The sequence below is a fragment of the Rhipicephalus microplus genome, chromosome X (assembly GCF_043290135.1).
Source record: "Rhipicephalus microplus isolate Deutch F79 chromosome X, USDA_Rmic, whole genome shotgun sequence".
Classification (NCBI taxonomy): domain Eukaryota; kingdom Metazoa; phylum Arthropoda; class Arachnida; order Ixodida; family Ixodidae; genus Rhipicephalus; species Rhipicephalus microplus.
In genome coordinates, this window is record NC_134710.1 from 375,930,718 (window position 1) to 376,002,806 (window position 72,089).

At 43.3% G+C, this 72,089-nt stretch overlaps 1 protein-coding gene and 1 long non-coding RNA gene across 2 annotated transcripts; one reads left to right on the plus strand and one right to left on the minus strand.

Annotated features, from left to right (window-relative positions):
- The first annotated feature begins 6,250 nt into the window (after nucleotides 1–6,250).
- On the plus strand, nucleotides 6,251–40,520 carry LOC142776398 (uncharacterized). Its single transcript, XR_012887516.1, has 2 exons — nucleotides 6,251–6,471; nucleotides 39,648–40,520. It is a non-coding gene; the product is annotated as an uncharacterized LOC142776398 (long non-coding RNA).
- Nucleotides 32,952–46,051, minus strand: LOC142776397 (uncharacterized). Its single transcript, XM_075880014.1, has 9 exons — nucleotides 45,497–46,051; nucleotides 45,137–45,413; nucleotides 43,814–43,945; nucleotides 43,150–43,278; nucleotides 42,788–42,888; nucleotides 41,289–41,390; nucleotides 39,636–39,722; nucleotides 34,853–34,897; nucleotides 32,952–34,742 (listed from the first exon to the last, which is right to left on the minus strand). The coding sequence occupies exons 3-7, from the start codon at nucleotides 43,896–43,898 to the stop codon at nucleotides 39,687–39,689; spliced, it is 453 nt and encodes a 150-aa protein (XP_075736129.1). The 5' UTR covers nucleotides 43,899–43,945; nucleotides 45,137–45,413; nucleotides 45,497–46,051; the 3' UTR covers nucleotides 32,952–34,742; nucleotides 34,853–34,897; nucleotides 39,636–39,686.
- Between the last annotated feature and the right edge of the window lie 26,038 nt (nucleotides 46,052–72,089).

Below are 72,089 nucleotides of genomic sequence, written 5' to 3' on the forward strand. Positions count from 1 at the left end.
TGCGTGTGAGAAGCTTAAGTGAGGAAATGGGTGTTTGGCTGCTATAACTTTGTCCTATGCCCACAACAAAACATTTACCGCCGTGGCAGTGGCAGCTCATACATTGTGACACTTCCTTTGCCGAGATCACTAAACATGCACCAGAAGCACATATTAAAATGCATTTCCGACAACTCCAGTCCAACTACTCATGCGTAGAGTTTTATACTGACGTTTCTAAGTCGCATGCAGGGGTGGCTTATGCAGCCGTCGGACCATCCTTCTCGGAATCCGGTGTGTTGCACCCGGAAACAAGTATATTTACGGCTGAGGGTTATGCACTATTGTCGGCTGTGAAGCATATACGGAAATCAAGCATACAAGAATCAATTATATTCACAGACTCGTTAAGCGTCGTAAATGCATTAAGATCCCTTTTCAGTTACAGAAATCCGGTAATAATTGAGCTGTATTCCGTTCTGTGTACATCGTATATGTCCAACCAGCATGTTACTATTTGCTGGGTTCCTGGCCATAGAAGCATCGAGGGCAATGTGTTAGCTGACCAAATGGCCACGTCAATTATATTGCGCGCTACTAACCCCACAGCTACTGTCCCTGCAACAGATTTAACACCCTTCCTACGTAAGAAACTGCGAAACCACTGGCAACGCTTGTGGGACACGGAAATAAATAATAAGCTTCACTTGATTAAGCCGCGGTTGGGTTACTGGCCCTCCGCTACAAGAACACGGCGAACTGAAGTCCTATTCTGTCGCCTCAGAATAGGACACACCTATGGTACCCATAGCTTTCTGCTGACTGGCGATAAACTTCCTACTTGTGGTAGATGTGGTGAGAGGCTAACCGTCCTCCATGTCCTCTTGTAGTGTCCGGAAGCTGAAAGTGAAAGAAAGAAATATTTTGCTTTAGCATACTGCTATAATCTTCCTTTACATCCGATGATGTTTCTCGGTGAAGAACCGCTTTTTGATGCAAAATCAGTTTTAAGCTTTTTAAAGGGTGTAGTATTGAATGTTTTTAGCCCAACATTGAATATTTTTAGCCCAAAAGGTTCATAGCGCATCCTCTGTTCAGAGGATGCCCCTGTGATAGTAGCTTTCAATAAGCCCAGGCCTCCATGCTCTTGTTTTAAGGGCTCTGTCGAGGCACTGGTGCTCCATGCCAAGTCTTTATTTCACATACATATCACTTTTAAACTATTTTATGTCACCATAGCAGACATCATTTGTCATTGCCATAATTTTACTATGTATATATTTTTACGCACCCATAGCGACTGTTTTTAGGCCCATTTACAGCCACGTCACATCTGTTTTATCTACATTGCACATCGCACAGTTCATTATCATCGCTCTGGCACTCTTTGGCCACATCTGGCCCTTGCGCCAATAACCTCCACTAATCAAAGATGGAGCGTGCTGCGCCGACCCATTAAGGCGAAAGAAGTCAGTATAAAGGCATACATCGGAGCATGCAAAGTGCTACATAACTTTCTCCTTAAGGAGTTCACAGCATCCTCCACTGCCTATTGCTCCCCTGGTGCCAAAGACAGCGAGGATTGGGAAGGACATCTTTCACCTGAAAGCTGGAAGGACGAGGAAGCAGCCGGCGGAGCGCTCATACCATCAAGGCCTACCGGCTTAGATGCTGCGCGGTATGCTTTCATTGAATTTATGACTGTTGAGGTGCCGTGATACATATAGTGTGCGACCGACAAAGGTTAAAGGATACAGAAGGGACACAGACGAGAGGCTCACATGCGTTTTGCATTAGTAATGGGCATTTAAACAGTGCTCGGACAGTAGGTTTTGTGTTAAAGCATACGACGAACACACAGTGTAAAAAATGTTGCTCTGCAGCGACGTGTTTAGAATGCACTTTGTAAAAGAAAACATGTAAAGACATGAACACTACGTGTATTTATTCTTTATTCATCAGATACCCCGCAGCGCCCGAAGGCGTTATAGCAGGGGGGTTACATATATAAATGACGTACATCTCCGTTCACACACACAATACAACTTTGTTCACACATAAATAACTCAAATACATTTTCGTTCACACACATAGTAGAATTTTGTTCAAACATCAATACATCTTCGTTCAGGTTACAACACGGGTTTACAGCAGTGAATAAAATACACCTTCGTTCCCACTATGTACTTGCATTTCAGTTAGCCTGTTCCACTGTTTAATCGTTCTAGAAAAAAATGACTTGGCATACATGTTCGTTTTAGCTGGGTATTCCCGAATTTTGCAACTATGATCAAAACGTTTTGAAGTTTAATGAGGGTTGTATTGGTATATTTCTCTATTATTTCCAGTTTTGATGTAGTAAATGCAGTAAAGAAATTTTAATCTCTGCTTCTGGCGGCGGTCAGAAAGACACTCCAATCCTAGCTCAGCCTTCATTGCAGTGCAGCTCTCCCTCCTTCCGTACCGTCCCAAGACGAACCTGGCAGCGCGATTTTTTAATTGTTCAAGAGCAGCAATGAAGGTTACCTCGGCGGGGTCCCACACGACACAGCCGTATCCTAAGATAGGTCTGATACAAGTAGTGTATGCCATATGTTTTAAATTCACATGCCAACATCGCAGGTTTCTTTGAATTAAATTTAAGGCCTTACCAGCTTTGGCTATGAGTGTCAACCTCAGGCCTCCATGAACATTCAGATGATAGTATTATACCTAGGTACTTATATGTACTCTCTTGTTTCAACTATACTCTGCTCAGAGGGTACTGTGACTGAAATGGTTTCATCTTTTTGGTAAATGAAATATGTACACACTTTGTTATATTCAAATTCATTTTCCATTTGGTACACCAGCTATGAATGAGCGATAAATCTTTCTGAAATTCTAATACGTCATTGCGATCAAAAATGTTTCTGTACACAACAGTCATCCGCAAACAACCGTACAGAAGATGAAATTCCTGCAGAGATACCATTACCATAAATTAAAAACAATAGCGGACCCAGGACGGAGCCTTGTGGGACCCCTGAGGTAAAATCGGTGTATTCGGAGCATTTTCCATTCAGTACTACGGTTTGTGTTCTTTGGGAAAGGTAACATTCGATCCATTTAAAAACAGTCTTATCATTGTTCAGGGTCGTAAGCTTAAACAGTAAGAGTGAAAGGAACACCGTGTCAAATGCTTTCCGAAAATCCAAGAACACACCGTAAACCTGTCCTACAGTATCTACGCCCGATATTACATCATGATAAAATTCGACTAATTGTGCTGTGCAAAACAGCCCTCTGCGAAATCCATGCTGCTCGTTGGATAGTACCTTATGCTTGTGTAAATGAGTTATTATTTCCTTGTATAAATTATGTTCGAGGATTTTACAGGGGATAGACATAAGTGATATTGGTCTATAATTACCAACGTCTTTTTTGGACCCACCTTTGTGTATCGGTACCTCGTGCGCAATTTTCCAGTCATGTGGTAAGGTACCTTTCGTTAAAGATCTTTCAAAAATTGCATAAACATACATAGAAATTGGCCCCGCACAACGCTTGACTACACGTGGAGAAATTCCATCTGGACCACTAGATTTACTCTAATCAACGTCCTTCAATAGTTTTTTAATTCCATTAACACCAAGCGCGACAGGAAGCATAGGCGAAATGCTCATAATAGTTGGATGATAATTACAGCTGTGTTTGGGTAAGAATACCGAGTGAAAAAAGTTGTTTAGCCATGCAGCCTTATCCTCGTCATTCGTAATTACCTTGCCGTTATAATTTAACTCCTGTATTCCGAAGTAATCTGAGCCACACAATTTTAAGTACTTCCAAAACATTTTAGGATTTGATTTCATTTTGTTGCTCAGCTCAGTGGAGTAATCATCTTTAGCTTTTTCTATCTTTAGCTTATATTCGTGGGTAATTGACTTCAGTTTTTCAAAGTGAGCAACTGATTTGCTTTTTTGAACGCGCCTAATGCCCTCTTCCTTTTGTTGATAAGTTTTAATATATGTGCTGTTACCCATGGTTGTTTTTGCTTTTTTAGCCGTGACGAATGAACACTGGGGATATGTCTGTTTGTTAACTCGGAAAATATATTCTTAAATTTGTCCAACATATCATGCACATTGCCCTCCTCAAAAAGACATTCGAAAACAGGCAACGAAATACGAAGTTTTTTAGAAATTGCATCGTAGTCACCCTTGTCATAAAAGTAGATAATTCTACTCGTAGGTAACTTCGCACACACTTTTTTCTTTCGGATACAAGCAACAACTGCAAGATGATCACTAATTCCTGGAATCACAGTCACGTAATTTACGAAATTTGGCAAGTTACAAAACAACAAGTCTAACAGAGCGTCATTGCGAGTAGGGGTGGTAACGTACTGCGTCAAACCAAACGCGTTGACGATATTTTTCATCGCAAGGTTCATGCGCCCGCTTATACTTATACAGGAACCATTACCCCAGGATAAGCAAGGCAGATTAAAATCCCCCCTAGGAGTATTGTCTGGGCGGAGGCTTCAGAAAGAATTTCATCTAATATTTGCATTATGCTAATATCTGAGCTCAGCGAGCGATAAACCACTCCGACCAAAAACGCGAAGTTATCAGGCAGTCTTATCTTGCACCATACAGACTCCAGTGTGTCGCACTTATAATCAACTTCAAATGACTGTAAGCAAGAACAAACAAGTAAAAAACGCAACCACCTGCTGTGAGCGTATCCTTGCGATAGACGACGAAAATTTGTGGAAACACCTCACTATCAGCAATCGAGGGCTTTAGCCAAGATTCTTTGCCAAGGACTATACCTGCGTTAACACTCTCGATTAAGCCCAAGAGCTCAGCAAATTTATTAACCACGCTTCGGCAGTTCACGATGACGGCAGCAAGTTCTTGACATCGGTATTTCTCCTTTTTTCTAGTTTGTTATTGCCTGCGTACTGGGACGACCTCTTCTTTTTCGTCATCCCACCTGAAAGCCCTGCCGTTATTAATCAGTTTGTCAAAATTCAGCTTCATTTTATTGTTCTTATCCTCTCTTTTTCTCTTAGCATATTCCCACAGCTTATTCTCGATACTTCTTGCCTCATGCGAGTAATCTTCGCTAACGCTGTCCCGAGAATTCTTGAATCTTTTTGCATTGAGAAGCACTGCCTGACGCTCTTTGTACAATGAGAATTTAACAATAATTGGCCTCTTTTTATTCTCATTATAGCCTCCTAAGCGATGCGCCCTTTCCACAGACTCGAGTTCCATTCCAAGGCTCGTTTTGCAAATATTCTTTATTATAGCTTCGGATTCATCCCAGGATTCGGAGGTTTTATCATCAACGCCATAGAAAACAAGATTTTTCCGGCGACTTCTGTTTTCGAGGTCATTTGTATGTCAAATCATCTCTGTTGCTCAAGAGCTAGTCAAGTTTTACTACTTTTAATTATAAGCATCAGTTGGTGAAAGTTCTTTAGTACTATCACACATCAAAGCAAGGGAATGTGTAGAAGGCGCTAGTAGTATTCACAATGACAATATGAAGAAAGAAGCGTAGTGAAAGGCTACCTTGGTGCCGGTGAAATGAACCCCTGACCCTCGAATATAACGTGCTATGTTCTACCATGGTAGTTTCTACCAAATCTCCCCGGTCACTTTATGGGAGATTTGTGGCACAAGTTTTGTCCCTAGAAGTGCCAATCTTTACGTCCATTTGGTTTCTTCACATTTTTATCATAATTACTACCAACAGCATCCTATATACTTATATCAGTTTTTTTGTTTGTTCCAATTAGGACTGTGTCTACTTAACAGAAGTGAGTCCTTGATTCTTCTACTTTCCTATTGTAGCTGAATATATGTTAACAAAGGAGCAATAAGAGAACATAGAGTTCAACCTTGTTCCAAATTGCCGGGCACAGCCATGTGCCGCGCAAGATGAGGTTTTCACAAAACAAAACGATATTCCTGTTGAGTACCTTACTGATGCCTATTGAACGGGTCCATCAATTATGATGAATTTCGAGCTGACCGAGTTACATTTAATTAGGTTTAACTGAACAGGGCAATCATTCTCTCAAAAGTGTACAATGGTTTTGTCCATATGCGAGCAGTCGCTGAGCTTGGCTGTCATGGAACTTGACATATCGAAATTTCTAAAGTTAGTCAGTAAATATGCATTCTATCAGAAGCTGTGATGATGCCGTGGAAAATAGACAGCAGAGGTAGCGCTCATTAACACATAAAAATGAGGAACACTTTGGCGATGTAGCGTCATGACTACGACACTGATATGACATTACGCGTGAGATTTTCAAGCTCAGCATGCTCCTTTTACAGTGTGTGTCCTCCATCAGGCTACGCTGACACAAATTTCACATGGCACTTATGCAATGCAGGTATGCCAAGAAAGTTCGAGATAAATGGGCGCACTACTTCGTCACAGACAGCCAGGTTCCTTGGCAGGACAAAGTGGTGAACAGCACTTGAGGCGTACAAGGTGAAGATGTGTTGTAAATGCATTTTATTGCTTACAGAACTTGTGTACATGGCATCCTCTTAAGCTAAATAATGAAGAGAAAAATCACCGGTGACACAACAGATACATTACAGGGAAAACTATGTCATGTCCACATATAACCATGAAAACACAAAAATAAATAATTCATGTTAAAGGCTTTGAGTTCATGCACAGTTATCACTACAATTATGACAGAAATAAGTGGCCTTAGAGGGGTCATGACACCCAATTTTCAACCATAATGTGTGTTATACGGGCTGATTCTTGTATGTTCACTGACACGCTGGCAAAATTTGAGCAATTTGGTCGAGCTGTTAATTTATAATCGAATATTTTTAAAAGCTAGCTAGTGGCCTGACAGTTGGGCAACACTGACGCACTCCCTAGCCGTTACATCACGAACCGCTTGGTCGACAAGCTGCTGCACGGTGTGCATTCTGGCAAATGGTCGTGTTTCGTTGTCAATTGCGCTTGCAATCATTTTTTTTTGCATTGTCAAACTCGCCACTAAAGCTAAGTGACTTCCAGGGGTTTAAACATTGCTACTGCATTAGCAATGTAGTGCTGGTACTTGCAGCAAATAATTTTGGACGGCAAAATGGGTCCTGTGAATGTGCAATGCGTATACCTTTGCCACAGCTCCTTCGGCTTGTCACGTCTCGCACGCCATGACAAACTGGCGGTGACCTGTGGTTGGTTGAGTTAAGAGTCGATGATTTCTACAGCTTATTTTTGTCTAAAATAGTCTCTTAAGGCCACTTTTCACACGTGTACTAGCACATTTAACTATAGTTTTGTTTTTGCTGATAACCGTGAATTGTTGGGTGACCAGTCATGACCCCTTTAAGTTGGGACTAGAGAAGCGAACACAAGATAAAAAAAAGGTGGGTGTCATCGGCGGTATGTAAACACTTCAAGTTGCTTCACTGCTCTGACACAGTTTCACCTCTGCTTCATACAGTACAAGTTCTAGTGCATGCATTATATCTTGCACAATGCGCACTGGTAGCTCTCCGAGGCGTGCATCGGTACGTAGAGCGAAGAAACCAAAGTTATGTTTTTGTTAATTCCCCTGTTCGCTCAGATGTGTTCAAGGCGCTCCGTGCCCAGGCGGAGCTTAGAGCTGCGACGTCTTACTTTCACAGCATCACAGAAGTCCGCCAGTTCGGCAGAGGTGGTATTCTATGTTTTTCATCTGATCAGCTCTGTGTCCAAGACCTATTGAAGTGCTCGAGTTTCGCAACCAATCCGGTGAGCGCCTTTATTCCCCCGCATCTGGCATGTGTGAAAGGTATTGTTCGCGGTGTCGATGTTAACTTGACCCCGTCTGAGGTATTAGAGATGTTTGCCGTGACTGGTGCTATCTCCGTTTATAGGTGTGCACGACTAGTAGAGAAGCAGAAGATGCCAACTGAGTCGGTAATTGTAACCTTTGCTGGAGCGAATCTCCCAAGTGAAATCAAGGCATGGCCACTAATATACAGAGTGGAACCGCTATCACCGCGACCACTCCAGTGTACGAAGTGCTGGCGATACGGTCACACTAATAAAGAATGCAGGTCAGAACTCAGATGCCGAGTGTGTGGTGACAACCACGAAACAAATTACTACAAAGCTGAAGAAGAGGAATGTTGTCTCTGCAACGAACAACACTGTGCTGATAATCCTGATTGCTCAGCTAAGGCTCGAGAAATGCAAATTCTTGAAATTATAGGGCGTAGGCGCTGTTCTCGATGAGAAGCCCTAGCGGAAATACAGGATAGAACTCAGGGGTATGCCAGTGTTGCAGCACGACATCTCTCGAAAATAAATGGGTCGATTTCCCTGAATATAGCGGAGGCCATAGAAAAGGCTCTAGAAAAAGCCATGGAACGACTGACTTCAAACCTTTGCGATTCTCTATCTCAAATTTTGGCTAACCAGATGACTCACATATTTGGTACAACGGGAGAGTCAGGCCTAGTATCCCAACATGTTGAGAGTTACCGACCAATAGCTGACGGTGAATCTGAAACTGCGCCATCGTATTATCCGACCGCAGGAGCCTCTGCAATAGGCGTCCACAGCCAAAATAAGGAATTTGAAACCGCACCATCGTTTTCTTCGTCTGCAGCACCCTCTGCAGTAGATATACAGAGTCTAAGTGAGGACAAAGCTGCATATACAATAGATTCCGATGACATGGATTTGGACCCTAGGTCCCTGAAGCGATCTAGATCCCCTGTGTCAAGAAAAACTAACTCACCGAAACAAACAAAGAACAAAAAGTATCTGAAAGAAAAGAAGAGCCTTTCAAAGAGGAATTTCTTGAAAGAAAGCATTCTAGAGAAAGCTATAGCGGAAGCAGCTCTTTCGAAACCATAGGGTCACTTAAGATTATCCATTGGAATTGCCGATCAATCCATTATGCATCTACGGATTTGGTATACTTGACTTCTAAATTCGCTCCTGATATTATAGCATTACAAGAGACATGGCTATCTGTACATAATTTGTTCCATTCAAATAACTTCCGATCTTTTCGACTAGATCGTCCATCGAGAGGTGGGGGTCTAGCTCTTTTTATTAATAATAGAATTAGTATCAAAGTGAAATGCTCATACAAACATATGTCGCCAGAATGCAAAATTTTGGCAGTAGACATTACACTGCCCAACTGCACTCCTTTCACTTTAGTTAATATGTATTTTACGGATGGAGTTCAAGACACACGAAGTTTGGATCTAGCTACAAAATCGTGGTGCAAAGACAAAGTTTTAGTTGGAGACTTTAATTCCCACCACACGAGTTGGGGTTTTAGAACTGATCTGAGTGGGAAACGCTTGTGGGAGTGGACAATGGCTAATGACCTGACGTGCCTCAATGTCAGAACCCCCAAATTTATTCGTAATCACTCCAGGTCGGCCTTAGATTTAAGTTTTGTTAGTTTAGCCATTATTACTTCTTCTTGGAAAGCGCTGGACTGTGGCACCAACAGTGACCACTTACCTATAAGTTTCAAAATTTCTTGCCCGATAATTTTATCTTGTTCAAATGTAAGAGTATTTGTAAATTACACTAAATTTAAGAATGATCTGAAGTCAGCATTGGCTTTTCACTCGGAAGAGAGTGATGATAAAAAAGCACTGAAAATAAACGCAGTCATTAAAAGATCCTACAAAAGAGCCGAATGTACTGTTGAATCTACAAAAAGAGTATATAGCCGTTGGTGGAAAGATGAATGTACAAGAGAGCACCGACGACGGCAGGCAGCTTGGAAGCAGCTCTTACATAATCAATCCCCCCAAAACTTGGCCAATTATAAATTCATTGCTGCGGGCTTTATTAGAACGGTAGCTCAAGCTAAACAAGAATATGACAGAAGACATTATGAATACCTGTCGAAGCCTAAACATATGAAAGCACTGTTCCGATATATGAGAGCTCGAAAATTCTTGCCATCACCAGTTAATGTAGCTTGTGATAATCTGTCGGCGCAAGAAATGACCACTACCTTAGAGGCAATCGGTAAAGGTCTGGAAAGCAGATTCACTTCATTAGTGCCAAACAACTGGCACAAGTCTACGACAAAGTCTGACTTTGAAGAAGTGACACAGACTGAAGTTTCCAACGTGATTAAACATTTACCCTGTGCGTCTCCTGGCCTAGATGGAATCACAGTACCTATGATTAAAATTCTGTTCAGTTTATCGCCTCGAGATGTCGCCAATGTTATTAACTACTCCTTAAAGAACTCATGGATGCCGCAGGAATGGAGGATAGCAAAGGTGATTCCTATACTAAAAAATCCGGATGTTGGATTAACAGTCGATTATATCAGACAAATCTCTCTAACATCTAAAATGGTCAAACTAGTAGAGAGGGTCCTACGTAGCCGAGTAAGTATCTGAATGGCAGACAATTTAGTAATAAAACCGAACCAAATCGGCTTTCGTAATGGTTTCTCTATTTGGTGTGCCCTGTTGAGAAACGACGGACCGATCCCGCCGAAGCCCCCACTGTTGCGAAAGACGGCGACGCCAACACGGCCCCGGAGGCGCCACTGCTTTCAACTCCGCCGGGAAGGTCACCAGCCGTTTGGTAGCGTATGTTTCTCAGCTCGCGACTGCTTCTGCGCAGAGCTGATCAGACGAGCGGACGAGACGACGGTGAGTCAAACAAGGTTTATGTACAGCATATATACAGAGGCGTTACAATTTCGGCACTGGGGCCGACAGAGACTCGAAGAGCCGAGCTCTTCTCTCTAACACATAGTTCAGCCTTTCGCCTAAGACCGCTGACTCACACACATGTCGGCACTCCGACACGGGGACGCCTCTCACATAGGACAGCCGATCGCGACGCGCCGCAGGGCTTCTTTTATTTACACCGGGTCCAACCGCAATGTCCAATCAGAAGCGCCGCTGGTCGTCCGGGCAGATTCCGCCAATGGGGCCGCCGCGCCATGCGTCAGACCACCTGACACGAGGACGCCGGCTCGCTGTCACGTGCGCAACTGACTCACTGCACGTGGGCCAGAGGAGCGCCGCGCGTGTTCACGCCGTCGAGGTGATCGCGCCAGGCAGACTGCGGGCTGGCCTTGACCCAGATTGCCTTTTCCAGAGGCACGGTCGTTTGACGAGGACTCGCTGGCATAACAGCACCCCCGCCGCCAGACAATGCACCGGAAAGACGAGCTGCTTCCACGGGGCTCGGATGTCAGGTGCGCTCGTTCGCCAGGTCCCTCCAGGTTCGCCTCCAGGGCCATGGGGAGAATACAGCTCCAGACTGTTCCGGGAACACATCCCATTTTCGGCGACGGATCCCAGCTCCACTGGCTTGTCGCCACAACTTGCTGGCCAACTTCGCTCGTCTCTTCTGACCATCTTCGGTTTCAGCACTTGTCGATGGTTCTGCAACTTGCTAAGAACGGCTCGACAACAGACAACACACGACACAAGCAAGTGCCCTCGGTCACCCGACAGAACACCAGACAAAGTATAGTACCACATATACCTATCTACGTGTTTATCGGAATTTTGTTCCCTCTACATCAAGAGGCACATGTGGGACACAAGACTCTTAAAATGACAACTCATTTTTTTTTCTCACGTACAACAACGTAACGAATTAGAATACCACAAAGTTGGCCCCTTGAGATCACTCTAAACGAGAGCGCTCAGCCCAGGTCGTGATAAGGTAAAAATTTTGCCCCGAATCGCCAGCGAGAAACCGAAAGGTTGAGAAGTTACTAGCTGGAACTCACTGCTCAATGCACCTGCCTTAGCATTTACCTTTCCTTTATTTTTTTTTATTTTTTTGATAGCGAACGTCAAAGTTGCGCTGGGGAGCAACATGCTCCACTTCAGTAACCGGCCACTTTTAGGCGACGATACCTATGCGGCACCAAGAGCGGCTCACACTTTCGACGTTGCACAAGGGAACAACGATACGGCTTGCTACGGATTGACTCCTCACCGCTTAGCTCGATATCGTGTTCGATCACACTCGTGTTTCCGGGGCGGTCCGAAAACACGTCTCCAAACTCGGAACCAATCTTTCTCAGGTCCTCTTTCTCAGGTCGTCCTTCACTTAAGCTAGGCTCTAGGTTTATCTGCTCCCGGATTACTTTCGATCTCCCTTCGATCACCTCACTAGAACTCAAATTTTCTGCTTCCTCTTCCACTGAAGCCTTCAACAGCTGATTTACGACCGCTTGATGTTGAACATTGGGTTTCATCAAGTTGTAAATTTTGTGCTGCCGCCTTCCTACTTGCACCTCATAATTTGTATCGCAAGGCTTCGATAATACTTTGGCGGGCCCTTCCCAATCAACCTCAAGCTTGTTCCTTTTGGGTGGCTGCAGCCGCATTACCTGATTATCAACTTCAAAAGCGCGCTTCTTCCCCGATTTCTCGTAGTGCTCCTTCGACAGCACTTTTGCCGCGTTTTTCTGGCTTTCCACGAGCGCTTCAATTTGGCTTTCCACTAGCGCTTCAATCGAGAGATCCTCACTCTGCCCTCGAATGAGCGTCTCTCGATCAACTCTCGGCAGCTCGCTCCAACTTTCCGCTACAGGCGAGAGCGTTGCAACCCTCTCGCTCTGACTCAATGGCGCCACGTCGCCTCCCCCAGCGCATACCGCGCCGGCCGCTCCCGCGACGGGCCGCTCGCGTGACTGCTCACATGACTCATGCGGAAAATTTCCTTTCTGGGGTTCCATCGACCCGCCGACAAGGTCACTTGAGAGTTCACCGCATGGAACCAGGTCCAGCTTCCGCGAAAGCTTTCGCGCTTGCGATCGCGTGAGGTCCATGCACGCAAAGTTGGGGAAGAACGATTTGCCCTGCTCTTTGAGGAGCTGCTCCGAGTTGTTGGAGAAAAGATAAGGAAAACGATCGTTCAGCGCGGCAGACACAGCCGCTTCGGTGCGAAGCTTACCGAACGGGCCTTCAATGACAACCGTGGCGATTGGTAAGCGAACACTCTGCTCCTCGGCGACTTGCCTGATCCACGCGCATTCTCCTGTGAAGTCATCCGGAGACACCAATGAAGGATGGACAACGTCCATGGTTGCCGCTGAGTCTCTAAGTGCTCGGCACGTTTTCTCATTGACCCTAATTTCTTGGAGATACGGCTCCAACAACCGCATGTTTTTTTCGGATTCTCGGATCGTTGCGAAGGCAAACTTTTCCTGACAGTTTCTCGCGATGTGCCCTTCCTTTTTACAGTTGTAGCAGATTAGCGGCTTCCGTTTGTTTTCCGGTTCTGATGCCTGTGTGGTAGAAACCTCACTCGATTTCTCCGCTTCTGTTTGCCCTTCCCCTACACTGTCCTTCGTAAGAGACGGGTCCTTCTTGAAATTACGGTGCGGAGCGGGTTTCCGTTGATCAGGTTTCCTTGAAAAGCCCTCTTTCCTTTCATCCTTTTCAACGCGCGCTGCCCTGCTATGCAACTTTCGGCGAGTATAATACTCCTCAGCTAACTCAGCTGCCTTGTTTAACTGCACGTCCCCAAGTCTGTCCTGCAGCCAAAGTTTGACATCCTCCTCGTTGCAGCGGTAGAATTGCTCCAATGCAACGCATTCCACCACTTTATCGCGGTCGTCATAAACACCTTCGCCCTTGAGCCATTCAATCAAATCGGCTTTAAGACGAAACGCGAAGTCAACGTGTGACTCATTCCCCTTTCTAGCATGCCGGAACCTTTTCCTGAAAGCCTCGGGTGACAATTTATAACGTCTTAAGAGCACTTCCTTAACCTCGTCATAGCTCTCAAACGCTTCCCTCGACAAGCAAGTTATCGCGTCGGACACTTCGCCGGGAAGAAGAGCTAACAGGTTCCGCGCCCAAAGACACCGCTCCAAAGCGTTTCGCTCACAGACGTGTTCAAACTTGACGAGATACTTCGCCATGTCCTCGCCTACTACGAACGGTGGCAGTTGGTCCCGAATTCTAAAACCGCTGACCTGAATCGTCGGAGAAGCTACGCTAGGCGCCTGCGAACACTGTAGGATTGCCAATTCTAGTCGTTTCAACTCGAGACGCTCCTGTCTCTCGGCCTCCTCGCGTCGTTCGCGCCTTTCAGCTTCTTCACGTTCGCGAGCTTCGCGCTTTTCAGCTTCTTCACGTTCGCGAGCTTCTACTTCTCGCCTTTCAGCCTCCTCACGGCGTGCTTTAATATCCACCCAGGCCTCATCGACTTCCTCAGCCGACACTCCCTCATCCTTCATGATATCAAGGATCGCTTGCTTTCGTTTCGCACGGCCCAAAGTAATGCCGAGTTCCTCACAAATTTCGATGAGTTCCTTCACTTTAAGGTTCTCCATCGTTCACACTAGCCTCTTGCTGTTTGCCCCTGTTAAGAATCTACTTGCCGTACCCACTATAAGCCTACTAGCAAGACGCGCAAGCAATTTTTCACCCTCCCGTGTTTACCACCTCCGCATTAACTTTGGTTTCAAAGCACTTCAACTTGGCTTGAAACGATCAAAGCTCACTTCAATGCTTCACACAGCCCTTTCTCTAACCTACTACAACCTGAGCTAGAGTAGTCTGGTGAACTGAGGGGAAAACATCAGGCACTCACCGCATCGATGTCGCTGACGCCGGCCGATCCCGCAGCTGCCAACCACTGTTGAGAAACGACGGACCGATCCCGCCGAAGCCCCCACTGTTGCGAAAGACGGCGACGCCAACACGGCCCCGGAGGCGCCACTGCTTTCAACTCCGCCGGGAAGGTCACCAGCCGTTTGGTAGCGTATGTTTCTCAGCTCGCGACTGCTTCTGCGCAGAGCTGATCAGACGAGCGGACGAGACGACGGTGAGTCAAACAAGGTTTATGTACAGCATATATACAGAGGCGTTACAATTTCGGCACTGGGGCCGACAGAGACTCGAAGAGCCGAGCTCTTCTCTCTAACACATAGTTCAGCCTTTCGCCTAAGACCGCTGACTCACACACATGTCGGCACTCCGACACGGGGACGCCTCTCACATAGGACCGCCGATCGCGACGCGCCGCAGAGCTTCTTTTATTTACACCGGGTCCAACCGCAATGTCCAATCAGAAGCGCCGCTGGTCGTCCGGGCAGATTCCGCCAATGGGGCCGCCGCGCCATGCGTCAGACCACCTGACACGAGGACGCCGGCTCGCTGTCACGTGCGCAACTGACTCACTGCACGTGGGCCAGAGGAGCGCCGCGCGTGTTCACGCCGTCGAGGTGATCGCGCCAGGCAGACTGCGGGCTGGCCTTGACCCAGATTGCCTTTTCCAGAGGCACGGTCGTTTGACGAGGACTCGCTGGCATAACAGCCCATGCTGATTTAGAGAGCCGAATACAGCTCGCGCGTAAAAGAAGGCAATTCACTGCTTTAGTAACGCTTGACATAGCCAAGGTGTATGACAGTGTGGAGCACTTCATATTGTTAAATACGCTAGAGAGATTGAACTTCCCACAATATTTTATTGAGTGGGTGGCAGAATTCTTAAAATCAAGAGAATTCTACTGCGTCAAGGATAGATGTTCCTCATCTAGATTTAAACAAACGCGCGGAGTTCCCCAAGGAGCAGTCTTATCTCCAGTATTATTTAATGCTTTAATGAGCACAATTCCAACAGATAAAGAAGTAACAGTCTACATTTATGCTGACGACATTGCACTCTTCGCTGCTGACTGTGGTATTTACTCACTACAACTTAAATTACAAAGATATAATAACATGTTAGAAATTTGGTTGCAGTCGAATTCGTTATCGTTAAATGTCAACAAAAGTGCGCTCATGGCGTTTCCGCTTGCAGAACCAATTTCAATTTCAATTCTATATAAACAGGAACCCATCCAGCAAGTAGACTCTATAAAATATTTGGGAATCATTTATAATGACCAACTTAACTGGAGTCCACACATAGAGTATATAACTACCAAAGCACAGCGGGTTTCAGGCTTACTACACAAGCTAAGTAACCGGAAATATGGGTTACGGAGGCACACATTGATACCTTGATAACGTTGTACAAGATTTATATGCGCCCCATCATGGAATTCGGCTGCATATTATTCTCGGGTGGCCCTGCTTATAAAACGAAACCGCTAGTTGTCTTGGAGCGAGAAGCACTGCGAATGTGTCTGGGACTCCCTAGATTTGTGGCTATCAACGTACTGTACAAGGAAGCGCGCCTGCCTACACTACTTTGTCGATTTCGAATTTTGACCGTACAAGCATTTTTAAAATTCTATAGCTTACTGGCAAGAAGATCTCAATATGCTTTTATCGCAAACCCAGACGCCTTCTTTCTAGCTCATTGGCCACGGTTTCACACACCTCAGATAATGTTTGTACAAAAGAATCTACAAAGTGTAAATGTGAACATTAGAAATGTAATTGAGACTAATGACTAGAATTGTCATGTTATTATTGAGTATGATGATATATTCCCCCAAAACGCCAAATTACAATCTCTCAAATTTTTAAATAACATATTATTAGATTACTTGGAGCATGCAGAAAGTAAAAATATAATAGCCACAGATGCTTCCGTAAATAATCAAAAGGCAGGTGTAGGCATTGCCTCTGATTCGCTTGACTGGTCCTTTTCAGTGAGACTGCCTGATTTTACTCCAGTTTTTGAAGCGGAGCTCGTGGCGATTATTTTAGCTCTTCGAAAACATCCATCAAATCAAAACAACGCAGTCATAATGACGGATTTTCTTTCAGTTTGTGCACCTCTGACAGCTTCAGAGAACTCTCGAATTCTAAGCACATTCAAAACATTAGTACCCCCGCAGTTGAGACTTTTGAGGTTACTATGGGTTCCGGGACACTGTGGATTAAGATTAAATGAATTGGCCGATTCCTTAGCACGAGCCGCACTTGATGGGCCAGTTTTGTTCATACTGCCAGATGTTGAATATATCACGGCAATAAGATATCGAAAATCAGCAATCTCCACTGATACGATAGAAAAAGTTACTACACGGACAGACTATAACCACCTCATGTTTCCATGGCAACCCCACTGGAGCCAGTCCAGAAAGCTCGAAGTCTTAATTACTAAATTTCGATGTCGTGTCCCTCTCCTAAACCTGTATCTACACAGAGCTTGTCAGACAACATCACCCCTCTGCGCATTCTTTGGAGAAATGGAATCACTAGATCATTATTTTTGGTATTGTCGCCACTACGATATACTTCGAAAAAGGTTACTAGTTATGCCATTTCTGAAAATAGGCGTTAGATTAACGGCGGAAACGGCGCTAAGCTTTGGTGCCTCAGTTTTGGGACATTGCCACAGGGATGCTTTCAATGCCGTTTGCTATTATATTCAGACAACCAAGCGTATACCATTGTGATCTTCAATCAAAAAAATTATTTATTACTCCCCAGGGCAGAGTGAAGTAAACGCAGCTGAGTGGTAATCATAACACCTCAAATCCCAAAATTCCTCAACTTAATTTTTTTGTTTGCTTTTTTATATTTTTTTACATTAGTCTTATTATAATACCAATTCATTACACATAGTTAAAATGATCACAGAAAAACTGCACTACACTTTCTTGGCCAATCCCCCTGAGTGGGTATCAGCCATCATCCAAGGGAAACAAAACAAAACAAAACAAAGCTGATGTGCTCAGCCAACGTGCCAGCGCTGGCAGCACGAAAACGTTCAAAGCAAGCAAGGCGGTGGCAACGTTTTTAGAATAATTCAGTTTCACAGCTCCGCTCCCGAGGCGGCCGTGGTGGCGGTCACGCGAACTAGTGGCGCTGCAGTCACCCTTTTCTTCACTTGCTCCTGATCGGGCGCGCGGACAGGCGGGTGCTTTGGCGGGCGCGCGTCGTTCGAAGCGATTTCGTTCCCCACACGTGCGCCTGAATCATCCGGTTTCCGAATGTTCGCTTTTTTGTTGTGAAAATGCCTTCGTGTTTTGCGCTGGGATGTACGAGTGGCTACAGAAATGACGCTGCAAATCATCATTTTTTTACCCCACCACGTAAGGCCACGGAGTTTAAACAATGGGAACACATGCTGCACCGCAAGGACAGGCGCCTCACGCAAAAGTCCAAGGTATGTGAGAGACATTTCGAAGAGCAAGACATTGTAAAGTATTTCAAGCATGTTGTAAAGGGCCAGGAGGTTTTAATTCCCCGTGGTAACTGGAAGTTAGTGCCAGGAGCGTTGCCGCGTCTCTTTCCTGGCTTGCCGGAGCACATATCTAAGCCAAGAACGACGACAGGCACGCGAAAATCACCGAAAAAGCGGAACGAAATCGGCTTGGAAGCATCGGCGGAAAGTGCGTCTTGTTCGAGTGGCTCGTGTGGAGAGGCCTCTTTGTCCTTAGGCGATTCGCTTGGAGCAGTGGGCATCACGCCACCACCTAGCACCTCAGCAACGAACTCCTCCGGTGTTTGTCTGAACGAACTGGTGATAGTGCCGTTACCTAGTAGGGACTGGAAGCTTGAACTCATCGTCGATGAATGTTCTGGGCAAACTTGCGGTGTTTTTTTCGACAGGTGTCTTGTGGCAGGGGAGCTCAAAGTGAGCAAGGCCGTTATAGTGAAAAATTATGGTAGCTGTGTTGTGAATGGTTACAACAAGATGCACAAGCAACTGCATAAGACTGTAGACAGCACTGCTAGCCTCGAGCACCTGCTCAATAAGACAGATAGCTTGAAAATCTGTTCAGGCATTCAGGTAGCTCACACTGGTGTGACAGGAAAATTAGAAAATGTCCATCACAAGCTGTGTTCTGTCCTCACAACCCGACCTGTATGTGCTCGGTGCCTACGCCTCCAAAGGCAAATGCGAGCAAGAAAGCCAATGAAGGCAGCGGTGAACAAAAGCAAAAAAATGCGAAACTTGACCAAAAAAGTTTTCCGAGCTGCAGCTTCAAGGGAGAAGGGGAAGCAAGAAATCACACTGCTCAAACAGGAGCTTGCGAAGGCTTCCTACCAAGGAATAGAAGAAGCTTTAAGTGGCCTTCCTCACTTGCAACGCCTGGCATTCCTGACAGCACTGAAGTCACTCAAAGCAAAAGCTCCGTGTGGCATGCGGTATAATGCTGGGTGGATTTTGAACTGCTTGATGCTGAGAATTTCAAGTCCACGGGCATACAAGCTGATTAGCGAGATGAAAATGTTGCCACTGCCTTCTCTTAGCCGCTTGGCACAAATGTTGAAAGGCTTGCCGTGCAAGTACGGCTTCAACCCCGTTTGTCTGGAAGCTATACAGAAGCAGTTTCATGGAAAAGCAGATGAGCAAAGGTTGGGGTCTTTGATCTTAGACGAGATCAAGTTGCGCCAGGCATATGACTTCAACAAATGCAGCTACAAGATGGACGGATTTGTTGATTATGGAGGCGTCACGAATGAAGGAACCAACCAGCTAGCCGACCATGCGCTAGTATTGATGTTTGTTCCTCTGTTTGAATCCTGGGTACAGCCAATTGCAGCGTTCGCGACAAAAGGTGCTGCTCCTGGCAAAATTTTGGCGGAACTAGTCCTGGAAGCAGTGGTGCGCCTTCACAAGCATAATGCTACAGTCATTTCCATTGTGAGCGATGGTGCGGGAAACAACCGGTCCATGTGGCAACAGCTAGGTGTTAGTGGCAGCATGGCAGCACCATGCCATAAGATTGCCCACCCGTGTCTCCCTGATGGGAAGTTTGTGCATTTCATTTGTGATGTACCACATGCCATCAAATGTGTGCGAAATCATCTGCTCAAGCACAAGTATGGCCAGGTGGGTGGCAGAACAATAATTTTCTTTTGTGTCGCCTTTTACTTTCGAATATATTAAAATCAGTTCTTTTTGCATTTCCAGGCTGGAGAGAACCACATTGATTTCTCCCACTATCAGCTGCTTTACGAAACTGAAAAGAAGAAACATCTAAACGTTGCCCACAAGCTAACTGAAGCTCATGTGCAGCCGACAAACTTCCAAAAAATGAACGTGAGACTTGCAGTTCAGGTGAGCACTAGTCAGTGATGAAAAACTTTGTAATGCTCTGACGGTGTTACTTACTGTATTGGACAACTTCCTTGAAACATAAAAAAACTACTTTTATACTGCAGCTTTTTAGCCGGAGTACAGCCATTGGCCTCCATGTCTACAGAGAAGAGGGCACTGATGGCTTTCAGGACACAGCTGAAACAGAGGCATTCACACAAAGGATAAATGATGTATTCGATTCCTTCAATGCTAAGCTCCCTAAGGAAGGAATCAGAGCCAACTCGCCGAAAATCCAGGTGAGCAACACTTTTAAACCGTGGTTCATTCGCCTTTTATTCAGGTTAAACTGTTTGTGCGGTATTATTTTCCTTGAGTTTATTCATTTTAATGATGTAGCATTCTGTATTTCTCTCAATTTTTCGCAGGTCATCAAGGACTTCCTTGTGATGCTTGACACCACGGAATTTAACCACAATACGAAGAACACGCTCTTGTTCGCGTCGCGTCAAACCACGGAATCTCTGCGCGTGACGTTGCTTTCTATCATCGACATAATTGATGAACTACACAAGGCCGGTGTTCCATATGTTCTCACAGCAAAGCTGAACCAAGATACACTGGAGGTAATGTGCCCTGGGCCTTTGTACCATATGGAGTCGACTCAAATATTCAGTCAAGAAATGTGCTAAAATGCTTTCTTTCACGAAGTGTGTGAATTTAGCGTCTTGCACTAAATACTGCTGCTTCGTTCATGTACCGGACGCCCCCGTCAAGCCGTGTACCCAGCACCTCCACCAGATGTCACGGGGTCGGGACGTGGCCGAAGGCAGGACACTTCGTGCTGGGGTTTAACTGTTTATTTGGGCGAACCTGTGCCCAGTAAACGGAAAGTCCGATTACAGCAGCAGTCTTGCACAGATAGCAGTTTCGGACTGATAGCGGTGAACGGAGCGTCGGCCTTCGTTCAACAACTGACAAGCGGCGAAGCGCGTCGGCATTTATACTCCCGCCGTCGAATGTTCTAGCGCTACCGCTGGCGGCGGCGTACGTTCCAGAACAATCTCTACCATTCGCACAGTGGGCGTGATCTTATCGAAATGATCTACTACAGTCCGGAACCCTCTCGAAAACTGCAGGCGCGGTTTGCGCTGAGAATCGTGTGGTGTTTTGGGAAGATAACAAAAGCTTGGGAAATGGAACGTGGCAATACCATGGCGTCGGCAGGATTTTCCTGCCGTTGCATCGCAGAGTAAGGGGGAGAGGGCGGGAAGAGGGGAAGTGCTGGTGTGGCTTACGGTTAGGGAAAGGTGCCCCTCTTTTGCAATATACACGGGCCAATTCCCTTGTTTATACTGGGCATACGGAAATGTGCTTGATGCGAAGTTTTTTTGTGTGTGCAGATTCTTTTAGGAATCGTCTAATGGCATTTTAAATGCAGGGAATTTCAGTAACTCACGATGTGACCCGCATTGAGTAGCGTAGTCCGCAGCCAGGCCACTACACTATAAAAAAAATAGCAGTTACCGGAGCCCGGTTTTGATCCCATGACCCTGCGGGCGGAACGCGAGGTACATGGTGCTCTTCCCACTGCGCCACAAAACGTTAACGCAATACACCCACCCCCTATGCGACGCATTTACTCAAGTCCCCCTCGTGGGGAGATGGGTGCATACCCACTTAGGGGGATTGGCTAAGAAGAGCTGTGGTAGAAAAGAAAATGATGGTTAGGAATATAAAGCGGGTATCGGCGCTCTCTCGTCAGCAGTGTGGTTAGGGCTTCCTAAGGTTAAATGGTGATTGAGTGGGGAGAGATAGCAATCATATAACAACCAACAGAAACAAGTGCAACAATATCAACGTTACGCAAACTACTTAACGTCGTGCACCCCCGGAAACGCTCTGCATTTGATCGTGCCCCTCGCGAGGGGGATGTCTCTTTACATTTACACTGTGCTTACGTGGTCTTTAATTTCTTTTCTTGTCTGTAAACGATGCCCTTCAAAACAGTTTTGCGCGATCGCGTTCTCTCTTACGCAAACATTGCTGCCGTTCCTTTGTCTTCTTTTTTATCCCTCAGCGATGTTTAAACGTTTTTCTTTTGCAGAGATTTTTCGGAATAGTCCGGTCATTCCACGGTGACGACGACCACTCCACGATTCAGCCAGATTTATGGCCTGCTGTCCCTTTTTACACCTGTGAGAAACGCCGTAAAGGGGAACTGCTCTGGACCGGCTGAGGGCGTCCTCGTTTCAATTCATGAAAGTCTTGCTGAAAAGGCGAAAGCGGCAGCTGAGCTAAAACTCGCCGTTGAAGCAAAGCTGGATAAGAAGCTTCTGGGGGTGGTTTGTACCGAGGACGTTTGCTGTGACGAACGGGATCATGGGTACCAAAAAGCTGGAGCACATGAGATGGTGGTGTACTATCTAGCCGGTTATGTGCACAAGAAAATCACGAAAACAATAACGTGCGAAGAATGCTGTGCGTTGCTCACAGCTTCTCCCGATCAGTTCAACTCCAAGGAAACACAGCTCAACTAGAGGCGCCTGACAGAGTTGAGGTCATTCAAGCCAGGATGCCTTCGAGAGGCCTCATTTAGGCTGTACGCATTAATTAAGGAAGTAGAAGAGGTTGTGCACGATACGCTTGAAACGTCGGCAGTGTTCGGGGATATTTTCTGGATGGTATTGGACAGGCTTCATGCGACTGCACTGCCTGCAATTGGTTGTAATGAGCACCATAAATTCCTCACCGCAAAGATAATCAAATGCTATTGTTTGATGCGCATGCACTTCTCTCGAAAAAAGAACCGTGAACTGCTTGTCACGGAAAAAGTTCAAAATGCAAGAAAAAAAGCTAAGCTGCTTTGAGCTGCCTTTCTTGCTCAGTGAACGATGCAATACTATTCTGTATGTGCAAGAAAATATATGTTCCTTCTGAATTTGCCATTTTTACTTTCTCAGTATTATTATTCTCACCATGTTATCTTCAAATAAGATTCACGGGAATAGGAAAGGAAAAAAACACCGAAATCAGATTGACGAGTCTGTTCGGTAAACGGCGCATGACTATGTGGCATCAGAAACGAGCACTATGCTTTTAAAAAGTTTTACTGCATCTACATTTTCTTTGAAGGGTGTCTTTTTTTTTACAGTTATGCTCGCGCGAGGCCGCCTGTGCCCACATAAGAATGTACTGGCGACGGTAGCTATAGATGGAGCCCAGACACGTAATTCCACCAGATGAAAATGGGCGCAGCAACAATGAAATGCATGTATACAAAGAAACTGCTGCTTTGGCACGAACTGTTCTGCCAGCAAAGCGAAACGCTTTGAAATGCGAGCGGTAACACGGCCGCGCCGCGTTTCCTCCGGTGTAGCAGACGACGCGCAGAGTGCGGAGCAAAGCATGCCTACAGAGCCCCTAGCGGCCGCGACACGCTATGCGGCCGCGCCGGATAGTGGGCGCCTATGGGAAGCTGTGAAACTGAATTGTTCTAAAAACGTTGGGCGTGGTGGGTGAGACCGTCCCTTCGCTCGCGAGAAGTGGCTGGCCACACTGGGCGTCTGCTTCTCGACCTGCGCTCGCACGACGAGGAGTATTTCCGACAGTAAGTTTATGGTTGCTTTACGTGCTTATAAGGTAGTGCGTAACATGCTATCTCATTCTTATTTTGGTGGTTAGCTTCATGCGGATGCCGCCACGAACGTTCGATACTTTGCTCGAACTGCTGCGCCCCGCAATATCTAAGCAGGACACAGACAACCGGCCTGCAATTTTGGCGCATGACTGCCTGGCCATGACCATTAGGTAAGAGCGTGTGGTTTGAAGATTAATATGCTGTGGCTTGCGGCTGCGCTTCGCTTGTAAGGAAGTTTTGCTTGGGTGGATAGAACGAATTGCATTTATGACGTATACGGGCTCGATGGTGCAGTCGTTACTGCGGTCGGCAGTTTACGCGTAGGTGACGGGTTTGACTACGGCCGCATCGATCGTCTTTAGGTAGAGGCGAAACGCACTTAAGTTGGCGCGTTTGTTGCGCACGTACGTTAACAATCTCGGGTGGTGAATATTTGAAAACCATCTGTTGTGGCTTATTGCGTAATAAGTACGTGGTTTCCGCTTGTAAAATCCCAGAAAATGGGATTCTGTGCTACCCAATCACATAACATTGTGGACGTGTCAGTTCCCCTTTTTTGTTATCCTGATGCACAGGTACTATATAGAGCGCAATTATTAATGATGTTATAAAATAGGTGAAACACAATTCTAAGCCTTGCGAGTACAATTATGCACAAATTGTTAAGACAAATTGATGTGCTGTTCGAGGCACTCAAAGAGTATTCATGCCAAAAATATTTTTCAGCTTCGAGGAGGGAGGAGGTTCAACCAACCACCCTTTATGTATCTGCATGCACGACGGTGTGTATTTGCACATGTAAACATGCGAAATTTCTCACAGACATGGGCAGCATTTAACCCCTGCACCTTGCTACAATTATACGTATGTTCTGTTAAATTGACAGTGACCCAATACACTGTGGACAGTAGCGCAGAGGCAAAACGTATAGTGGACGGCAGCACATTGTGTGAAAGCAATTTAAACAGTAGACTTGAGTGATGTACGTTTTGTGAAATAGATTCTCCTTAAATTTACAGCTTTTCAGAAATCCATGCTAAGCAAATTGCTACAGGTACGTTTAGGTTGCCCTTCTTCAACCTGAGTGATATGAGCACGTACGCTCTTCCAAGAAAAGGTTCATGCATGCTTACGATTCGCCAAAATGTGTACGCACAGAAATATTCACTGCAGATACGACAGCTTTCAGAGTGCACAAGCAGTGCAGTCAGGTTCTAAATGTTAAATATGTCCAGTCACCTGTAAAGTAATTAGTGAAGGTGCTCAATTAACAAAGAAAGATCTATCTGAAAGGATTGCCGTCATAAGGACGGAGTAGTGTACCTAATGCATGCTAATTTCAGTATATTGATTTATTTCATTGCTGCATCTCATTGCCTTGCCAGGTTTGTGGCGACAGGCGAAACCCAGAGAGACGTGGAAGATCAACCGTTTCCTCCATACTGTCGGAGGTCAGTGAGGCCCTTTGGCTTGTACTTCAGCCACTGTACCTCCGGCACCCTTCAACAACAGATGAGTGGATGAAGGCATGGCAGGCTAGTATTTCCAGCATTTTTGCAGCAACGATATTGACACATTGCTGGCTTGTGCTGCTTTGTGTGGTGTAATTGAAATGTAGCTAGAACGTTACCAAAATAGCACACACTTCAGGACACTGCCTTTTAGGCATTGCACAATATATTGGAAGAAGCAACGACATAAAATCGCTATTCGATAGATTTGTGTATGCATTGGTGAGACAAGTTATTGTGTGTTCAGAGTGAAGGTGGTTGACACACAACTCAATAGCAGCAGCTTTACTGGCAAAGTCGATACAACGCTACGTAAAGGTAACTCAGTCATTAAAGGAGTGTGTAAGATTGCAAGGTTTTCCACCAAAATACTCATGGCTGATGTGTGAGAGTTCGGTTTTAACTGAGAAATGACAAGAAAAAGTGAATGTTCTTGCATGTGAGAAGTGCAATGCAAGCCCGATCAGCCTATGTTAACCCAAATATATTGTGGCAAAACACTGGAAACACACCTTTACAGGAAGGGAGAAATGTATGTTGAACTAAACTGAGAATGATGTGATTATGTTTAGCTCATCGTAGTCCTGACCCTCTCAACAAAGGGGAGCACATGAGGATAATCATATGCAAAATGCATTGAACCAAGGGCTTTATGTTTATTAGTACTCAATAACTTGCATATAATTGAAGTAAACATTCCGTTTCAATAGGAAATGCAGGTTGCCTATCAGAGATCATTGTAAAACCTGTAGGCAACCTGTTTGGCAGAGCATCGGTGTCACAACCTCTGTCATATTGACTTAAGAGTCCCTTCAGGAGAGGCACATATTTAGCTACAAATGTTTTTTGGCTACAAAAAGTTTTGAGTATTTGAAGCAGCCAGATGTACATTTCGTAGCAGTGGCAACGTGTGTGAAGGTGATCATTTGGTGGATTTTTTTCGCAGATTTCACAAGAATTTCACGAGAGGTGGAACATCCCTCACTGCCTCGGTGCTATGATGGCAAGTACGTGACCATAGAGTGCCCTGCGAACTCCGGGTCTGTGGACTTCACTTATAAGGGCTCACTCAGCAAGTCGCTGCTTGCTGTGTGTGATGCATAGTACAGGTGATTCTGAGTTCTTGTATATAAATGTGTACACTAGTAAGGTAGCATCAGCATTAGGAGCCTAGGTGTTGACAATTTCATTAATGGGCAAAGTAACAAGTGATATTCAAGAGGTTGAGTGATGTGTATGATTTTCCTTTGCCATGTGTGCATGCGTGTACATAGAACTTTAGAAGGCTATAGAGTAGTCCATCCTTGAGAGTGGCAGACTGCTGCGCAACTTGGTAACTCTTTAGAGATGAATGCTGCACAAAACAATATAGGTGTCTAGTTATTTTGTGCACCACTGACGTAACAATGAGTATTGTATGCGGACGCAGTTACAGTGCATGGTCAAACAACATTTTTTATAGAAAAACAATGGGTTTCAAGTCATGCTCTGAGTATTGGTGGCTGGCATTTGCTGAAAGTCTTATAGCTACAGTACTTCTGCACCCAGGTTCATATACATGAAATTCGGGCACTCTGGAAGTGAAAATGACCAGGGAATTTTCTCCCGCTGCAATCCCCAAAAAAACATTTTGCAAGGAGCACTGGGCTTGCCACTAGTGAGCACCATGGGCAACGAGGGTCCCCTCCCTTACTTCTTCGTCGGAGACGAGGCCTTCGCGTTGAAAGAGTACGTAATGCGGCCATACGCAAGACGGAGTAAGTTAAGAATTTATGAAAGAAGGCTTAGTTTTTTTCAATTTATGCGCAAGAGCTTTGCAGAAAGTATGCTACAACGATCCCTGTTGTGATTTTCGACATCACATAGGTGGCTCAAGACATCATTACCTGTTTGTGTTTACTATTTTGTAAGTAACAGCACAAGCTTTGAGGACTAAAGCCACTGTATTGTAGCTGTTACGTGCCATGTTAATTTTACTAAGGAATTCTTGCACCGTGATGTGTCTGTGGAAATGTAGACTATGCATGAATTTTAGGGAAAATGTTGACCACTTCTCTCGTGATTGAACACGTGTTTAATGTTGTGGGAAAAAAGGTGTTTGCACTGGTACAATTACAACACATTACACTCGAGCAATATGTGGTCCGAATTATGCCTCAAACACGGGTGAACGCAGGACCTCGCTGCTTACATTTCAAAAAAAATAAAGAGAGGTACAAATTTCGTCATTATATAACTCGACAAATGACCTGTGAGATTTGTTAAGAGCAATATGCAATAGAGAAGTGTTTGAGTAGGCAATCGTGCTTCAGAAGTATGCAAAAATGGTTCGGTTGGTGCAATGCGAGAACAGCCACAAAAACTCAGAATGAGGAGCAAAACATGGGCGTACTCTTTAAGCACACACTGGCGACTAGTGCGCTTAATTCTGCTTCCTTGTGCGATCATTGTTTTGAATTTCGAGATTTTTTTTTGCATGCATGTGGGTAATTAGAGTTATAGTTTATCGGGGCGTTTGAAGGTCTCTTACAGGAACATCTGTGATGGCAAGTTACCATCATTGCTGGACCTTTGTGACAGTTCACAGCTCACTGCATGTTTCATTTGTTATCACCAATGATAGCGGTATGTTATATAAGGCTCGTGAGCTTATTTTTGCTACGATGTTCAGTGTTGTCCTTTTCAGCACTGCATGAAGACAACGACAAGACCTACGAGCGTCGCGTCTTCAATTATAGGATGTGCAGGGCACGCCGAACTATTGAGAATACCTTTGGCATTCTGGCACAAAGGTGGAGGGTGCTGCGCCGACCCATTAAGGCGAAAGAAGTCAATATAAAAGCATACATCGGAGCATGCATAGTGCTACATAACTTTCTCCTTAAGGAGTCCACTGCATCCTCCACTGCCTATTGCCCCCCTGGTGCCACAGACAGCGAGGATTGGGAAGGACATCTTTCACCTGAAAGCTGGAGGGACGAGGAAGCAGCCGGCGGAGCGCTCATACCATCAAGGCTTACCGGCTGCAATGCTGCGCGGTATGCTTTCATTCAATTTATGACAGTTGAGGTGCCGTGACACATATAGTGCGCGACCGACAAATACTGAAGGATACAGAAGGGACACAGACAAGAGGCTCACATGCGTTTTGCATAAGTAATGGGCATTTAAACAGTGCTCGGACAGTAGGTTTTGTGTTAAAGCATACGACAAACACACATTGTAAAAAAATGTTGCTCTGCAGCGACGTGTTTAGAATGCACTTTGTAAAAGAAAACATGTAAAGACATGAACACAACGTGTATTTATTCTCTATTCATCAGACACCCCGCAGCGCCCGAAGGTGTTATAGCAGGGGTGTTACATCAATTAATGACGTACATCTCCGTTCACACACACAATACAACTTTGTTCACAGATAAATAACTGAAATACATTTTCGTTCACACAAATAGTAGAATTTCGTTCACACATCAATACATCTTTGTTCAGGTTACAACACGGGTTTACAGCAGTGAATAAAATACACCTTCGTTCTCACTATGTACTTGCATTTCAGTTAGCCTGTTCCACTGTTTAATCGTTCTAGGAAAAAATGAATTGGCATACATATTTGTTTTAGCTGGGTATTCCCGAATTTCGCAACTATGATCAAAACGTTTTGAAGTTTAATGAGGGTTGTGTAGGTATATTTCTCTATTATTATCAGCTTTATTTTAGTAAATCAGTAAATAAATTTTGATCTCTGCTTCTGGCGGCGGGCAGAAAGACACTCCCATCCTAGCTCAGCCTTCATTGCAGTGCAGCTCTCCCTCTTTCCGTACCGTCCCAAGACGAACCTGGCAGCACGATTTTGTAATTGTTCGAGAGCAGCAATGAAGGTTACCTCGGCGGGGTCCCGCACGACACAACCGTATTCTAAGATAGGTCTGATACAAGTAGTGTATGCCATACGTTGTAAATTCACAAGCCAACATCGCAGGTTTCTTTGAATGAAATTTAAGGCCTTACCAGCTTTGGCTATGAAAGTGTCAACCTGAGGCCTCCATGAACATTGAGATGATAGTATTATACCTAGGTACTTATATGTACTCTCTTGTTTCAACTGTACATTGTTCAGATGGTACTGTGACTGAAATGGTTTCATCTTTTTGGTAAATGAAATATGTACACACTTTGTTATATTCAAATTCATTTTTCATTTGGTACACCAGCTATGCATGAGCGATAAGTCTTTCTGAAGTTCTAATACATCATTGCGATCAAAAATTTTTCTGTACACAACACAGTAATCCGCAAAAAACCGTATAGAAGATGAACTTCCTGCAGAGATACCATTAACATAAATTAAAAATAATAGCGGACCCAGGACGGAGCCTTGTGGGACCCCTGAGGTAACATCGGTGTATTCGGAGCATTTTCCATTCAGTACTACGGTTTGTGTTCTTTGGGAAAGGTAACATTTGATCCATTTAAGAACAGTCTTATCAATGTTCAGGGTGGTAAGCTCAAACAGTAAGAGTGAATGTGACACCGTGTCAAACGCTTTCCGAAAATCCAAGAACACACCGTCAACCTGTCCTACAGTATCTACGCCCGATATTACATCATGATATAATTCGACTAATTGTGTTGTGCAAGACAGCCCTCTGTGAAGTTTATGCTGCTCGTAGATTAGTACCTTATGCTTGTTTAAATGAGTTATTAATTCTTTGTATAAGATATGTTCGAGGATTTTACATAGGATAGACGTAAGTGATATTGGTCTCTAATTACCAACGTCTTTTTTGGTCCCACCTTTGTGTATCGGTACCACGTGCGCAATTTTCCAGTCGTGTGTTAGGGTACCTGTCGTTAAAGATCTTTCAAAAATTGCATAAAGATACATAGAAATTGGCCCCGCACAACGCTTGAGTACACGCGGAGATATTCCATCTGGACCACTAGATTTACTCTCATCAACGTCCTTCAATAGTTTTTCAATTCCATTAACACTAAGCTCGACAGGAAGCATAGGCGAAATGCTCAATATGGTTGGATGATAATTACAGCTGTGTTTGGGTAAGAATAGCGAGCGGAAAAAGTTGTTAAGCCATGCAGCCTTATCCTCGTCATTAGTAATTACCTTGCCGTTATAATTTAACTCCTGTATTCCAAAGGAATCAGAGCCACACAGTTTTAAGTACTTCCCAAACATTTTAGGATTTGATTTCATTTTGTTGCTCAGCTCAGTGAAGTAATCCTCTTTAGCTTTTTTTATCTTTAGCTTATATTCGTGGGTAATCGACTTCAGCTTCTCAAACTGAGCAACTGATTCGCTTTTCTTGAACGCGCCTAATGCCCTTTTTCTTTTGTTAATAAGATTTAATATATGTGCTGTTACCCATGGTTGTTTGTGCTTTTTTAGCCGTGATGAATGAACACTGGGGATATGTCTATTTGTTAACTCGGAAAATATATTCCTAAATTTGTCCCAGATATCATGCACATTGCCCTCCTCAAAAAGACATTCGAAAATGGGGAACGAATTACGAAGTTCTTTAGAAATTGCATCGTAGTCACCCTTGTCATAAAAGTAGATCCTTCTACTCGTAGGTAACTTCGCACACACTTTTTTTTTGGATACAAGCAACAACAGCAAGATGGTCACTAATTCCTAGAATCACAGTCACGTAATTTACGAAATTTGGCAAGTTACAAAACAAAGGGTCTAACACAGCGTCATTGCGAGTAGGGGTGGTAAGGTACTGCGTCAAAGCAAACGTGTCGACGATATTTTTCATCGCAAGGTTCATGTGCCCGCTTATGCTTATACAGGAACCATTACCCCAGGATAAGCAAGGCAGAATAACTTCCCCCCCTAGGAGTATTGTCTGGGCTGAGGCTTCAGAAATAATTTCATCTAATGTTTGCATTATGCTAATATCTGAGCTCGGCGAGCGATAAACCACTCCAAACAAAAAGGCGAAGTTATCAGGCAGTATTATCTTGCACCATACAGACTCCAGTGCGTCGCACTTATAATCAACTTCAAATGACTGTAAGCAAGAACGAACAAGTAAAAAAACGCCACCACCTGCTGTGAGCCTTTCGTTGCGATAGACGACGAAAATTTGTGGAAACACCTCACCATCAGCAATCGAGGGCTTTAGCCAAGATTCTTTACCAAGGACGATATCTGCGTTAACACTGTCAATTAAGCCCAAGAGCTCAGCAACATTATTAACTACGCTTCGGCAGTTCACGATGACGGCAACAAGTTCTTGACATCGGTATTTCTCCTTTTCTAGTTTGTCATTGCCGGCGTACTGAGACGACCTCTTCTTTTTCGTCATCCCACCTGAAAGCCCTGCCGTTATTAATCAGTTTGTCAAAATTCAGCTTCATTTTATTGTTCTTATCCTCTCTTTTTGTCTTAGCATATTCCCACAGCTTATTCCCGATACTTCTTGTGTCATGTGAGTAATCTTCGCTAACGCTGTCCCGAGAATTCTTGAATCTGTTGGCATTGAGAAGCACTGCCTGATGCTCTTTGTACAACGAAAATTTAACAATAATTGGCCTCTTTTTATTCTCATTATAGCGTCCTAAGCGATGTGCCCTTTCCACAGACTCGAGTTCCATTCCAAGGCTTGTTTTGCAAATATTCTTCATTATAGCTTCGGATTCATACCAGGATTCTGAGGTTTTATCATCAACGCCATAGAAAACAAGATTTTTCCGGCGACTTCTGTTTTCGAGGTCATTTGTTTTCTGTTTTCGAGGTCATTTGTATGTCAAATCATCTCTGTTGCTCAAGAGCTAGTCAAGTTTTACTACTTTTAATTATAAGCATCAGTTGGTGAAAGTTCTTTAGTACTATCACACATCAAAGTAAGGGAAAGTGTAGAATGTGCTAGTAGTATTCACAATGACAATATGAAGAAAGAAGCGTAGTGAAAGGCTACCTTGGTGCCGGTGAAATGAACCTCTGACCCTAGAATATAATGTGCTATGTTCTACCACGGTAGTTTCTACCTAATCTCCCCGGTCACTTTATGGGAGATTTGTGGCACAAGTTTTGTCCCTAGAAGTGCAAATCTTTACGTCCATTTGGTTTCTTCACATTTATATCATAATTACTACCAACAGCATCCTACATACTTATATCAGTTTGTTTGTTTGTTCCAATTAGGACTGTGTCTACTTAACAGAAATGAGTCCTTGATTCTTCTACTTTCCTATTGTAGCTGAATATATGTTAGCAAACGAGCAATAAGAGAACATAGAGGTCAACCTTGTTCCAAATTGACGGGCACAGCCATGTGCCGCGCAAGATGACGTTTTAACAAAACAAAACGATATTCTTGTTGAGTACTTTGCTGATCCCTATTGAACGGGTCCATCAATTATGATAAATTTTGAGCTGACCGAGTTACATTTAATTTGGTTTAACTGTACAGAGCAATCGTTCTCTCAAAAGTGTACAATGGTTTTGTCCAAATGCGAGCAGTTGCTGACCTCGGCTGTCATAGAACTTGACATATCAAAATTTCTAAAGTTAGTCAGTAAATATGCATTCTATCAGAAGCTGTGATGATGCCGTAGAAAATAAACAGCAGAGGTAGCGCTCATTATTACATAAAATTGAGGAACACTTTGGCGATGTAGCGTCATGACTACGACACTGATATGACATTACGCGTGAGATTTTCAAGCTCAGCATGCTCCTTTTACAGTGTGTGTCCTCCATTAGGCTACGCTGACACAAATTTCACATGGCACTTATGCGTTGCAGGTATGCCAAGTAAGTTCGAGATAAATATGCGCACTACTTCGTCACAAACGGCCAGGTTCCTTGGCAGGACAAAGTTGTGAACAGAACTTGATGCGTACAAGGTGAAGATGTGTTGTAAATGCATTTTATTGCTTACAGAACTTGTCTACAAGGCATCCTCTTAAGCTAAACAAAGAAGAAAAATATCAGCGGTGACACAACAGATACATTACAGGGAAAACTATGTCATGTCCAAATATAACCATGAAAACACAAAAATAAATAATTCATGTTAAAGTCTTTGAGTTATTGCACAGTTATCACTACAATTATCACAGAAATAAGTGGCCTTAGAGGGGTCATGACACCCAATTTTCAACCATAATGTGTGTTGTACGAGCTGATTCTTGTATGTTCACAGACAAGCTGGCAAAATTTGAGCAATTTGCTCGAGCTGTTAATTTATAATCGAATATTTTTATAAACGAGCTAGTGGCCTGACAGTTGGGCAACACTGACGCACTCCCTAGCCGTTACATCACGAACCGCTTGTTCGGCAAGCTGCTGCACGGTGTGCATTCTGGCAAATGGTCGTGTTTCGTCGTCAACTGCGCTTGCAATAAAATTTTTTTTGGCATTGTCGAACTCGCCACTGAAGCTAAGTGACTTCCAGGGGTTGAAACATTGCTACTGCATTAGCAATGTAGCGCTGGTACTTGCAGCAAATAATTTTGGACGGCAAAATGGGTCCTGTAAATGTGCAATGTGTATACCTTTGCCACAGCTCCTTCGGCTTGCGACGTCTCGCACGCCATGACAAAATGGCGGTCGCCTGTGGTTGGTTGAGTTAAGAGCCGATGATTTCTACGGCTTATTTTTGTCTAAAATAGTCTCTTAAGGCCACTTTTCACACGTGTACTAGCACATTTGCCTGTATAGTTTTGTTTTCGCTGATAACCGTGAATTGTTGGGTGACCAGTCATGACCCCCTTTAAGCTAGGACTAGAGAAGCGAACAGAAGATAAAAAAAGGTGGTTGTCATTGGCGGTATGTAAACACTTCAAGTTTTTTCACTGCTCGGACACAGTTTCACCTCTGCTTCATACAGCATAAGTTCTAGTGCATGCATTATATCTTGTGCAATGTGGACTGGTAGCTCTCCGAGGCTTGCATCGGTACGTAGAGCGAATAAACCAAAGTTATGTTTCTTTGTTAATTCCCCTGTTCACTCAGATGTGTTCAAGGTGCTCCATGCACGCTTGCGCCACGGCTTCATGGCTTGTGCCCTCTCCTTCATTGCTATAAAGCAAGTGTGATCTGTGATTCATGCATATGAATGCTTCAAGGTGGCATTGTTGCTTCAGAAAGTAAACAAAAGTGTGAGAACGACAAGGTAGAAACAGAAGAAACAAGACAGCACTGATCTTCAACTGATGTTTGTGATTTTGGGCACTATGAAAGGAAAAAAAATAGAGTAACTGAAGCAAATTAAATCGCGCACTTAAAAGTTAAAAATGCTAATAGGGCGTCTACCTTTCTTTGTGAAATAAATGGGCTTTTCATCTTTGAAACTGACACTGGTGTTTTTTGTAGGGTGCTGATGTTGTGATAATGACGTCTAAAATTGCGGTAGTTGCATGGGTTCTGTCTGCCATAGTGTAAATGTGCCCACAACAAAAAAACCTGAGTTTAAAATCGGTGCTCTGTCCTATTTTTTCTGTTTCTACCTTGTCTTTCTCACACTGTTTTTTTACTATGTCTGTGTACCAACTTGACCAAGTGTTAACCTTATAAAGTTTTGTTTTTTGTATCATGTGCAGGATTGTTAGAAAAAAAGTCTGCAAGTTTATCCTATAGCTCTTGCGGTATATCTCACCAAGCACCTTCGCAGTTCCTTTGTCGTCTTGACGAGCGTGACCTGCAGTGAATTGTACATATTGCTTAAATGTACAGAAAGAGATTTTTTTAAAAAGTTGTAATTGTGATCTCTCGCCAGGAGTACCTAAAATATTTTTTCCATTTACGCACCGTTTTGATGGTGGCTACTCTCTTGAGGTGGTTGCTGAAGCGTCACTGCAGAAGAAGGAAGTATTGGGCACGGCGGCACCGGCGTCACTGCAGAAGAAGGAAGATTGGGCACGGCGGCACCGGCGAAATGACGGTCACTAACCCGTTTGTCTTCATCGTGCAGTTGTCCATCGGTCTTCTTGCATCCGTGGGTGATGTACGTGCTATGCCAGCACGATTGCCCGGGTACGCGCCGGACACAAGCTTCGTCAACTTCCACGTGACGGAGATAACATGCCCGGCGCCTTGGGACTGCCAGCCCAGATCCGTGACCAGGACCACGTGTGAAGATCTACGTCACCAGCACCCAGCGCCGCCTCACAGTGCGCCTATAAGTAGCCTGCCTCCTCGCAGTGCGTCCATTGGGCACGGCGGCACCGGCGAAATGACGGTCACTAACCCGTTTGTCTTCATCGTGCAGTTGTCCATCGGTCTTCTTGCATCCGTGGGTGATGTACGTGCTATGCCAGCACGATTGCCCGGGTACGCGCCGGACACAAGCTTCGTCAACTTCCACGTGACGGAGATAACATGCCCGGCGCCTTGGGACTGCCAGCCCAGATCCGTGACCAGGACCACGTGTGAAGATCTACGTCACCAGCACCCAGCGCCGCCTCACAGTGCGCCTATAAGTAGCCTGCCTCCTCGCAGTGCGTCCATTGGGCACGGCGGCACCGGCGAAATGACGGTCACTAACCCGTTTGTCTTCATCGTGCAGGTAAGAAGACAATACGATTACTGTATACGTTCTGGTGACCCATTTTTGCTGGTGCTGCCGTGCCCTCGGCTTTGCTGTGCATTTGCGAGTGTGTTGCTATTTTTAAGAAAGCTTCTTTTGCTAGCAGGAGATATTGAAAGTAATCCGGGACCTGATCTAGCACAAATCGCAAAGCAGTTGAAGGAAGTTGCCGTCGATATCAAAGAAATTAAAGAGGGGCGGCTTGCTGATATGGATAAAAAGTTAGATGTCCTGTCGCGCCTTGAACCGAAGATAACTTCATGCGTAAAACAAATAGAAGACATGCATCTGATTACCAAAAATTTGGAAAAACGAATGGACGACCTGGAAAACCAGAGTAGAAGGTCCAATATTATAGTATACGGCTTAGCGGAAACAGAACAGGAGAACAGTGAAAAGTTAGAACAAGCTGTAAATAAAGGCATTGTTCAGGACATACTCGGCTTGAAGCCTGTGACCATAGAACGAATTCATCGTCTTGGAAAACCGGCCCAGAACAAAACGAGACCAGTAATGTTGAGGCTACTTGACTCTAGACAGAAATCAATAATATTGCGGGAGGGACGCAAGCTGAAAAATACGGGTCTCTCTATTGGGGAAGATTTCTGTAAGAGAACACGAGAGATAAGAAGGTTGCTGTGGAATAGCGCAAAGGCAAACCGGGAGCATCATGACAAAGTGTCTTTGTCATTGGACAAACTTTACATAAATGAACAAGTATTCACCTGGGATGAGGGCAAGGGGGAGAGGGTCCCGCTGAGAAAAAACGCCGAAGCAAAACGTCCAAACACGCGAAGCAAAACACAGCCGAGGAACTAACACTACTAAATGTAAACGCCAGAAGCATTTTAAATAAGACTGAAGCGTTTGAAAACCTACTCCTTGCACATAACCCTGATATAGTAGCGTTAACCGAGACGTGGCTTTCCCCGGCTATCTCAGATCACGAAATAGTGCCTCCAAATTATTGCATCATTCGAAAAGACCGACCGTCACGTGGTGGTGGTGTGGCGCTGTTGATAAAGAAATCCCTTCCATTCGTACAATTGCCAGATGTGAGGGAAGCTGAGGCGGTGTTCTGCAGAATCATCTGCAACAGCACTGCCATAATTACAGGCTGCGTTTACCGAAGTCCTGACTCGAACGAAGATTGCGTAAGGAACATACATGAGTTTCTGCAGAACCACGCCCCAAGCCTAAGAATTATCATTATGGGGGACTTTAACTTACCAGACATTAATTGGAACACAAAGGAATATTCATCACATGCTTCCGAAGCGCTGATTGATCTGATGCTAAATTTTAGTCTAGAACAAGTAGTTAGCCAAACAACGCGCTCGCAAGGTACTGCAAACAACATACTTGACCTAATACTGATCAGTGATCACTTTCAACTAAATACATTGCAAACTGGCATTATTGAAGGAATATCCGACCACGATATCCCGATATGCCACCTACCATTATCATGTTCTATTTCGAAAAGGTCCTTTGAAAGCAAAATCATTGACTTTGAGAAATCGAACGACGCTGGCGTTTTGACGTCCCTGGCACATGAGTTCACATCATTTTCAGAATTTGCTTCTGATCCGTCGGCAGATATAAATGTCCTCTGGATAAAGTTTAAGGGCATAATACATGACTGCATTACCAAATTTATACCGTTAAAAACTAGGAAACCAAGAAAATACAGCCCATGGGTAACGCGCGAGGTTATACATGCCAAAAGGAAAGTTAAGAGGTTACGTCGTTCACTGAAGCATACAGAAAGTCAATCAGTCGTGAAATCTAAGCTGATAGGTGCCAAGCAAGAGCTGAAACAAAAGTTGAACCAGTCACGGAAACAATACTTTAATACAATCCTACCAGATTTCCTAAAAAATAATCCGCAGAGATTTTGGAATCACTTTCGTGCACGCAATACTTTGGCGCCAGAACGCACTCATGATGAAAATGCTGTCCAGGCTGATGTATTCAACAAGTACTTTCAATCTGTATTTACTACAGATAACGGGTTTCTTCCATCGGTCGTTTCTACAGGCTCCAGCATCGACCCACTCATCATATCTGACTCGGGAATCCTTAACCTTCTACTTGGATTAGATGCTAAAAAATCAAGCGGCCCTGACAATGTTCCAAATGAATTCCTGAAACGATACGCGGAATGGTGCAGCAGATACCTGGGTATTATCTATCGTTTTTCACTATCAACTGCACGTGTGCCAAATGACTGGAGGAAGGCAAAGGTGATACCAATTCATAAATCAGGTGACATAAACTCCCCGTCTAACTATCGACCCATATCCCTTACCAGTACATCATGCAAGATCCTAGAACATATCATTTTAAAACATCTGACAGTATATCTTGAACAAAATCGCATATTAACACCCAGCCAGCACGGGTTTAGACGCGGAATGTCAACAGTGACGCAATTAACGGAAGTTGTTCATGACCTTGCACAGATAATTGACAATCGCGGCCAAGCAGACATTATATTCTTGGACTTTAGCAAAGCTTTTGATCGCGTGTGTCACAACAAGTTAATAGCAAAACTAGAGGCAATAATTGGCATCGGAAATATTTCTGCTTGGATTGGCGATTTTTTATCCCAGCGTTCGCAATTCGTCCATTTCAATGAAGCATCATCCGACATTGTTCCCATCTCATCTGGTGTACCTCAGGGCTCGGTCTTGGGGCCCTTGCTGTTTTTAATTTATATTAATGACATCATCACTAACATGGAATGCAACATAAAGCTGTTCGCAGACGACTGCATTATCTATAAAGAAATACTGTGTTACGAAGACCACCACACCCTGAACAGACAACTTAACGTGATAAACACATGGTGTGAACAATGGCAAATGTCTATTAATACCAGCAAATCTGTGTCAATGACGGTAACAAAAAAGAAGAACCCGTCAGAATTTACTTACTCACTTAATGACACTGAACTAACTAAAGTTTATGAACACAAATACCTAGGACTTACTCTAGCAACCGACCTCAAGTGGAACAAACACATTGCCAACATATCCTCAAAAGCTATCCGTAAGTTATTCTTTCTTAAAAGGTGCTTGAAGTCTGCTCCCACTCCTATCAAACTCCTCAGTTACACAACCTTTGTGCGGCCAGTACTAGAATATGCTAACACTGTTTGGTTCCCTCACAATATTACTAACGTAAATCAACTAGAAAAAGTTCAAAGAAAAGCGATACGGTTCATCCATAACAAATACAAACGTACTGACTCGCCCACTGAACTTCTAGCATCATCCGGTTTAGACACACTGGCAGGCAGAGCAAGACAAGCTCGGTTAAAATTCATGCATAGCCTTCTGCACAACCACTTCAACATAATTTCTTCCAAATATATCACCTTCTCTAGATCCCGGATATCGCGTAATAAACACGATAAAATGTTAACTGAATACTTTTGCAACTCCAACACGTTTAAATACTCATTTTTTCCTACAGCAGTTAGGGAGTGGAACAACCTCGACCCAACAGTAGCTGCCATAGAATCATCATCAATATTTTGTGACGCGATAGGAAATAAGCCCCAACCATGAAAAGGGAAAGGAAAAGGTTTCATATTCATGCAAATTCTTTTTTTTAATGGTTTCTTTGTGTTTCATTGGATTGTATTAACCTTGATTCTTCCGTTGTATATACTAATGTTGTATTAGAGAGAACACTTCTTTGTATGACATGCCATTGTACTGTGCACTGCGTGTATTCTGTTGCACTCACGTTGTTATCTGTATGCCCACCTGCTTTGGTCTCCAAGTGAGACTGGCAGTATTGAAAATAATAAATAAATATTAGTATATAACCTATGAAGTGTTACAATTGCCTGCAGCTGAATCTATTGTGAAAACATTAGACACATTCTCCAAATGTGCTAGAACACGAAGAAAGTTACAAAACATGTTTTTTATGTTGGCTATCTATGCATGCGCTTCATTTGTCATTACTTAGGTGGATTCAGAAAGGTTTTACTCATTGCTGCAGGTGTCGACACCAGTCTCCTCAGCCGTATCAGAGGTACGTTCAGGTTCCGCTGTATGGCTTGGCCGAGGCGGTGAACTGCAGTGATGAAAACTTCTCTCTGTGTATTTGATGGTGCCACTAGTATATGAACTGTTTTAGGCATTCTTCGGGAGTTAAAATGACAATATGATTGCACTCAACACGAGGTTTAATCATCATAAGAAGTCGCTTGCGTTCTTAATTAAGCACTGCTGTATAGAAGGTGTGCATACAAAAGTTTAATGTGCCTATTATGTTAATAAAATGCTATGTAGGCTGCACATCGAAATGAGAACAAGAGATATCTCACTGGCTATGTGAATGAAATTTATACAGTCAATCTTAAATGGCTGTGCAACGATGTGTCTGATGAAACTGTGTGTGCTGTCATTACGCTTTTTGAACACATGCTGCTTACTACTTTCGCAGCATCATTTTACTGCTACGAATGAGTGAATGGTTCACATTATTCAGCTCACTTATATAGCAATCAGTGCTGGGCACTTGTTCATAACGAAATGACATGAATGTGTTGCCAGTGTGTGTAGATAATGCATTGGTTTGCCTAATTGCAGCCTGTCACTGATTAATACTTTGCTTTTTCAGAAATATTTAACGTTGCACAATAACCACATTCACACAGAAACAATGCCTGTGCCCTCATGTATTCCTGTCTGCTTCTGTTCAGTATGAGCAGTATGTCTGTTTCTGTTCAGTATGAGCGTTCACTATGAGCGGACAAAAGCAAGAGTTGTTGAACAGCTTTTTATTTTCATGTGTATGGTATATATATTGATGCACTGCAGCAAATAAAAAATAAAGATCGGGTGTGAGTCAGCGCTCATCTTGTGCTCAGTTTGTCCCCGTATTCTTGCAATGTTCTTTCGTTACAGTGCTTGCAAACCAAGTAGCCCCCTGACAAGCATTGACAATCTAGCATCAACTGAAGAAGACGAGCACTCTTGCTGTGGTCGCAGTACCATATACAGTAACCACGCAGATTTACAAACATTTAAGAATTATTTATGCTTTTAGGAAACCGCCATTGGTTTTTCTATCTGTTTTGCGCAAAAATTTTTCGTTTGGACATATCTGAATAGCAAACTATTCCGCTGAACGGGATTTATTACTGAAATTCTCATTGTATTTCTTAAATCAGTTCAATGCATTTTTCTGTTCTGCTATGCTGGCAGTGGCAGATTGAAATTCAGTAACTTTAACCAGCTCTACAATCCTTTGGAAAGTGGCAAGGATTTTATGTCTCAGTAACAAGCTAAGCGATAGAAAGTGCACCAAACATTAACTTTCTGGACAGCCTTGTGACTTCTATAGTGAATAAGTTATACATGATCTACTTATTAAGCTAAGGCTGCTTTATGCTGCTGAATAATATGCCCATAAGATATGAAATATTACTCTGAACTTCAAAGATTGACTGTTGCATTCATATCTGTACTTGAGCTCAAAACCACACTGTAGTAAAGTCAAAGTTGATGCTGTGATTGCACAATGGCACATATTACTTTGCTGTGATGAAACGAATTCTTTCCTGGGTGCCATCATGGCAGACAAGTCCTTTAGGCTCTAGGCTCATTTGGATAGAGCAAAAACTTTGTTATGTACCTCATGATGGTGTGCGTCGTCGAGGGGTCTGTTGTGTTGATGCAGCCCGTTGTGCTCGTGCACTGCCTCTAGGCAGTGGCTGTGGCACATTTGTTGAAAGCTGTGAAAATGCACAAGATTGTCATATTTATTGCTTTATGTCTACTGGCACTGAAAATGTACACTTCAGACACTAATTGAAATTGATCTGTCACGTGAATTTTAATTGTAACCACAAAATCAGCCTATGTTTGGGGAGTCCAGTATTGCTCATTGCATAAACCACAGCTTGCTTGATCACACGCAGTGATGGAAGTGCTGCTTCAATCGCTCCAAACTACTCCAAAATAGAAATGCTGCTTCGAAGTTTATTGTTTGTTACTAATAGCTTCAAACTTGCTCTGAGATGACACTGAGAGTATGAGAATGCTGAACTTACTGTTTGACCGACACACAAGTCTTAAAGAAACTAAAAAGAATCTGCGTACTACAATCCCAGTGTGTTACTAGTGTGCAGCGTTATTAGCTCTGATCTCATATGTGGGACAAGAATTGGCATATGAAGCATTTTGAAAATGAGCAGGACTGCTTTTATCTGATGCCTATTATCTATTGCTTATTTGGCAACAGTTATATGGGACTGCAGTTACTTCTAAAGTGTGGTGCTCAGCTTTTCCAGTTTGATTTCATATCTGCCACACATGGTAAAATTTTAAATTGCAGCTTATTGCACAGCATATTTGTGACAATGTGCTATTTGTTGTATGATACATTTAATTTATAATGACTGTTGTCTGTTAAATATGTTTAATCAGAAATAATACTTTCGAGCTTATTCGACAATGCTCCGAACTCATACTAATGTATGGCAAATTTAATATCTTCTAAAACACCGATAGCTGCTCTGAACTACCCTGTTTTTCTGCTCCGAAAACAACTATGGCTGCTCCAAAGTATGCTCCAAAAAGTAAAAATTCACTTCCATCACTGGACATCTGATAATAAAATGGAAGTGTCTAAAAGAATGCTGTAAAATATGTGCAAATGACATTGAATACTTGTGTCTCTGTATGACCTCATATTATGGCACATCGAATATAATTTCTGCACAAGCGGACAAAAAGTATCCATAGGTCAACAGGCAGTCATGTTATTATGAATCATTAAATGCTGATAATCATACTGGCAGCAGTGGCATGCTCATCGAAAATACTGTCTGTTTTCTTTATAAGAGAACAAACAAAACATGAAACAAGCTTAGTTGTTGAACTGCCTAATCCAAGGTTGTAGGTTGAATTCTCGGCAGCTGTGGCTTCATTTCAGTGTGTGCGAAATGCAGTGGCATTCGTGTACTTAACTGAGGTTGACATAAAATAACTGAAAGTCGTAAAGATTAATGCTGAGTACGTACATTACAACACACCTCATACTCATATTGTGGGTTTGGCAAGCGAAATCCCACAAATTGTAGCTATTGAAAACATAACCAACAGGGATATAAAGTTAACAAAATGGTGTACCAAAAATGGTGTACGGTTATGAGTGACTTGGGAAGGCCCATCCGCACTTGTTGCTGGCGTGTGGCTTGCCTCAATGGCCGTGCCAGGTGCTAGCTCAGGCTCTGGAAAAATTGACCCCATCAATGTCACATACGGGACTCTTCAAAGTGATGACATAATTTTAAGTAAGCCTTTAATTGGCCTGTTACACTAGGCAACGTTACGAAAAGCAGCACATTTACACCAATATACTTGCCCAAGTATTCATCATGCTATCAGCTGTGCTCACAACCAAAGAAAATCGGTAAATTTTACGTGGCACATAAAAACCCACTAATTATTGCTATTCAAAACATTACAAGGACACAACAATATTAATATACCTGTGTATGGTGTAGGGCTGCCACGAACTTCTGTTGAGGGCCCATCAGCAGTTGTTGCTGGCTCATCAACAGTTGTTGCTGGCGTGTGGGTCCGCTCATCAGCCATGCCAGCTGCGCTCATGTTGGGAGCTAGAAAATTGACCCCATTATGGGCACACATGTGATTATTCAAAGTAATGACATAATTTCATGTAAACCTTTAAGTGGCTCATTGCATTAAGGAGGGTGACAAGAAGCAACAAAACACTTGCACCAGTAGGATTGCTGAAGTATTAATTAAACAACGTAGGAAAAAATATCCACCATTCTAGCTGTTGCCACTGGTGTCTGGGGAAGTTATCACAACAGAGAGCGAGGCCATTTATTCATTAAAATTATCCATTCAGTGCTACGAGATGGTATGGCTGCATATGTTCAACCAACAACAGCAAAAACAAAAGAGTGTTATGCGGTAAGCTATATAGATGATAAGAACAATGCAGAAGATGTAGATTATCACGCTGTGCACATGCACAGGAACACTGCTGTGCAAAATAAGTGAAGGCAGTTATACCTAACAACGGCTTTTACAGGTTTTCAAGAGTATGCTGGCAAAAATGTGTATAAGTGCCTCACCAATTCTTTGTTATAGTGAATTATGTTGAAACTTGAATATTTTACATACATTGTGCCTCAGCTGATAAGGGCCAGTCAAAATGGCAGCGTGTGTCTGGATCGTCCACATCATTTGCAGTATCTTCATTCTCCATCGCATAAATGCTACGCAGCAGTGAAGCCGCTGGGGTCACTGCGTCACCTTGTACAGATGGTAAATATTAAAACACATGAAATCAAAAACCAGTGCCTCTTTAGTGATGTTAGTTACACAAGTTCCCTAACATTTCACCCTGAAATAGGTGCATATTTGCTTTCAATCAGGCTGAACAACACGAGTGACCCTAAACGCTAGAAAGCATTGTTGCAGCACATCATTTGCAAATTTCTGAATGCAGTTACTTGATGAGACCGACAACCAGTAGAAATGTGACTACAACCAAGAAGAAATAAAAAACAAACATGAAAATAGTGACAGATTACAGCAGCCTTTTCTCATTGTAAGTAGGACTTATATTTTGAATATTTTTTTAAAAGCAACCAGAAACGGGTATGTCCTACAGCCCAGAAGAAGCCCCTCGCAGCTAGATTCCAGAGTCTATTGCTGCTGTATGCAGTTGCATATTCCCATGCTGTCATGCATGCCATCATCAAAATTACAGCACGTATAACAAAGCCTGCTCTATTCTGTGTTTTTTTACTAGGTAAAAGGAGTTGCACGGTGAGAAGCGGTGCTGCCTTTTGAGCAGCCAGTGCACCTTGTTAAGTTGCTGCGTAAGCGCATAGAGTGTGCACATGCACAGTGTATTGCCTTGCTTGGACACGAACCACTCTTGCGCTCACTGTTTGAGGCATGTGTTGTCACGTTCATCTCCAACCGCAAATTCACCGGAGATAGAAACAAATTATTACAAATGTTTCACAGCATTTTGCTTGTTACTATTATGTGATTAGACACTCTGGCTATTAAGCTTTTCATTGTGCTAAAGAATAGGTGCCATAACAATAGATTGTTGTTCCCTTTTGAGGTAGTTAAGAAGACGGATTATCAGATAATTGAGGGGCATTCGTAGCGACCGTAATAACGGTGTCATCGCGGAATTCACTCCAAAAACTTTATGAGGTGAAAATAGCAATTATCTCGTGCATATCAACTGGAAATAAAAACTTTCAGAAAGTCACACATTGACAGATTTCAGTGTGAATACGAATGTTAACATAAATGTATCATATGGGTCAACCAATACCGAGTATACTTGACCTCGAATCGTGCAAGTTAATTTGATTGAACGATGCAGATGAGTGCCAATGTTTCAGAGGTTCCTTCTCCATGCCTTATGAAACAAGAAAAAGAAAAAAAAGGAGGGGGGGGGGATTGTAGCGAGGTTCTTACCAGATTGATTGCTTATTTCAGCTGCTGATTCAGCAGCATAGCACTCCAGCGCGGTGATGTGGCGGTCGTCCAAACTGGCCTGCGCGGTAGGTCTGACCCACTTAGCAGTGGACCCCGACGCAGACTATGGCGTGGTCTCTGATGCGGAAGCTGGAGTGTTCTTCGCACGGTGCTTCCGAACAACCACTGTGGTGGCCGATACGAGTATTCGGCGGCGAGTTCAGCCACGTGCTTGAGAAGTACGTCGATTCCCGCGTATTCTTCTTCTGTTTCCAATCTAGTCAAGCAAACAATCACGTTTACAAAGTTTGGCCACAACGTGGTGGCTTGAAGATAACGTGACATATACGGTCTACTTACTTTTTTCTGTTTTGCGCGTCATTCCGTTGGAAGTGGGCCAGGAGAAGGTCAACACGTTCTTTCACACTTCGCGAATTAAGTGTCCGCCGCAGCAGCATTGACACTCTTTCAGTAATCGTGTGCCACCGAGAAGCATTCTCGTAAGGGTTCACCGCAAGAACTTCTTGAAGAATAATTTTATCGTCGGAAGGCGAGTAGCGTGTCCGCGGCGCCATGCTGGTAGCAGGCCTCGAAGTAGCCACCTTGTTCTTTTACGTTTTTGTTAGGCTCGACTTGGCTCGTCTCAAAGGAAAAGGAAGCCGGTAATGGCAACCTTGGAAGCATGTCGGGCCAACGCCTCCTCTAAACAATGCCTGGGGAATGGCTCGCGCTCTCAGCGGAGTTGGCTTGCCTTCAGTTCTAAACAAGCTCCGCACGGTTACGCTCGCGACCGAGACTATTATCACGGCAGCGGGCGGTAACAACCAGCCATAGATTTTCTCACAATACTTACCAGAGGGAACTCTGGCGCTAGTGTCTAAGGGAGCTGCAACACACAGCGCTTCACCGAGCATGGTAATGATGGGTAGTACACACATTTGTCTAAACTTCGTACTTTTGGCCTGCTTTGGACTCCGTGTGTGTTCGTGTGACTTGAAGCAGTTTTTTCATGAAACAAAAATCCGCAAATGTTCAGCGATCGCGCTTCACCACTCTATTTTTAATTACCTTTTCAAATTGGGTCACGAAGTTTAAAAGGGTTGACTATTTCTTTCAAAACAAAATCGAAACACAGCAATAAACAAAGCCGCAAGTACGATTCGCCGCCCGCAAGTATGAAGACTAGGCAAATGTGTGTACTACAGATTTAGAGGTGTGCCCCGAGGCGATTTCGTCCGGCGGCGGCGTGGGGGCCGTCCAGAGTCGGCGGCGGCGGCGTTGTCGGCGCACGCCGGTTTTTTCATCGGCGGCGGCGTGCGGCCAATTTTCGTCGTCGGCGGCGGCGGCGGTGGCGCAGAAACCGAAACTGAAAATTCAAAAGGCTCTTCTGCCACAGGTTACTGAATTCGTTGAAATTCAGGGATTTTCATCCAAATAGCATAAATGACACTACACAGATGTGTCGACATCCCGCTGAATGCAAAGCGTTTTGTAAAGTAGTTTTTATTTTGCCTTCATGAAAAATAACGCGTATTTCAATCTATGCCCATGTTCTACCGTAAATGTGCAGCAATGTACTTTTTTTTATTTAAGAGGCGGCAGTTCGTTGCTGTTGTTGGCTACGTCATACTTTATGAAACCTTTTATTGAACAATGAGCAAGCAGTGACGCACGTCACTCATTTCGCTTTTTCCGAATCCGATCTTACTTTTACACTGTACACTGCACAAAAAAGAAGCACCTCTGCTTCGAGTTTATTGTTGCGATTTCATGAAACCGCTTTTTTGAGTATCTGTCATGCTTTGATATAACTTTCCTTCAAACGAATCAAAATACCTTCTTTTCACAATGTGAGAATCTTTTATGCAGTGGTATGGGATGTGGAAGGAAACAAATCTGCGCATTTATTCAACTAGTTCTCAGCACGTTGTTCAATGAATGAAGTGTAGACATTGGCGTGGGCGAGGCGGGTGCTGCAACATGGACACTTGAACACATCAAGCTCCACCAGCACTTGCTACCCACTCTAGCGACACCAACATGAACCGCTCCCTCAGTCGTGATGCAAGTTGAAAGAAGGGTTTGCATCCCCCCAAGACAAAAACCTGTCGATGGTCATATGCGCAGATGAGAGCAAATGCAATATTTGCTCAGATACACAGCCCATACTGGTCACGAGCTGGGCGTCTGTTGACCACGCCTGCAGAGAACGTTGACTCCCCGACCCCTTGGTGTTTGGTAAGGGGAAGGGGACACCCCCTGCAAGTGGGCCCCATTAAAATTTCTCTTAAAAACGTCAAAAATAAGAATGCTTGATAAGTATTTATAAAACATTCAACTTTCTAATGCTTTTTCATAGCGTGTACACGTGCTCGATACCCATCAGATGTGTGAGACAATCAAAATAGCAACTGCCACTCTCGACTTGTTTCGGAAAAGACTCAATAGAAGAATGCAATTACGAGTGCTGGGAACCTATGTTCGTTTGTATATTTGATTTCTTGGCATGATTTAAATTCTTATATAAACAAAAATAAAACCTGCAACATATTAAAAAAAGGCTGCTATTGCAAGATGTGTGTTGCAAGACGTGATTTTTCTAGACTTACATCTCTGCAAGGCACATCTGGTGTCACAAACTTGCAAGTGTCCCCCCTTTTCCCCACGACATTTCCCGATCCCCCCCCCCCCCCACCTCTCTAATAAAAAGGCACCAATGTAGGCCTCCGTAGGCCTCCGTCATTGCCTACTGGTGCGTGGCGGGCCATTCCGGTGGCTAGGACCAACAGTGCCGACTTCGACTTGCTTTATTGCAGGTGCTGAAGGGTCAAGAAAAGGCCGATATTTGTAGATTTCTTGAGAGTTCAGTGATAGTTTCTTTTTGAATACCGTGGATTATTGAACCTCACTTTGAGTGTAATCCTCCAATGAAAAAAATGGTTTCATCCTGTGTCACTGCAGAGTCAGAAGCCATCACATGTGCAGGCATCATTAAGCTTATATATAACATTGCTATGATTCAGTACATTTGTACAAATAATTCTCGTTAATTGAACATTTTGAGTATAATCCTTGCTTGGGCTAGTATGTGTGAAACATAAAGTTGAGTTTTAAAAATTCTCCTTGTGGGTTTCTGCAGCAAAGACACATTGATTAAAACTGATGACTTCGGAGCTACGGCAGAGGTAACATTCGTTATGTTTTTTTCGGTTACGGTAACGGTAATGCGTTACCTTTTTTATGTATTTATATAACGCGAAGCCGTGAAACGTTCCCCTTTTTATTATTAGAGTAACGAGTGAGGTATTTAGTTACTTTTACTGTAACGGATACATCACTAAATAGACTTACAGGAGTGATGTCGGCCCACACCGTTAGTTGTTGCATTCTATAGGCTGGCTGTAAACATTACATGAATATATTCCTTTCACCCAGCACGTGATAAGGAAGGGTTGCTTGACCATTGAGGATCTCGACCTTTGAGAAATACACAACAGCTTCTTAATGATATGCATATCATCCAACCGAAGCGTGCACTTCGTTTCGTTAAAGTTTACAGTCAACGTGAGTGCTGTCGTCACGCCGTATGTTTTAGGTAGAAATTTAGCCTACTCAAAATACCCAAAGACGTCGATCCACCTCGCAACGCGTGGCTACCCGCTGACGGTTCTGTATGAAAATGGCATCCACAGTGAAACATGTTGCATCTGCTGAAATTTTATCGCAACATTATTATACTGCCACGCTCGGTTGTATTTCTATGTCACTGTCTTGCGCAAAGGCACTGCCGTAGTGGTTCAGTAGCTGAGGTACTCGGCTGCTGATCCGCAGGTCGCGGGATCAAGTCCCACCTGTGACTGCTTTATTTTCGATACAGGCGAAAATGCTGTAGGTCCATGTGCTGCGATTTGGGTGCATATTAAAGAACCCCAGGTTGCCAAAATTTCTGCAGCCCTTCACTATACGGCATCTCTCATAATCATGTGGTGGTTTTGAAACGTTAAACACCGCATATTAATCAATTGCCTTGCGCAAAGGACGCTTGGCTGTCTGCGGAAACTCTAGATTATTTTAAAATCTTCTGATAAGCTTGAAACACCTACACTATGGATGCTACGTGAATAAATGGCGACGTACCTTCACGCAGATCATATTACCAACGACCAATGCTCTGATTACCGCTATCTGTGTAAAGCACGAATTTCTAGTGCTTTGCACTTTTCTATGCACATGTTCACTCAATAAAAAGTTTCTTGAGCAACCCACGTACCATATTCTTTGACGTCGCAACCACGTGGAAATACCGTAAGTGAAATGAGAACGCTGAATTGTTCGATACAAAACAGTGAGATGGGGCGTAAGTGCACGCCCAAGTTTGATTTGAGATGCGTATACCACAAGCTATTTTCTTCTATATGATGCGGATTTGTTAAATTACTGTGAAGTTGAATGTCAAGAAAGGAAGAACACGAACTTAGAAAGAGACAGTGGAGACGAAAAGTGATAGGTGTTGACGCAAAGTTTGATCGGTTATTCTACGCCAAACGTCCAAGGCGTTTTGGCGACTATCTCAGGTGTATTCGAAAAATGTTGGGCTGATTTACTCTATTGAAAGCAGTCTATTGTGAAAATTTTTTGCAGAGAAAAATGTTTTTGGTCACCTATATGTGACCGAAATTCTGGCAATAGGCTGGGCCCTATAACGAGTCCAAAAATAAAAGAACATTGACTGAGTGAATCTATGTGGGCTCCATTTATTTTGCCGACCTATGGTTCCGAATATTTAAAACCTCCCACGATGGCGTGCCTTGTTGTCAAATTGACGTTCGGACTTGTAAATCCAAAAATTTTATTTTTCAAAATATAAGACTGTTCGAATCTCCCCCCTCCCCAAAACTCGTTCTAGGGTTGGTCCTAGTCTTATATCTTAAAAAAATGCTTGGATATCAACTATTCATAACTCTCATTAAAGATGTGGAAATGAAATGGCCATCACTAAATGACTGATGAGGGGAAATATTAACATTAAAAAGCATAGTAAACGTGACTAAAAAGCTAATTCTACAAAAACAATGTAACCTGAACTATTGATGTCACCACACATCTAAAACCTCATGCAATGTATATTGCATACCTCCAAGGTGCAGTTATTCGAGCGCTTTTTGCAGTGAAATTTGGTCATGAAGGGAATGCCGTTCACGGTGGTGCTATTTTTAAATTTAACGGTTGAATATCTAACGAAGCATTAGGAAATGTTTTGCGTGAAACCCGTATTTTTTTTTCGACGTAATCGAGGAATGTATACATTGTGCTGGCACGAAGTTTAATGCAGGTGATGTGTTTATAGAGTACATAGTTCGGTGACTGTGGTAAAATAGAAACATCAATTTATGTTAATTCATGCTACAAAACTCACGTGACCTGCTCCCAAAGAACAGAAGAATGCATAACGAAGGGCGTTACTAACGAACGGAAGAATTAAATAATTCTCGGTCTTTAATGTTGTTTCTGTAGTCCAATCTACAAACGTTCGTATTAAACGAGCATGACGGCACGAAGGCATGGAATGGGGTTCTGCAGCATGTTTTGACGCATAGTGCCACTTCATGTAACCTTTATTACGTGACATTGGAATCCACACTGAGCTTGATCTATGATTATGTACCTAATCAACGGAGAATGAATACTAAGCTCCGGTTTCATTATTAATGTGGCTTCAAAAACGAGAAAGCAGCACGATTCGCAAGCAATCGAGCACCCGTTCTGTTTTGCTATTGCGTTGAACTGCTTGTTCCCTCAGGTGCCACTTCAGTTTTTTCTTGGAAAATTGTGGCGATTGCGAAAGTTGTGAGCGCCAAACAAGACTTTAACAAGAACGAGAGAGACAGGACGGATGCATGTGAACGTCGTGTGGAACCATTAGTTTGCGCTCAAAATTTCCCGATAGCAATGCGCCATCTACCTAGATTTTAAGTTTTGTTAAAATATGGCGATGGCACAGACCATGGGCTTTTGTCATGTAATTTACTACCGTTTAAACAGCGGTGGCGTAATTTAGGGTAACATGAAAATTGTCACGGTCATATTTCAAGAAGGAAGGAGGCAGAAACTCACCGTTCATGCCATACGTGATCCTTCATCACACACGGAAATAAATTTATTCAAGCTGTACCATGGTTGAAGAATTCTGTTACTTCTCGGCAATCAGAGAGGCTTTTAATTCTCGAGTCTTTTTATGAGATATTGCTGCCATCTTTTTCCAACAGGCCTGCAGTTTTGTTGTACCGACATAGCAACGCCCAAGTTTTTGAAGATTTTTTTTTCATTCCCATTCAAAAACGATTCCATTCATAGTCATTTTTGAAGCACGTAAGAACTTCCTGTCGTTCGTCACCTGTCGTTGCGTTCGTCCAGTACACACTGCAAAAGGCTTGATGGCAAAGTCGTTTTCCATGTTCAAGTTCCTCGTACCCATCCTGTTGCGCTCTTTGTGCACTTCAAGGAATGCAGAAAGACTACAAAACAACGCAACGAGCTCTACACCGTGCCGTCGGGACTGGTATGCATGGCGCAAACATGTTGCGAGTGGTCTCGCAGTGTTCTGCCATTGCACTCCGTTCGCTGTTCCCAGAGCTCAAGTTGGGTCGACACGCGGCGTCGTTGCGGCGCCATTGGTGTCGTGTTTACCGTGTCCTTTCTTATACACAGTGTTCTGCGAATAAATGCCTCTGTTTACCCGCTGGTGCCAAGGTCACGGATTACGTTTTTCCTTCTTTTCTTCCGCAGCTGTGGTGACAATTGGTGGTTAGATTATCGGTTATTTCTTTATATATTTTAGTTTTCTCGTTTAGCTAGTTTTTTGTATTCTTGCCCAAGAAAGGTGATTCAGAACATTTTTTTTTCGTGGGAATGACCATAGGTATGTGCGTATGTGGTTGCAGCTCCACATTTCCAAGTCGTACGACTCGGACTGCCCTGCCGACGGCCCCTATTCTCTTTCTGCTCTAGCAGCCATGGCCGTCCCGTTCTTCCAAACCTTCTCCTCCTACCTACTTCTAAACTCTTATATCCACTCTCTCCTTTCCCTTCAAGCGACTGAGCCGTGGTCTCGCAAGGAAAGATAGTATCTTTTTTTTTTCGTTTTCTTCAACCACACACTCATCCATTCAGGAGAAGCTTGCATGCAGTAACTGATTTGGAAAGAAAGTAAGGTTTGTGGAAAGTCACCTCACCCTGAGCTGCCAAGCACAAAACAAAGCTTAGCCGAGAGTCAAGAGAAGGCAAGGAGATTACACAGCAAGATGAAAAGAGAACATACTTTGCCTAATGGATTATTGCGAAAGCCAGTGGGGAAACCCTTTTCTTTAAAACCATCCCCACTTCTAGTCGTACATTGAAGTAACGAGAAAACTCCAACCAAAACATATTTAAAAGAAGCGACGTTTTTAAGCCAATCTCTCACCCCTGAGGAAGACGCCGGAACAGCTTCGAAACATCGGGTTTTTTTCCCCTTAAATATATATTGTTTCGAGGTCTCATTCCTTCAGTTTCTATCCAAAACAGGCAGACTTATATCGAATGTTCACCTTTGATTCCAGTCGTACATTATATCCTCGCTGCTCCGACAAACCCCCTCACACCGAGACATTTAGAGAAGGAGTGACAAGTGCGCAACCGTAAGCAGCCCCTCTTCCTTCTTGGACGCTTATAGCTCTCGTGTGCGTGTGTGTGCAGGGGGGGGGGGGGGGTAGAAAGAGGAGTACTGACGAAAAAAATGTTGCATCTTGGTTTGTTTTTTTTTCTGCACCAGGTAGCTAACGACCTAGTCATTATTTTATTTTTGAGGAAGCAGCATATAATACAACACAATCATGCCCACCTAAAAAGACGCAAACACAGGCGTTGTATTGCAACTGATGACGTATTGTCGAAAGACTCAGCTTATGTAAAATAACACGTACATGTGCACTAACACGAGAGCATACAATGAAGACAAGTTTTTCTTGCAGTGTTTTTCAGGAAGATTTGATGAATGATGAACCATGAATGCACCTTACCTGATTTGAAACTCGGGACAGGTAACAGACTGTTTAAAGAACGCGACCCTGTCAAGTCATGGTTCTCAGATTTTATGCTGCAAAAATTTTATATTACACCATTCCGCACAATGACGAAACTACAAGCGTAGGCGAATGTATAGTATCACCAAATTTCAAAATAGCACAGGTATTTACAGCAGCCAATTCATGAGGTACTCATTGTATATAGTGCTATCAGCGCGCATGTGCCTGTCGCGGAAATTGCATGTTATGTTAGGTTTCTCTTTAATATTAATATGTAGAGGCACGGGAAATAACTTGTTTTTGTATGTTGAAAGATTTAAAAAATATATATATATATATATATATATATATATATATATATATATATATATATATATATTCGTATAGGAAAGAAGACGCACGTACGAAGTTATTTTATTTGACGTTTCGGCCGTGGGTCCGGCCTTCATCAGAATATACATATATATATATATATATATATATATATATATATATATATATACATATATCAGAATCGGAATCAGAATCAAGTTTTCTTGTTACTATGAAGTAAAGTCATTACAGACAGTATACAGAAGGAGGTCCCGTAGTCGGAGACTGAATTGGGACCTCCTGTGCATGATGAACATAAAAACAAATAAAACATAGCTTCAACAGGAAGGGAAAAATTTCAATAATCATAATGATATGGGGAATCAAGCACATTTCATAATATAAAAAAACCATGTAAACACGAAATGTAAAGAGAAAAAAGAAAAAATATATATAAATATATACACCCATATATACACACATACATATATACACACATACATATACACATTTATATATACACACATATATATACACACATACATACATGTGTGAGAGCATGCTTTAGGGGCTATGAGAATGAAGTGCTACGTGTTGTATTGGTTGACAAAGAGCTTTTTTAATTCTTTTACAAACGAGTGTGGATTCATTACTTTTAAGATGGATGGAAGTGAATTCCATATGGAAATTGATCTAAAATGAGCGGTTTGTTTGCCATAGTTAGTCCGGGCTTTCGGTAAGATGAAGTTTTTGTGGTAAGCAAATCTAGTGTTGTTGGTATTGAGAAGTGAGGAGGATGGGATGATGGAAATGGGAATTAGCTCATTGATATGCTTGGATAAACATGTGACTAGATTATACTTAACCATATCGCGCACTGTAAGGATGTTGTAGTTGTAGAATAGTTGTTTATAATCAGTGTAATGTGAACTAGAAGTGACTATTTTAATTGCTTTGTTTTGAACAGTCTGTAACGGTGCGAGGTGAGTGTTGCAGGCAGTGCCCCAGGTAGTTATACAGTAGTTGATGTGAGAATGAATAAATGCGTAGTATACTGACAAGAGAATGGAACGTGAAAAAAAAGGGCGAGACCGAATGAGGATGCGTATACCATAAGACAGCTTTTTCTTGACATCTAAAATATGAGAGTGGAATTTTAAGTTTCTATCTAGTTTGACGCCCAAGTAAACACAATCATTACTAGCGTGGATCGAATGATTTGGGATACTAATTGAGGGATCCGTTACTAGTGATCGCTGATGTGATGAAAAGAGAATTATTTGGGTTTTTTGAGGATTTAACTGTAATTTGTTTAGCTTGCACCAGTGTAGTATATTGCGAAGATCTGTGCTCAGCTTATTTATTAAACAGCCTATGCTATTATCGGAACTAAAATCGTCGTATCATCAGCGTAGAGCAAATATTTACAGTGTATGATAAAATTAGGTAGATCGTTGATATAGATTAAAAACAAAAGTGGGCCCAGAATGGACCCTTGTGGTACTCCTATGTTCGTTGTTGTTTGTTTGGAGTAGGTACCGGAAATACTGACCGTTTGGTTTCGATTAAGGAGATAGCTGCGAATAAATAACAGAGCAGGAGCACATATTCCCATTGCTTCCAGTTTTATGAAGAGTATCTGATGGTTAATAGTATCAAAGGCTTTTGTTAGGTCAACAAAAACAGATCGAGCTAAACTGCCATCGTCAATCGCCTGCTTTAGAAATTCAGTAAGATATAATAAAGCGAGATCAGTAGAATATCCTGTTCGAAAACCAAACTGAAAATCAGTAAGAATGCTAAACTTTCGAAGGTAATTAGTTAGGCACTTTTCAAATAATTTGTCAATTACTTTGCTGAGGAAAGGGAGCACACATATAGGCCGGTAGTTCGTTACCAATGATCAGTCTCCTTCTTTAAATACTGGGGTAACTCTAGCACGCTTAAGTTCGCGAAGAAAAGTTCCTTTTTAAATATTAGATTAATGACATGTGCAAGAATGTCAAATATAGATAGAGCAATCAGCTTTGTGTGTGATGGACTGATGTCGTCTAGACCAGCGCTAGTGGTTTTTAGATTCCGAATTACCGCGGTTGCTTCATCGGCAGAAGTGGGGAACAAATAGAAGGACTGGGGTAAGCGAGTGATTTCGTAATCTAAAACTTGGTCCGATGGCAGATTGTTCGAAAAAAAAAAAGTCACTGAATGTATCAGCAATGTCACGTGGATTTGAGTGCACAATGCCGTTATGATTTATTGAAACGGCTTCCTCGGTCGCCGTTTCTATTTAGAAAAGAATTTACTAATTTCCATTTTTTATCGGAGTTACTTCCACATTCCAATATTTTCTGTTCGAGGTATTTTCTTTTTGCTCTTTTTAAGTACGCACAGAGATTGTTACAGTATTTCTTGTACCTTGCTCTTAGCTTAACATTGAAAGGCTGTTTCTTGGTTTTTTTGTAAAGATTCTCGCGTCTGCGCATTGCTTTGAGTAATTTATCAGTTAGCCATGGGTTTTGAGATGACGCAATGGTCTTCTTGCATTTTTTCCTATGCGAATGGGAATGGAAGTAATGTAAAAGTAAAGAAAAAAAGCGCGAGAATTCTTCTTGAGGGTCGTTGGTTTCCCTTACAGCAATCCAGTCTGATCTCATAATGTTCTCGATAAGTGCTTCCTTATCCAAAACAAGTTTATGAAAGCACGCGGAACGACAAATAGGAGTTGAAATAGTTTTAAGAATAATGGGATAACGGTCGGTGATATCACTGGTAAGAATGCCTGCTTCAGGAGCGACCAGAAGGTTTGATAGCGCATGATCAATTAGTGAGCATCCGCCGTCACGAGAAAGACGTGTAGCTTGAGTAATTAGGCATTCAAAACCATAACTGTGATAGCAGCTAGAATATGACGTGAAGGTAGCGGACGTGGTATCAAGCAGGTTGATATTCATGTCACCATCGATAGCTATATTTTTATTTTCTGACGATATTGATTCAAGCACATTGTCTAAAGCGTTGCAAAAATCGGTAATGGAGGTAGAGGGTGAACGATAAATACAACCCAAAATAAAATTTTTGTTGTCGATGTTTAGCAACAAATGATCAAATTCTACCCATACAGCTACACAGTTAGGTAAATTTAGTGCAAGGTCATGCCGTCGTTTGAACGCCAGGTTTGATAATACATGGATGGCTGCTCCACCATGATTGCTTGATGGTCTGTGTGCGTATTCAGATGAGTAGTTGGGGAAGCCGAAAAGATTTTTATCAGCGTCTGAAAGCCAAGTTTCGGTGATACAAATGATAGGAAAGGGCTTTGTGATTGTAGAGAGAAGATTTTGAATGTCGTCGTAATGTTTCCGCATACTACGAGCATTGAAATGAATAAGCGAACATGAGCTGTTAAAAAGAAAATGATCCACCTCCGAAGTGTTTAGGTAAACTGACATGGTGAATCAGATACAGCGATGGTGAAAAAAACAACAGCGTATGCGTAAAAAAAAACAGGGATATCTAGATTGTAAAATATATATATATATATATATATATATATATATATATATATATATATATATATATATATATATAATATGAAGTCTTGGTAGTCCTGGTTGCGACAGCCTTTAATTGAGGAAAGACCACGCAAAATGAACGGGCAGAGCCAGTACACAGACGATGACGATGATGATGACCCAGAGTGGCAATGAGGACAAAGAGACAAGCGAATGATGGTGATTGTGATCATGCAGGGATGAGGACGATGCAAGTAACAAATGCCCACACTAATTCCCCTCACTTGGAAGCGGACACCCTGGCCGCCGTAAGTCAAAGTGACGGGGAACGTCGCGTGAAAGGTTTCATGCGACAAACGTGGACAATCTCAGTGCTGCGGTAGCGGCGGTCTGTTGGGGCGACGAGTGGTGTCACACGATAATTAACCGGCGAAGTCTGTTCTAAAACAATGTATGGTCCGATGAAGCGTGGTTGGAATTTGTCACAGAGACCAGGAGTGCGAATAGGTGTCAAAAGCAGCACCTGGTCACCAGGTTGGAAAGACACAACGTGGTGGGATTCATCATAGGGGATCTTCCGCTCGTGCTGTCTCGCTTCAGTATTGATGCGAGCCTGATGGCGAGACTGGGACAGGCGGGAAATGTATTCTTCGCTAGAAGACTGACATGAATTCCCATGGCTGCTAAAGAAGGAGACATCGAGAAAGGTAGTCGGGGTGCGTCCGTACACGAGATAAAAAGGTGAGTAGCAAGTTGTTCGCTGAACGGCGGTTTTGTAAGCGAATGTCAGGAATGGTAAAAGAGTATCCAAGTTTTTGTGGTTGGGTTGGACGTAAACGGCTATCATGTCTGCAAGGGTTCGGTGAAATCTTTCTGTGAGACCATTTGTCTGAGGGTGGTAGCTTGAAGCTGTCTTGTGAGTAGTTCCAGAAGCGCGCAGTACTTCATTTACCATTTGTGACAGGAACACTTTGCCGCGATCACTAAGCAGTACACGAGGAGCCCCATGACGCAGGATTATTGCGTGAAGATTAAAGTCTGCAACTTCCACAGCTGAGCCTGTAATAACAGAGGAAGTCTCAGCGTATCGTGTCAGGTGGTCCACGGCGGTCACTATCCATCGTTTGCCAGCAGATGTGACGGGGAGAGGCCCGTAAAGGTCAACACCTACAACCTCGAAAGACATTGACGGGCACGGAAGTGGCTGTAGAAGTCCAGCAGGTGCAGGCGTGGGGAGTTTACAATGCTGGCATGGGTAGCAGGTACTGACGTACCGCGCTACACCAGAAGAAAGGCCAGGCCAGTAATAACGACATCGAATGCGGTCAAGAGTTTTTTTAAAACCAAGATGACCAGCAGTCAAGTCGTCGTGGAAGGCTTCGAGCACCTGAAGTCGAAGAGAGCGTGGCAGTACAGGAACCCAGCGCTGACCGTCAGGGTGGTAGACGTGGCGGTAGAGAACCCCATTGTCCAGCTTAAAGTGCAGGAGTTGACGACGGAGTCGCGCGTTTGGTGGATGAGAAACTCCCGAAAGGTGGTCCATCATGCGTCTGTAGTATGAATCGGACCGCTGGTGGGAGATAAATGTTGCCTGGTCGTCCGAAAAGGGTTGCGTTATTGATGCGAGCGTATGAACTTTGGTAGATGTGGCGGTTGAGTTCTCACCAACGCTGATATGGCTAGTTGGAAGCAGGCAACGAGATAAAGCATCGGCGTCTCGATGTTTTCTGCCTGACTTGTAAGTTATGTCAAAGTCGTACTCCTACAAGCGTAGTATCCACCGACCCAAGCGTCCGGACAAGTTCTTCAGTGTAGAAAGCCAGCATAAGGCATGGTGGTCCGTAACGATTGTGAAGTGACGGCCGTGGAGATAGGGACGGAACTTTTGGACCGACCAAACCACAGCCAAACACTCTTGCCCAGTTATAGTGTAGTTCTTTTCAGCAGGGGTAAGTAGGCGACTGGCATATGCAACAACTTTCTCTAGGGAAGACTTGTCGCGTTGTAGAAGAACGGCTCCTATGCCAAGGCCGCTAGCGTCGGTATGAAGGATAGTCGGTGCGGCTTCGTCAAAGTGGCAGAGCAGAGGTTCAGACGTGAGTGACCGCTTCAACAGCTCGAATGCCGTTTGACATTCTTGAGACCACAGAAAGGGGACGTTCGAAGCGAGTAGTCGGTGTAATGGAGCAGCAATAGAAGCGAAGTTCTTTCTGGATAAACCGGCGAAAATAGGAGGCGAGGCCAAGAAAACTGCGAAGCTCCTTTGGTTTTTCGGGACGCGGAAAGTGAAGGACAGCAGAAATCTTGTCAGGGTCGCGCCGTATGCCATCTTTGCTAACGACATGTCCTAAGACCTTGATAGATTTGCTAGCGAAAGAGCATTTCTTAGTGTTTATTTGAAGCCCGGCGCCGGCAAGGCACTTTAGAACTTGATCCAGTCGTTCTAGGTGCTCAGGAAACATTGACGAAAAAATAATAATGTCGTCCAGGTAGCACAGGCAACTTTTCCATTTCAGACCGCGCAGCACGGTATCTATCATGCGCTCAAAAGTCGCGGGTGCGTAGCAGAGCCCGAAAGGCATCACGTTGAATTCATATAGCCCGTCGGGGGTTGCAAACGCCGTTTTCTGCTTATCGTCTTCATGCATGGGAATCTGCCAGTACCCCGAACGCAAGTCGATGCTTGAAAAGAATTCCGCGCCTTGTAGGGAATCAAGGGCGTCGTCAATGCGTGGCATAGGGTACACGTCCTTGCGTGTGATCTTATTGAGCGCCCGGTAGTCCACACAAAAACGCACAGAGCCATCCTTTTTGCGGACCAAAACAATAGGAGACGACCAAGGGCTAGATGAAGGACGGATGACTTCCCGTTTAAGCATGTCCGCAACGTTTTCTTCTATAACTTTTGTTTCAGTTAGAGACACGTGGTAGGGTCGGCGGTATATATATATATATATATATATATATATATATATATATATATATATATATATATATATATATATATATATATATATATATATATATATATATATATATATATATATATATATATATATATATATATATATATATATAGGTTGCTTGGCAATTGCAATTCTTTCACATGTGTTTTTTAATGGTGCTCCTTCGACGTTTATTGTATGAGCCGGACCACATCAAATATCGCTCATTTTTAGTCCGAGTGAGTCCAAAGCAAAATATTTTTTTATATGGTTATTGAGTTAGTCTGAGTGAGTTCCATTTAATTTGCCAACGTATGCCGTACATGGGATCTTTCCGTATTCCGCAAGGTGTAGTCTGAGTGTTGTTTGTGAAATTTACTATAACATTGCTTGTTTGAATGGTGAATTTTGTTTTCATGTTAAGCAAAATCGTTTGTTCCAGGTGTTAAAAGCTGAACAATATTGCTGGTATTTTTCTGTCATACAAGCATCCAGAATCTTGCCCAAATGCTCTGTTTGCGTTCTTTTTGCAAAATTGCTTGATGCTGCTCTGGGCAACCCGGACAATGACGACGTTTCAATTTTTCGACAACGAATTGCACACAAGCTGTTTGCGATAACCAAGAAATCACTCTGATGTGCGATTGGAGGTGGAAAGTATATAGTTTGCTATTTGTATGAATGCTTGAGATAAATTTAAAGGGACATCTGAAAATGAGGGTGAAAGAGTGTGCTGGCGTAACCTCTAATTTAGGTAGGTACCTCATCTTCCAGTATAGCTAGGTGGCGCAGACATTTTAATATTTCGGCGTTTCGGTAGTTAGGTGTTTTGATTTTTTGGCTTGGTGCAGAAGACTGAGGCGCAAAAAACATATCGTGAAGCAGGAAGAGCAGAAGAGAAGAAAGAACAGCGCCATTGACATTTTACACTTTCGGTATCTTGTTTATTCGGCTTTTTGATTTTTCGGTGTACTAACTTTCGGCATTCCAATAGTTCATAATTTCGATTTTCGGCGTTTCGATTGCCACATTATTATAGCTTTAGTCAACAAAAAATGCGAACTCTCTCCAGGTGAATTTAAACCACGTGCAGCGCTCCGCTTACCGGGAAGTGATACCAACCTGTGCGACAAAAGCAAATAATCTATGAAAAAAATATTGCATAGCAAAGTCACAGTTATGAACTAACTGAAGGGTATTTGAGGGACCATGTTTAATTAACCAGTAATCATGCGTTGGTTTATAATTGCAACTCATCCGCCGCGAAACATACCTTTTTTGTTTTTGCGGATTCTTTGCTCGTTGTTCTCTATCAATTTATTATTCTTCGGATTTAATTAACCAGGTGCTTTACACGTCAGTATTCCTTCACAGTGTCACAAGAGATCCACGTGGTGCACTCTAAAAGTATTTGAATTCCTCGATAACCAAAGCTAATACTTGCGCGGAAATGATTTGAATAAGTACTTAGAGAGATCTATATACTGTCTAGATGTTTCTCGCGTCCATTCAGCTTGTACTTAATGCTAGGATTGCACTTAATGCTAGGAACTACCACAACCAACCATCTTAATATAAACACATGCGAGGACTGAGATCAGTAGAACGCCAATTTAAAATTGTCTACCTGACTAAAAACAAAAAAAGCTTTTTTGAAAAAAAAAAAACTTACAGTCGGTACACAGGGCAGGCTACTAGCAAATGCGCTCTGGACACATCAATGTTAAATTTAGAACCTAATACGGCGCGTCATTGGCTCAACATCTTTCTGCAGAACACCACAGTCTAGATGCTGACGGTCTAAGAGTCCTTCAATTAGCAGAAGTGGTCTCTTACAACGTGCTTTATTTTTCCAACTGCGTCATGCGTATAGTCTTCTATGCAGCCCCCTAGAATAGGTTTAATTGAAAGACTCATTGAAGAAGAGATACAAGCTAGCTAGTTTTCTTTTTGTACCAGCACCAAAAAGCACATCGGCACTACTGCCGCGTGCTCCACATAGCACCACTCAGTGAATAGACAAACACCATGATGAAAAATAGCAATGAGCAAAGTGCATGGTTTAACCCACCAACCTCAAGACTAGAGGGTTTCGTTACACCGGCCGTACAGACAATAGCATAAAGGCTTTTACTTGCCATCTTCGTGTTCGCGATGGTCAAGAGTTGTAGTGTGCAAGATCTGTGCACCGGGCCCCAGTGCATAAACCGGGTTTTCAGCAAAAATATGTCGCTTCTTTTAATCAAAATATTCCGGAGGGAAAATGTCTGGTGATCGAATGCTTGGTAGTCTGTAGGAAGTCCTGTCACAGCGTTGATACGGCTTATTGTACACCATTCTACAGAAGCGGCAGTGGGGCTTAACATTCATGAACCATGGAAAAGCACCGAAAGAGAACAAGTACTCCCACGTGTGAGCTTAGTTTAAAAAAATGTTATAGCGATTTTCTTTTTCTTGGCGCATCATTCAGGAGTATCATTTCCAGAAATCATGCGCGGCGAATAAATATTTGTAGTACTTTAACCCAAATATATGCGACTAACAACCGCCTCATACTTCAGCTATATAATGAAAATATACTAGAATTCCAAGACTAGGAAAAGAAGCTATGGCATACACTGCACGCCTTTTTATAGCAGATGCACGTTACGTACGTCATTGTGACCACTACCGATTCCCTCTCGGAGTGAAACTGTGTGTGCTTGTGTGCGTGCGTCTGTAGAAGATGTTAACATCGGCCTCTTTGGCTCGGCGCCGCTTGGACGCGGAGGACGATTGGAGCTAAGCCTACCCAAATTTGTTCCAGGTCAACGCTCTCGAGGTGCGCCAATACGGTCATACTTCAAATTCTTCAACCCAAAACGACAGTCATAATTTGAATTCTTTAGGGCTGTTGGCTCCCCTCGTCAAAAACTCTTTGGACACGCCTGACTGACTGACGGCCTAGGAAGAGCTGTTTGAAATCGAGGCTGCTTGATTTGTTTGACGTGCCAAGAGACGCGCTGAACAATTAACCGAGAGCTTGAGATCCGTCATCAGGTATGTTTCCCACACTCTGTGGTGCTTTCAAGTCTTCCATTCTCAGAGCCCGTAGCCTGCCTAGTGCTGCAGACCCTATTCTGCACGTGCGATGCAACGTTATTGCACTCTGCTGTGATCTACGTTGTGCTTCTCCCTCGCCATGTGACGAACTGAACGTGCACACTCTCCCTTTCCTGGGTTGAAAAGAAGGCAGTGTTCAAATTACTCTCTCTTTCTCCCTCTCTCGTTTTTTTATCCTTACTCGCTGCGCCGTGCTCTCTGCTGGGCTGCAGAAATTAGGCGCCTTCTTCTAACCACTACCCCCACCACGTGGGTGACGGAGATGAAGACGGCAATTTCTTTGGACTGCCCTGGACTGAATGGACATGCAGTCTGTCCGTTTACAGTGATATGCAAGGCGGCTTTCCTATAAGGTTTATTTTCCAACCAAAAACTCTCGTTCGCAGACTGCTTTTCTCCCTCGTTGTGCCTTTACCTTTTCGAATCCCAGCGAATGCACGCGAGCACGCGAGTACAACAAAATGCCACCTCTCCAAATTCGAGCGAAGGCCCGCGAGCACAACACGATCTCAAAAAGGTGAATGGCAAAAACAAAATGAGCGAGAAAAGCAGTCTGTGGACGAGATTTTTTGGTTGGAAAACTAACCTTACAGAAAAGCTGCCTTGCAGATTATTGCAAACTGTCCATTGCTTTCTCCTGCAGAGAATTTTAGGAAGACCACGGCTTAAAACGCGAGCACCGAGACGCTCTGAACCAGCTCTCGGAAGCTCTCATTAAGCTTCCATGATGCTACCATCAACATATAGTATTACGCTACCTTTACTGTGTAAATAGTGTATATAAACGTTGCTCTTATCAGCACCGGCTACTCTGCTTGACTTGTACCTGACACTTGGCTAGCTTCTTCGAATACATCACGAGCAAGCAAAAGGGCACGGAGTTGTTAAGATGAAAATGTGCAACATCACATCGCTTTTATTACGTGACCTATTCGTTCTCCGCCGCATTCGCTCGATCGTGTCCACATATAACTTTCCAGTTTTTATATTGACGACACACCGTGTATTGCGGTCACGTCATTGAATGTCAATTAAACAGCGGTTGCGTTATTTATTTGCAAATTACTTCTTCATAAAGTATGGCGAAGTGATTTATTATTTGGCCACCTAAGGAGCTTTCTAACTTGACTTACTTTTTTATCAAGACTTGAATATAATGTTAAGTTTTCTTTGGTTGATTTTGAGCATTACCTTCGCAACAGAAGTACATCTGTCAGCGACAATCATTCTTAACCTCTCCCAGTGCCAGTAGGTCCGTTCAAGATACGTGATGAAAACCAGTTTGCTGGACTATGTCATATATGACATGTCGCTCAAATTTCGGTCTCTGCATTTTTGATGAATCCAGCCGTCTTTTGTAAAGTCTCTACTGGCAAGTTTTTTAAAATTTTGTTATGTTATTTTTAAAACTGGTCGCCTCAGACAAGCTTATTACGCCGCTTCTCACCACTGGATACCCGTTGTTACGCGCGGTGCCTGGGCCGACGGGGGAGGGCCGCGTTCTTTGTTCATCAAACAAGTCACCGAAGGGCTGCCAGCCTGCTGTCCGCCGTGTATCGTCCATCGTAGCCTGGAAGTGAGGTGGCATTCCGACAACATAATACGTTCGACGAGACGATCACAATAGTTTCTTGGTGTCACAGGTGCAGTGTGGTGGCCACGCCCCAATCAAAGATCTTGACTTGAGCGAGCGTGAGCGGCACCGTCAGAAATGGTGTGCATGTCTCGTGATTCAACAGCGCATTCTGGACCCATTCCCTGATTTAGTCAAAACGCACACTTTATAGTGAGCCACCCAGCTCATTCGCAAGAGATCTCTCGCCCTGTCTGTACAGAATGTAATAAATCTTCTGTTAAGTTTGCAATCCTACTCCTGAGTGCACATGCGTTTTCCTTTCTGTCTCTCTACACGCCATTTCTTGCCCCTATTTCTTTACCCCCAGTGCTGGGCAGCAAACCGGATGCCAAGATATGGTTAATCCCCCAGCCTTCCTTTCTCTCTCTTGCCATCTTACTGCCTTATCATCTTCATCCCGGATATCCAATGTCTTAAAAGGCCGGTACAAATAGATAAGTTAACGAATAAAATAGATGGTGAATATTTTCTGCATGTTTAGACGCTGCATATAAGTGGTCATCCTCGACAATTATCAGCTTTAACACTCCGGACAGGTGCTGATGTACCCTGAGTAGCTTCGAGCATGTATTTAGACTCGACGCTTTTAATCTTCATTAAACTTCTTCCTTTCGATTTCATCCTTCGGGGCTTTATGTAGTTCTTCTTCTAACGCGCTGCTTTCGTGCAGCACCGCTACCACTTCATTTCTTCTGTATATACGAACTGTTTCGGGCACAATTACAGGCTGCCATCTTGGACTGATAATGATATCGTTTTACATCCGTATGAATATTCGAATAGTGCTATGGTGAACTCGCACGCATCAAAACGCTGGGCCATTACATTCAACGTCGTATGACCATAATCATAGCTAATTACGACACAAAAAACATCAAAAACTGCTTTTAAGCTTAAGATGGCATGTCTATGCTTTACTGTAACTGTTACATTCATTTTTTGTCAATTTGTTCAATATGTCATTTCATGCAGCGGTCACTGAACTTGTGCCGCTGTTCACAGTGGTACTCTCGGTTTCTGAAGCTGGATGAAGATAACTAAGAAGCCTGATTTTTACTGGCTACATAAAATGTGAAACGAAGCTATGAATCAAGATAAAAAAGAAGACAAATCTGTGAAAAGCCAGCGCTGGCGGATAAATAGCGCGCCGATTGCGCCGGTGAAAAACGTCGGCGGCGGCGGCGGCGGCGGCGCGCCGATAAGTTCGCGTCGGCGGCGGCGGCGTGGCGAAAACTCTCGGTGGCGGCGCGCCGACAAGTCGGCGCACACCTCTAACTACAGTACCCATCATTTACATGGTCGCTGAACGATCGCAGCGCCAGAGTGCCCTCTAGTTAATTTTGAGAAACTCTATGGTACCAGCTAAGCGTTTTTTATCTGCGGCCCATAGGGGCGCGTAAGTCGAGGGTTGTTCGAGACCTGCAACTGTACACCGCTATTTCAGAGGCTATGCAAAGTGTTGCGTTGTTGCACCGTCCTCCACAAGTGACGCTAGCGATCGAGAACATTCTAAAATAAAGGAGAGGAAGGGTGTGGCAGCCGTTATTCTCATGCGGCAGGCATCTTCAAGAGGAGGCGTTGGCCTGACCAACGCCTCCACGAGGAAGATGCCTGCCGCATGAGAAGAAAAACAGCTGCCACACCCTTTCCTGCCTTCATTCTGAAAATGTTCTCGCAGATGAAAAACGCTTAGCTGGTACCGCCCGCTGCCGTAATAATAGTCTCGGTCGCGAGCGTCACCGTGCGGAGCTTGTTTAAAACTGAAGGCAGGCCAACTCCGCTGAGAGCGCAAGCCATTCCCCATTGTTTAGAGGACATTGTTCATTGTTTAGAGGGCATTGTTTAGAGGAGGCGTTGGCCCGACATGCTTCCAAGGTTGCCATTACCGGCTTCCTTTTCCTTTGAGCCGAGCCAAGTCGAGCCTAACAAAAACGTGAAAGAACAAGGTGGCTACTTCGAGGCCTACTACCAGTATGGCGCCGCGGACACGCTACTCGCCTTCCAACGGTAAAATTATTCTTGAAGAAGTTCTAGAAGTTCTTGCGGTGAACCCTTACGAGAATGCTTCTCGGTAGCACACGATCACTGAAAGAGTGTCCATGCTGCTGTGGCGGACACTTAATTCGTGAAGTGTGAAAGAGCGTGTTGACCTTCTCCTGGCCCACTTCCTACGGAATGACGCAAAAAACAGAAAAAAAGTAAGTAGACCGTATATTTCACGTTATCTTCAAGCCATCACGTTGTGGCCAAACTTTGTAAACGTGATTGTTTGCTTGACTAGATCGGAAACAGAAGAAAAATACGCGGGAATCGACGTACTTCTCTAGCACGTGGCTGCCCTCGCCGCTGAATACTCGTATCGGCCACCACAGTCGGTTGTTTGGAAGCACCGTGCGAAGAACACTCCAGCTTCCGCATCAGAGACCGCGCCAGAGTCTGCGTCAGGGTCCACTGCTAAGCGGGTCAGACCTACCACGCAGGCCAGTTGGGACGACCGCCACATCGCCGCGCTAGAGTGCTATGCTGCTGAATCAGCAGAGGAGATAAGCAATCAATCTGGTAAGAACCTCGCTACAATCCCCCCCCCCTTTTTTTTTTCTTTTTCTTGTTTCATAAGGCGTGGAGAAAGAAGCTCTGAAACATTGGCACTCATCTGCATCGTTTAATCAAATTCGAGGCCAAGTCAAAATTCGAGGCCAAGTATACTCTGTATTGGTTGACCCATATGATACATTTATGGTAACATTATTATTCACACATAAATCTGCCAATGTGTGACTTTCTGAAAGTTTTTATTCCCAGTTGATATGCACGAGATAATTGCTATTTTCACCTCATAAAGTTTTTGGAGTGGATTCCACGATAACACTGTTATTACGGACGCTACGAATGCCCCTCAATTATCTGATAATCCGTCTTCTTAACTACTTCAAAAGGGAACAACAACCTATTGCTATGGCACCTATTCTTTAGCACAACGAAAAGCTTAATAGCCAGAGTGTCTAATCACAGAATAGTAACAAGCAAAATGCTGTAAAACATTCGTAATGATTTGTTTCTATCTCCGGTGAATTTGTGGTTGGAGATTCACGTGACAACACATGCCTCAAACAGTGAGCGCAAGAGTGGTTCGTGTCCGAGCCAGGCAGTACACTGTGCATGTGCACACTCATTGCGCTTACGCAGCAACTTAACAAGGTGCACTGGCTGCTCAAAAGGCAGCACCGCTTCTCACTCTGCAACTCCTTTTACCTAGTAAATAAAACACAGAATAGAGCAGGCTTTGTTATACGTGCTGTAATTTTGATGATGGCATGCATGACAGCATGGGAATATGCAACTAAATACAGCAGCAATATACTCTGGAATCTAGCTGCGACGGGCTTCTTCTGGGCTGCAGGACATACCTGTTTCTGGTTGCTTTTAAAAAAATATTCAAAATATAAATCCTACTTACAATGCGAAAAGGCTGCTGTAATCCGTCACTATTTTTATGTTTGTTTTTTATTTCTGCTTGGATGTAGTCACATTTCTACTGGTTGTCGGTCCCATCAAGTAACTGCATTCACAAATTTGCAAATGATGTGCTGCAACAATGCTTTCTAGCGTTTAGGGTCACTCGTGTTGTTCAGCCTGATTGAAAGCAAATATGCACTTATTTCAGGGTGAAATGTTAGGAAACTTGTGTAACTAACATCACTAAAGAGGCACAGGTTTTTGATTTCATGTGTTTTAATATTTTCCATCTGTACAAGGTGACGCAGTGACCCCAGCGGCTGCACTGCTGCGTAGCATTTATGCGATGGAGAAGGAAGATACTGCAAATGATGTGGACGATCCAGACACACGCTGCCATTTTGACTGACCCTTATCAGCTGAGGCACAATGTATGTAAAAATATTCAAGTTTCAACATAATTCACTATAACAAAAAATTGGTGAGGCACTCATACAGATTTTTCTCAGCATACTCTTGAAAACCTGTAAAAGCTGTTGTTAGAGAAAACTGCCTTCACTTATTTTGCACAGCAGTGTTCCTGTGCATGTGCACAGCGTGATAATCTGCCACATGTTCTGCATTGTTCTTATCATCTATATAGCTTACCGCATAACACTGTTTTGTTTTTGCTGTTGGTTGAACCTATGCAGCCATACCATCTCGTAGCACTGAATGGCTATTTTTAATGAATAAATGGCCTCACTCTCTAATGTGTTAACTTCCAAAGACACCAGTTGCAACAGCTAGAATGGTGAATATTTTTTCCTACGTTGTTTAATTAATACTTCAGCAATCCTACTGGTGCAGGTGTTTTGTTGCTTCTTGTCACCCTGCTTAATGCAATGAGCCACTTAAAGGTTTACTTGAAATTATGCCATTACTTTGAATAATCACATGTGTGCCCATAATGGGGTCAATTTTTCTAGCTCCCAACATGAGCGCAGCTGGCATGGCTGATGAGCGGACCCACACGCCAGCAACAACTGTTGATGAGCCAGCAACAACTGTTGATGGGCCCTCAACAGAAGTTCGTGGCAGCCCTACACCATACACAGGTATATTAATATTGTTGTGTCCTTGTAATGTTTTTAATAGCAATAATTAGTGGGTTTTCATGTGCCACGTAAAATTTACCGATTTTCTTTGGTTGTGAGCACAGCTGATAGCATGATGAATACTTGGGCAAGTATACTGGTGTAAATGTGTTGCTTTTCGTAACGTTGCCTAGTGTAACAAGCCAATTAAAGGCTTACTTAAAATTATGTCATCACTTTGAAGAGTCCCGTATGTGACAATGATGGGGTCAATTGTTCCAGAGCCTGAGCTAACACCTGGCACGGCCAATGAAGCAAGCCACACGCCAGCAACAAGTGCGAATGGGCCTTCCCAAGTCACTCATAACCGTACACCATTGCGAGGTACATCATTTTGTTAACTTTATATCCCTGTTTGTTACGTTTTCAATAGCTACAATTTGTGGGATTTCACTTGCAAAACCCACAATATGAGTATGAGGTGTGTTGTAATGTACGTACTCGGCATTAATATTTACGACTTTAAGTTCTTTTATGTCAACCTCAGTTAAGTACACGAATGCCATTGCATTTCGCACACACTGAAATGAAGCCACAGCGGCCGACAATTCAACCTACAACCTTGGATTAGGCAGTTCAACAACTAAGCTTGTTTTATGTTTTGTTTGTTCTCTTACAAAGAAAACAGACAGTATTTGCGATGAGCATGCCACTGCTGCCAGTATGATTATCAACATTTAATGATTCATAATACAATTCATGAAACATGACTGCCTGTTGGCATATAGATACTTTTTGTCAGCTTGTGAAGAAATTATATTCGATGTGCCATAATGTGAGGTCATACAGAGACACAAGTATTCAATGCCATTTGCACATATTTTACAGCAATCTGTTAGACACTTCCATCATCATCAGATGTCCTGTGATGGAAGTGCATTTTTACTTTTTGGAGCATACTTTGTAGCAGCCATAGTTGTTTTTGGAGCAGAAAAAGATGGTAGTTCAGAGCAGCTACCGTTGTTTTAGAAGATATTAAATTTGCCATACATTAGTACAAGTTCGGAGCATTGTCGAATAAGCTCGAAAGTATTATGTCTGATTAAACATATTTAACCGACAACAGTCATTATAAATTAAATGTATCATACAATAAAAAGCAGATTGTCCAAAATATTCTGTGCAATAAGCTGCAATTTAAAATACTACCTTGTGTGGCAGATATGAAATAAAACTGGAAAAGCTGAGCACCACACATTAAAAGTAACCACAGTCCCACATAACTGTTGCCAAATAAGCAGTAGATAATCGGCATCAGATAAAAGCAGTCCTGCTAATTTTCAAAATGTTTCATATGCGAATTCTTGTCACACATATGAGATCAGAGCCAATAATTCTGCACACAAGTAACACACTGGGATGGTAGTACGCAGATTCTTTTTCGTTTCCTTAAGACTTGTGTGTTGGTCAAACAGTAAGTTCAGCATTCTCATACTCTCATCGTCATCTCAGAGCAGGTTTGAGGCTATTAGTAATAAAGAATAAACTTCGGAGCAGCATTTCTCTTTTGGAGCAGTTTGGAGCGATTGAAGCAGCACTTCCACCACTGCTTGTGATCAAGCAAGCTGTGGTTTATTCATTGAGCAATACTGGACTCCCCAAACATAGGCTGATTTTGTGGTTACAATTAAAATTCACGTGACAAATCAATTTCAGTTAGTGTCTGAAGTGCACATTTTCAGCGCCAGTAGACAACAAGCAAAAAACATGACAACCTTGTGCATTTTCAGAGCTTTCAACTAATGTGCCACAGCCACTGCCTAGAGGCAGTGCACGAGCACAACTGGCTGCATCAACAGAACAGACCCCTCGACGACGCACACCACTAAGAGGTACATAACAAAGTTTTTGCTCTATCCAAGTGAGCCTGGAGACTAAAGGGCTTGTCTGCCATGATGGCACCCAGGAAAGAATTCATTTCATCACAGCAAAGTAATATGTGCCATTGTGCAATCACAGCACCAACTTTGACTTTACTACAGTGTGGTTTTGAGCTCAAGTACAAATATGAATGCAACAGTCAATCTTTGAAGTCCAGAGTAATATTTCATATCTTATGGGCATATTATTCAGCAGCATAAAGCGGCCTTAGCTTATTAAGTAGATGATGTATAACTTATTCACTATAGAAGTCACAAGGCTGTCCAGAGAGTTAATGTTTGGTGCACTTTCTATCGCATAGCTTGTTACTGAGACATAAAGCCTTGCCACTTTCCAAGGGATTGTAGAGCTGGTTAAAGTTACTGAATTTCAATCTGCCACTGCCAGCATAGCAGAGTACAAAAATGTATTGAACTGATTTCAGAATTATAATGAGAATTTCAGTAATAAAGCCCGTTCAGCGGAAATGTTTGCTATTCAGATATGTCCAAACGAAACATTTTTGCACAAAACAGATAGAAAAACCAATGGGGTTTCCTAAAAGCATAAATAATTCTTAGATGTTTGTAAATCTGAGTGTTTACTGTATATGGTACTGAGACCCCAGCAAGAGTGCTCGTCTTTTTCAGTTGATGCTAGATTGTCAATGCTTGTCAGGTGGCTACTTGGTTTGCAAGCACTGTAACGAAAGAACAGTGCAAGAAAACAGGGACGCACTGGGCACACAGATGAGCGCTGACTCACACCCGATCTTTATTTTTTATTTGCTGCAGTGCATAAATATATATACCATACACATGAAAATAAAAAGCTGTTCAACAACTCTTGCTTTCGTCCGCTCATAGTGAACGCTTATTCACGCAAACAATACAAATCTAGAAATTCCTTTTTTTCTTTAATGACACCATGC

Coding starts and splice junctions, on each gene's coding strand:
- LOC142776397 (XM_075880014.1), bottom strand. CDS start 43,898: ATGGAGAATGAAGATACTGCAAATGATGTGGACGATCCAGACACACGC. Junction 42,889..43,149: donor CAGCCCTACACCATACACAG/GTATATTAATAT, acceptor CAATTTTTCCAG/AGCCTGAGCTAGCACCTGGC. Junction 39,723..41,288: donor ACGACGCACACCATCATGAG/GTACATAACAAA, acceptor TCATCACTGCAG/TTCACCGCCTCGGCCAAGCC.